Source organism: Cornus florida, unplaced genomic scaffold, assembly GCF_030987335.1.
Source record: "Cornus florida cultivar Cherokee Brave unplaced genomic scaffold, ASM3098733v1 CherokeeBrave_3.0.0_Hap2_Chr02, whole genome shotgun sequence".
NCBI classification, from domain to species: Eukaryota; Viridiplantae; Streptophyta; class Magnoliopsida; order Cornales; family Cornaceae; genus Cornus; species Cornus florida.
In genome coordinates, this window is record NW_026775572.1 from 61,181,518 (window position 1) to 61,253,606 (window position 72,089).

General features: G+C 34.7%; 1 protein-coding gene and 1 pseudogene across 2 annotated transcripts; both read left to right on the top strand.

Moving 5' to 3' along the window:
• The first annotated feature begins 33,283 nt into the window (after positions 1–33,283).
• On the top strand, positions 33,284–33,382 carry LOC132298019 (small nucleolar RNA R71; annotated as a pseudogene).
• Positions 33,383–42,136: 8,754 nt separating this feature from the next.
• LOC132295116 (DEAD-box ATP-dependent RNA helicase 38-like) lies at positions 42,137–49,748 on the top strand. 2 transcript variants are annotated; one of them, XM_059793221.1, is made up of 8 exons: positions 42,137–42,457; positions 42,653–42,964; positions 43,553–43,780; positions 45,019–45,084; positions 47,007–47,420; positions 47,513–47,624; positions 49,099–49,184; positions 49,406–49,748. In XM_059793221.1, exons 1-8 carry the CDS (start codon positions 42,275–42,277, stop codon positions 49,466–49,468), a joined length of 1,464 nt encoding a protein of 487 aa, XP_059649204.1. In that variant the 5' UTR covers positions 42,137–42,274; the 3' UTR covers positions 49,469–49,748. The 2 variants fall into 2 exon arrangements, with proteins under 2 accessions (XP_059649204.1, XP_059649205.1); XM_059793222.1 differs by having other exon boundaries at positions 42,653–42,946.
• The last annotated feature ends 22,341 nt before the right edge of the window (positions 49,749–72,089 follow it).

A 72,089-nucleotide genomic window follows, 5' to 3' on the forward strand; every position in this document is an offset into this window, starting at 1 on the left:
TCCTAGCCCTGTTCAAGCATCTAAAACTTGGTAAAACAAAAAGGAACTCAAATGACACCCCCATGCAAGGTTTTTTGCATAAAATCTTATAAAATCGCCCAAAAATAGTTCCAAAGTTGAAACTCAAGAGTTTTATGCAATGTAGACATGTATGCAAACATAAAAAGACATTTAGGATGCGTCCCAATGGTCCGCGGCCTCAAAATGACCCCAATGCAAAATATGACCTCTCAACGGCCAAAAATGCCTGAAAAAGTAATAAATGGAACTAAAATGCAAAACCAAGAACGAAATGGTGTTTGGCCCTTGGCCACACCTCATACATGATCATAGAAACCCTATAAAAGAAACGGAATGAAATTCCCACACCCGATGCAAAAGTTATGAAGCAATGACTTCGCATTTCTCAATATTTTCATAATAAACCTTGAAAACAAAAGTGCATGGTATACGAGATACATGTCATTGGACTTCGGCCTCATCTTATACATGTCAAATACATTAAAATAAGTGTACTTATGTACACTTTACATATACGAATCAAAGAATACGATTTAGACAAATAAGGCTACAAAATGGCATTTCATGCCAACATTTTCATGAAAATGATACTTCAAGTCTACGAAACTTCCATGGCATAATGTGCATCCCAAATCAAGGTCCCTGTACCTGAAAAATGTCCCCACTACGTGGGTAAGTAACATAAAGCTACTTGTAGGAGATGAGCATGCATCGACCTATCATTTTACAATTATATCACCTTAAGGTGAAACATGTTAAAGGGGCTCATGCCACCTAACGTCTATGTCAAAATGAAAATCAAGGAGCATCCTAAGCTACTCATGCAATTTAAAATGAACAATGGCATACAAGTATACATGTTTAAGAATACTAAGCAATGTTAAAACATGTTATACAACATACAATTAACATGGAAAACTCATGAATCAAGTATACAGGCACAAGTATACTGAGCTAAATGAATTACGCATAAGACAAGCATACACGACACAAGTATACATAATGAAGTCCGATTGCACAAATCAAACATGTAATGCTTAAGTATACTAATTAGGGTTTAGATACATAACCAATGATACAAGTTCAAGTATACTAAATGAGATCTAAATCCACAAAACAAGTATACAGTTTCAAGTATGCTATTTATGGTCTAAATACATGAAACAAGTATACAGTTTCAAGAATACTAATTAAGATCTAAATACAAGAGGCAAATATATAGTTTCAAGTATACAAAATAGAATTCAAATACCCAAAGTAAGCATCAATTCTCAAGTTACAAGTAATCCATAATTAATAACTTGAAATTATATATGAAATCAAACAGTGGAAAGACTAGGATCCTTGGCTGCAGACCAATTGAGTTATTCCGGGTTACTAGCCCGCAATGTACCACCTAGTGCGCACGTGTATAAGTTATTCCGGGTAATTACGACCCACAAGGTACTACCTACTGCGCACTTCATATGACTTAGGAAACTCACGAATCCGTACTAGGGCCAAACCCTAACCATCACATGAACATAATCCCTACAAGCCTCCAAAAACAATAAGTTCAAAACTTATGCAAAATCAATAAGTTAAACCAAACTTATACATCTCAAATAATGTCTAGGAATGAATTTACATGCACATGCAAGGTTGAATCCACACAAACCATATCCTAGAGTTCAAGTCTACAATGACATTCACAATGTCGAATCTTCAGTGTGCGATTCGTTACACGCTATAACAATTTCATTTCAATATTAAAATGCAATCTCATCCAAACGATCCCTAATTCAAATATGTTAAACAACATGGTATGGTCACTACACAAACCAACTCAAAAACTAATTTTGATCATTGAGACAACAAAATAGAGTCTAATTGAAACATGGTAATTAAATCTTTAGATTTACTAAAAGAACCCCAAATGGCCCCAATTGGATATATATAAGTGAACAAGCTCAAGTCACTGCCATTACCAAGTTAAAGACTCAATCAAACTAGTGGAATCATTAATTAGATTTTTAATTAATTCATTTAATTCAAAATCTCTAGATTTCTAAACTTATCCAAATGCTCTTAATTTAACATAGGTTAGAGAATATGCCAAGGCCTATTTTAATCTCACATTATAAGTTGATTTCATACTTGTTTCAACTATGTGAATTAAACTTTCATAAAGGATAAATATTAAATAAGTTTTGCAATTCTTATTCAAATGCTCCAAATTTAATATATGTTACTCAATATATCAAGGTTTAATTTCCGAGCATACCACAATTCAATTCTAAACCACATACATCCATTAGAATTAAATCTTATACAAGAAAATAATTAAATTAAATTCTAAGATTTATACAAAGCATGCATACAAGTTGTATAAGTTCATAAAGCAATCAATACAACACATATATAATCCTAATACATCCCCTACCTCAATTTGAGATGAAAATCTCAAAAGCCACCAAAAATGAAATCGCTCCGAATCCGACGAAACTCCTAGGTTTTGTTAGGGACAACACGATCTACATGAACCCCCAAGAAGCCCCATCAAAATCATAACTTGACTTCAAACCCTGAACTCAAGAAATGGCCAAAACGAGATTCCAATCGGTGGAATTGAAAGCCTCGCCAAGGCGAACATAAAACACTAAGGCACGATAACATTTCACTCGAGGGAAGTGGCCGAAAAAATAAGAAGAAGGGTGGTAGCCATGGCTGCCGGCCAAGAGAGAGGAGAGAGAGAAGAAATCTAATTTTTTCTCTTAAAGTCTCCTATTATAGAAAAACCCTAAAAGTGCCCCAAAAGGGCCCCGTCGGGTCCGAAAAAGTGGAATTTCTGTTATTCATATTTTCTCAGTTTTTGATGCCGTTTCTTCTGTTATTCATATTTTCTCATTTTGAATCTTTTTTGTTCACAGAGTTTCACTGTTTGAGCAGACGCGCTCAAACAGTGAAACTCTGTGAACAAAAAAGATTCAAAATGAGAAAATATGAATAACAGAAGAAACGGCATCAAAAACTGAGTCCCGAGCAGAGAGATATGCTCCAAACAAGTTCGGCGGCAACTAGGGCCAGAAACCCTGAAACTAGAGAAAAATGACCAGAAGGAAATTCTATGAGTGCACGACTTGACGAAATGTGAAAAAGAATCCTGTAGGAGGATCCAAGCTCAAAACAAGGTATTTTGCAATAACTTCCGTTAATTGCACAATAGCCCTTACAAAAAGGGTTAACTGCAAAACTGCCCCAGAATGAAAATATCTTCCAAAAGATATTTTCTTAGATAGCCCTAAAATAAAACATCTTCAAAAGATATTTATGAAAAATACCCCAAGAAAAGAAAAAGATTCTGAACAATTATGCATCCATGCCCCTATAGACACCGGGAGCAACCAGAGTACTTAACTGCAAAAGTAAAGATACGTATTTCATGAAAACCACTTAGAATGAAGATATGTGAAGTCAAAAACCAACTCCGAACATAAGGAGTGAGGTTATGCCAACAAAGTGACAAACGAGGAAAAGACAAAATAGGGAAAAGGATAAAATGGACGAAAAGTGAATAGTGTCGAAAAACGAAAAATGTGGAAATGACTCAATCCTCAAAGGAAGTTATCAATCTAAAGGAAAGAGCCTCAGAAACCATTTTTGAGCACTAGAGACGACACTGATGAGCACTGAAAAGTGCGTATTTAAACCACTTAAGCTTAGGCATTCTAGTATCTTTATCTATCTTACTTTACCATTTTAGATTGATTTCGTATTATTTCCATTTTCAGGCACTTATCCTGAAAATAAGCTAACTCAGCTAAATAAGAGCTTAATTGAAGCAATTCTGGGATTGAACAAAGAAATGAGCAAAGTGGAGGAAGAAAGAAGCAAAATGAAGCAAAACAGTAAGTTCGATCGATCCAAGTCCAAGGTTCGATCAATCGAACATTGATCGATCTCAGCACTTCAAGATAGATCCAAGCCTTGACCCAAAGCACTTAAGTCCAAAAGTTCGATCGATCCAACATCATTCTTCGATCGATCGAACACCTTTGTCCTTATCCAAATGATTGATCCTATCCACAGTTGTACCACCCACCAATCATTTTTGTCCTTTTCCCATAAATATCTCCCATAAATATCTCGAATTTGTCTTTTTCCAAAAAGCTCAGCCAGTTGGATCGATCCAGCCTAAGTTCGATCGATCTCACTTACTTTTGATCGATCTCACTTCCTTTCGATCCATCAAACTTCCTCCAATGCAAAAAAGTTAAAATTGCATCCCATTGAAAGTTGTCCTTTATCCAATCATTAGGGAATATTGTGTGCACGACCCCAGCTCATTTTGGGTGTCATTTTGACTTACCTATATAAGGATAAGGATTATTTTTTCAAAAGAGGGAGCCAACATTATTTTTGATATCATCTCTTGGAGAGGAAGTGTTAAAGGAGGAGGAGGCTAGAGACACCATTGGAGATCTTCATCAAGAAGGAGCAAACCTCTTCCATGGAGTTAGCCCTTGAGGGTTGGAGCATCATCACCATGAGTGGCTAAACATCCTCTTGGGGCTAGAGTTAGCCCAAGCATGCTTTCTATATCTTAATCTTGTGTATTATTGAGGGATTAGTGTTGTAATTGATGTTTTGACACTTTAATGTATATAGATCTTGTTTATTCAATGATTTATGTGGTTTAATGCTTCCAATTGGTCATTTCATTCTATCCATATGTCTATGTATGCTAGAATAGATGTTCATGTGTTTATCTCTAGATTTTATGTTATTGATGCATGTCTATGTGTATTGATGCTATAGATTTAGAGATTGTCAAAACATTGTGCTAAAAAGAATGCTTTTGTGATTCTCTTAATGGTTCATGCTTACCTCTTGATGGATTATGCCTCTCCCCTAGTTTATTTTCATGCTAGTAGTGTAGATATAGTGTAGTTGTAGTGTAGTGTTAAATGGGAGGACAATCTATGCTTGTTATTTGATGATCCAAGCTTATGAATGCAATTAGCATATGTCTCTATCCTTATGTTGTATTTGGATTGTGAGCTTAATGAAAGGATTAATAACTTGTTTTGATTTATTGTGCCTTTCACATGTTGTTTAGACAATATATGCTTCATAGCTTAGATATATTGTGCCTTTCACATGATGTTTAAACAATACATGCTTAACTAGTCATCCTTACTTGTTGAATCAACCAAATACACACACACACTAACTTTGCAACACCCTAATTGCCCTCATTATTCACTTGTCAATAATATAGAAATGCATTGCTTGGTGGTGATCTCTAAACCCCAAGACTCTTCTCTCTCTTACTTACTCCTAATTGCACTCTTTTGCTATTACTTAGTTTAATTTAGTTGTTCTTTAATCAACCAAACAACCAATTGTTTGATCACTCGACCTACTAGCCCTAATAACGATTTCACAATCAACTCTGACATTGCTCAATCCCCATAATCCCTTGGGACGATCCCTACTCGCCCTAGCTATATTTATAGTGAAAGGTAGTAGTGACTTCTACAAATGTAAACTCTTGGCCCTCACCTTAATGCACACTCTCAAGCTTATGGTAGGACGATGACGACGGCCGTTCCGATACGCCAAACTGAATGTAGTAAATGTGTGGTTCAAGAAAAGCCTTTTATGTCAAATTTAAATTTATAAAAACCACTACCAACACTACTACTAACGTAGCAAGAGTGAGTAGGGATCGTCCCAAGGGATTATACGTGTTGGAATTTCAACTTTGACTCTAGCGTACCAAATGATTTTAAAAGAGAATTGGGTTGGTTGATTACTTCTAGAAAAGAATTAATTAAAATGCATTAAGATAAAGAGTAAGTAAGAAGGAAAGGTCTTGGGGTGTAGAGATCACCACCAAACAATACTATTCCAAACCATAATCAAGTGACTAATGAGGGAAATGAATGTGTTGCGACAATGTTGTGTGTGTAAAAGACATTCAATTGGTAAGGGTGACTCAACAAGTGTAAATTGTCTCAATCAACATGTGTGAGGCCACAATACATCTATTGGTAGAGGAATATATTGTCTAGACATCATGTGAAGAGAACAAAATATCAAATCAAGTCATTGAACCTTTCATTAAGCTCATAGTCCAAGCAATCCATAAGGATGACTTAGTTAAACATGCATTATCTAAACATCATGTGAGAGGCCACAATTTATCTATTAGGAGAGGAATAAATTGTCTAAACACATGTGAAAGATACAACATATCATAACTAGTCATTAATCCTTCATTAAGCTCACAATCCACATACAACACAATATTAGAGGAATATGCCATTTGGACTCACAAGCATGGAACATCAAACATCAAGAGTAGATTGTCCTCCCATCTAACATTATACTACCACTACACTAAATCTATACTACTAGCATGAAAATAAAGCTATCTAGACTAGGGGAGAGGCACAAGCCATCAAGAATAGGCATAAACCATCAAATGAACCAAAATAGCATTCATTAAGCATATCATCTTGATAATCTCTAGATCTATAGCATCAATACACATAGACATGCATCAAAAACACTAAATCTAGAGATAAGCACATGAATATCCCACTCTAGCATACATAGACATATGGGTAGAATAGAATAGTCAATTGGAAGCATTAAACCATACAAACCATGAAATAATCAAGATTTATATATACATGAATATCAAGATGTATCATACAACACTAATCCCTCAATAATACACAAGATTAGAGTATAGAAAGCATGTTTGGGGCTAACTCTAGCCCCAAGAGGATGTCTAGACACTCATGGTAGTGATGATGCAACCCTCAAGGGTTAACTCCATAGCTGCTCCTTGTTGGTGAAGATCTCCTCCAATGGTGCTCTAGCTTCCTTCCTTCCTCCTCTCCAAGAAGAGCCTCCAAGATGATTTTCAATGTGTGACAAGAGACTCTAGGCTCCTCTCCAAAAAGTGTATCATATTCCTTATATAGGTAGGTCAAATACACCCTATGATGAGCTGTGGTCGTGCAAGGCATATTCTCCAATGATTTGGTGAAGGACAGAATAAATGAGCTGGACTTTAACTTTTTCTCGCTGGAGGAAGTTCGATCGATCGAACCTTAACTTGGATCGATCGAAGATGGGTTCGATCGATCGAACTGCATCTTGGATCGATCGAAGTGGTCTGACTCCTCCGGATAAGAACAAGGCTGAGATATTTCGAAGATATTTATGGGGAAAAGGACAAAAGTGGTTGGTAGGCGTACAGTTGTGGATAAGATCAATCATTTGAATAGGACAAAATAGGGTTCAATCGATCAAAGGTGATGTTGGATCGATTGAACTTGGAATTTCAGCAAAGGCCAAGGTTGGATCTATCGAGAAGTACTGTGATCGATCATAGATGTTCGATCGATCGAACTTTTCAGCTGCACAACTTTGATTTCTTTTTGCTCCTTTCTTTCTCCACTTTGCTCCCTCCTTTGGTTTATCTCAGGATTGCTTCAATTAAGCTCTTATTTGGTTGAGTTAGCTTAATTTTGGGATTAGTGCCTGAAAATATAAATAACACGTAATAAGTCTAAAGCAGCAAAGTAAGATAGATAAAGGTACTAGAATGCTTAAGCTTAACGGGTTTAAATGCGCACTTTTCAGTGCTTATCAGACGACGACCACCAGTTTTTGGCGCCGTTACCGGGGATTAGTTGATTAGATTTGGCAATGTCAGATTTTTGGAATTGATTAGGATTAGTACTCTTTTTATCGTGTTTTTACTTTATTTTTATTTTTCTTTTTGGTTACTTATTGTGTTGTTCTTACTTCACTAGGTGCATTGTTGGAGAGGAAGCAAGCAAAGAAGCCATTGAGCATTCAATTCAAGCAAGCAAAGAAAGGAAAAATGCTAAAAACTTAAAAAAATTGCTAAGCTAAGCTTTAAAATTTGGAGTTGAAGTGCTAAAGGACCTTTGTGAGACCTTCTTTACTCAATTCCTTAGTTAAATCATCGGCCCGCGTGGAGGCTTGTAATTCAATTCTTAGATAAATCGTGAGCCCGCGTGGAGGCTATTTTGTTGTTCTTTGCATCATCTTTGTTAAAGCATAGGAATATGGGTTAAGTGTTTGTGGAGAGAGTTTCATTGCATTGTTGTGAAGGCATAATGTTTGTCATTCTTTGTGTTTGTTGTGTTTTGTATTATGCATGCATGGGCGTCGTTCATTAAGACCAACTCTTGGATCGATCGAACTTTTCAGCTGCACAACTTTGACTCCTTTTTGCTCCTTTCTTTCTCCATTTTGCTCCCTCCTTTGGTTTATCTCAGGATTGCTTCAATTAAGCTCTTATTTGGCTGAGTTAGCTTAATTTTGGGATTAGTGCCTGAAAATATAAATAACACGTAATAAGTCTAAAGCGGCAAAGTAAGATAGATAAAGGTACTAGAATGCTTAAGCTTAACGGGTTTAAATGCGCACTTTTCAGTGCTCATCACACCCCCAAACTTAAATATTGCTAGTCCCTAGCAATGAACTAAGAAGTAAAGGAATGAAATGAACAACTAAACAAGTATAAACTGGAAAGCAAGTAAAATGATAGCGCCACTTTCGTAGGGAACACGATTGCATTTAGCATATGCAACAAGCCTTTTAAACCCCTAGGTTACCCCTAGTGGACGAGTAAAGTCTCGTGAGGGTTTCCAGAAATGGTACCCACAAACATTAAGCTCATTCTTTCAAAAGAGGCACCAATATTGCAAACAAGCATTGGGAGAAAACTACCTCAAGTATGCAATTTTTCAACCATTTCCAAGCAATCTCCCAAAATCTCAACATCAAACAAGCAAGCATGGTCCTCCACACATCAAGAAAATGATCATGAAAATCGAAACAAGTCTAGAATCCATGTGATAGGTCCGGCATCAAGTGTGTTGCTATCTTAGCCAACTAGAGAAGTAATCACATCCTTACCCTCAAACTAGCACACAAATCTAATACCGATCATCAAGATAAGAGAGTGGACCTTTTATTAAAGCTTTATTGTTTAAGGTGCGCTCATTCTTTTCACTCATTTTCTTCTTCTTTTTTTTTATTTAATTTTTTTTATTTATTGAGGATCAAAGATGGAAGTATTGCGCAATGTGTTGATCTCTTAAGCTTTCTAGAAGATTCATGTAGCGAGCTTTAGGTCAATGACTCCCAAACCAGATGGCTTTAGGGCATTAGGTGTTAAGACACCCCTACGGACTTACAAACTCAAATCAACTAGGCTACAAATCAAGACAACAATCATCTAATCATTTCCTACTTCTCACCTTTTGGGAGAAGTCCTCACTTTTATTGCTTTTTGCAACTTCTTCTTCTTTTTTTTTTTTTTTTTTAATCAATTATTAACCTAGAGTTTGGGCCCTCCACCTTTCGGCGCGAGAAGTTCACTGCTTAATGAGGCAAGAATCCCGGCTACTCAATGAAAAGGGGTTGTTATCCACCTTTATCAAGAATGAAAGCTTTCAATGCACTACAAGCCCAATTGGGATATAACCAATTCAATAATCAACAAAGCATGTACCCTACAAATGAATGCTAGCGTGCGCCGGTGCTAGTGTAGAATCCTAGAATGAATCTCAAAACAATCACAAATTCAGGATGATGTGGACCACAAATGCAAGCAAGATATCAATCTTTTGAAAAATTTACTCCTAAATGGCATCCTCAAGGCATACAAGGAGTATTGGACTCTCAAGTCAAGCAATTTTTAAATTTTAAGCAATATAGTCCTCAAAAGATCAAAATCATAGCTAACATCAATCTCAAATCTCAATCATGCATTTAAAGCTCAAATCTTAAGTAGAATGCAACAAGACACCTTACCCCCAAACTTAAACCGCACATTGTCCTCAATGTGCAATGAGAACAATGGAAAAAAAATAGAAAGAGTATACCGTGATGGTGTAGACATGAAGCCCGGTCATGATCCAATTCGAAAGACGTCTCCCCCAAACTTGGAATCAACAACCTACTTGAATAACCACGCTAGCAAACTCACATCAAATATCAAATGGGATAAGAATAATCAAATCAAGCATTCTAAGGCAATGTAACACATGATGCAAGAGAGTGATAAGATCAAGCCCTAACTAAAGCATAAAGTATGCATGACTACACATAAGGGCACAATGATGAATCTTTTTATATTTTTCATTTAATGAAAGCAAGTATATACAAAATGCAAGAAAAACAAAGAATAAAATGCATGAACAAAATATAAAAAGAAAATTAAATAAGGCAAAATGTAATGAAAGAATATGTTCAATGTAAGAAATGAAAAACAATATGTGCAATACAAGAAATGAAAAGGGATATGTACAATGCAAAAAAAATGAAAAGAATATGTACAATGCAAGTATATACAAAATTTTCTTACTTTTTGTTTTTCATTTTTTTTTTTTTAATATATATGTGAAAACATGCAAAGAAAAATGAAAAATGTAAGAAATATGCAAAATGGGTGCTAAGTTTAACGTCTCTATCAAGACGGAATGCTTCTTTGAAAAACCGTTTTTTGTTTTTTATTATTATTATTTTTTTAGACAAAACAAATATGTACACAAATAAAAATAAAAGGCAAGTAAATAAAAATGTAAGAAAATAAGGAATGCAAAGATTTTTTTTTTTTTTTTGATAAGTTAGAAGAATTAAAAATTAAAGTTAAACAAAATATTTTTGAATTTTTGGAAATAAGATAAAAGGAAATAAAATAAAATAAAAGAAAAATATTTTTGGGATTTGATTTTTTTTTTTTAAATATTTGAAATAAAAATAAAAATAAAGCTTGGAAATAAAAGTAAAAATGAAAATAAAATAAAAATCTTTTTGGAATTTTTGAAAATAAAATAAAATTAACAAAAATATTTTTGTGTTTTTAACAAATTTCCAAAAACTTCTTTTTTTTTTTTTTTTTTTTTAGTCAAGAGAGAGAGGTAACTAAATGAAATAAAATAAAATAAAAATAGAAATAGGAAAAAGTTAAAAAGTGAAAGGGTCAAAGAGGCAAAGTTGTGATCGATCGAAGATGAAGTTCGATCGATCGAACATAGCTGTGATCGATCCGAGATGAAATTCGATCGATCGAACATGTAAAATTTTGGAGATCCCGAGAGCATGCATTTTCAGAATTTGGATGCAGGTCCAAAATTTTTCTAAGTGTTGGGACTCATGATCGATCGAACCACATGTTGGATCGATCGAAAGGTAATTCGATCGATCGAAATGGTTTACGATCGATCGAACTTTTGAAAATTTGGAGATCCCGAGAGCATGCATTTTGGAATTTGGATGCAGGTCCAAAATTTTTCTAAGTGTTGGGACTCAAGTGGAGTTCGATCGATCGAATCCATAGTTGGATCGATCGAAGAACAATTCGATCGATCGAAGGTGCTCTTGTGATCGATCGAACTGGCACCAAATGCCTAATTTTGAACTGCAAGTGCAGAAAATCCTATGCTAAGCCCCAATGATGGTAACAAGAATGAAAATTTGAAATATAGATGGAAGAATGTACACAAGAATGAAAAATAAAAAGAAATGAGGGAGGAATAGAGTTGTGAAACTCTACGAATACTAGTGTTTAACGTCTCTAGCACGACGTTAGGTCAACTCACTAATTAAATGAATCAAAAACTGGATATGAAACATCCTTATTGACCTTCTTTTCACTTTTCTCATTTAATGTCCCACTTATGACAATAAAATCATCCTCCAAAAGAATGACTTGAAAAGAAATAAAAGAGATGATATTGTTCCTTTCATCCACGGTCTTGAAAACAAAATCAATCATGGTTAGGCTTGCCTCTTTGTTGTGTTCTTGAAACACATTCAAATGATCACCCATATTGATAATTAGTGAGGCATTGTCTTTCAAAGACTCATTTGGATTAATAAGAAACATCCTCTCTTCATCCCTCTTCTCCTCCTCATAAATTACCATTTCCTCACCTTCTAAGTAAGCTAAGGAGTCCATTAGAGAGTTTATTTCATTTTTAGAGCTTTTAAAGTCAAAACCACAATTTTTATACATTTCCAAAAGACACTCCTCAAGAGGGTCATTAGAGATAATAGAAGAAAGGCCCTCTTCAACAAGTTCCTCCTCCTTCTCTCCTACCTCAAGTGTGGTCAACATCTCCTCACTCTCTAAAGTAGCCATATCATAGATAAAATCATAATCAAAACAAGGAAAGTCCTCATTAATCATGTTATGTTCTATTGGATTAGCCACTAACTCACTTGCCACTTCCTCCTCTATACAAGATAGAGTGCTAGGCATTAGCTCACTTGTTTCATTCTCCTCACTCTCATCATCCTCATCTATATACATTGAAGTTCTTGCCATTTTTTCATTTGCCTCTTTCTCCTCCTCTTGATGAGAAAGAGTACTTGCAATTTGCTCAACTTAAGCTTCTAAGTTGGCTAAAGTTTGAGAATGAGAATTAATAAGTGAAGTGTGTGAAATATGCACATCAAGTAAAGCTAACACTTTTTCTTCAAATCCGGGTGAGTACTTAGAAGGTGGTGGAATTGATTCATCATAAAATGGTGGTGGAGGGCAATAGTCATAAGAAGGATTAAATGAGTGATCAAGTCCATAATAAGATGATGCATGAAATGAATTGGACTCAATCTCATAAGGATTAAAATGTGATGAAGGAGCATAAGGTGAAGGGATGTAATTCCCCCTCAAACTTGGATCAAACAATTCCTCCATTCACAATTAAAACCCAAATGCAAGAAAAAATTGGCCTCAACAAGGACCTATGCTTGGACAAAAATTTAGCAATAAAATGAGCCTCAACAAGGGCTATCACAAGCATACAAAGAAGTGAAACAATTAAAATACAAGAGTGCCAAGAATTGCTCACAATGGTCCTTTAGCACTTCAACTCCAAATTTAGCTTTTAAGCTCCAATGATTGCTTTAAGTTCCAAAGTTCGCCTTCCTTATAGTCAAGTACCTAATTGAACAAAAAATAATGAGAATCAAGAGAAAAGAATATACAATGGAAAATAAAATAAAAATAGAAGCAATCTAATGAACACTATTGTCTAGTTTAATTCCAACAAAACCGTTAATCCCCGGCAACGGCGCCAAAATCTGACGACGGCCGTTCCAATACGCCAAATTGAATGTAGTGAATGTGCGGTTCAAGAAAAGCCTTTTATGTCAAATTTAAATTTATAAAAACCACTACCAACACTACTACTAACGTAGCAAGAGTGAGTAGGGATCGTCCCAAGGGATTATACGTGTTGGAATTTCAACTTCGACTCTAGCGTACCAAATGATTGCAAAAGAGAATTGGGTTGGTTGATTACTTCTAAAAAAGAATTAATTAAAATGCATTAAGATAAAGAGTAAGTAAGAAGGAAAGGTCTTGGGGTGTAAAGATCACCACCAAACAATACTATTCCAAACCATAATCAAGTGACTAATGAGGGAAATGAATGTGTTGCGACAATGTTGTGTGTGTAAAAGACATTCAATTGGTAAGGGTGACTCAACAAGTGCAAATTGTCTCAATCAACATGTGTGAGGCCACAATACATCTATTGGTAGAGAAATATATTGTCTAGACATCATGCGAAGAGAACAAAATATCAAATCAAGTCATTGAACCTTTCATTAAGCTCATAGTCCAAGCAATCCATAAGGATGACTTAGTTAAACATGCATTATCTAAACATCATGTGAGAGGCCACAATTTATCTATTGGGAGAGGAATAAATTGTCTAAACACATGTGAAAGATACAACATATCATAACTAGTCATTAATCCTTCATTAAGCTCACAATCCACATACAACACAATATTAGAGGAATATGCCATTTGGACTCACAAGCATGGAACATCAAACATCAAGAGTAGATTGTCCTCCCATCTAACATTATACTACCACTACACTAAATCTACACTACTAGCATGAAAATAAAGCTATCTAGACTAGGGGAGAGGCACAAGCCATCAAGAATAGGCATAAACCATCAAATGAACCAAAATAGCATTCATTAAGCATATCATCTTGATAATCTCTAGATCTATAGCATCAATACACATAGACATGCATCAAAAACACTAAATCTAGAGATAAGCACATGAATATCCCACTCTAGCATACATAGACATATGGGTAGAATAGAATAGTCAATTGGAAGCATTAAACCATACAAACCATGAAATAATCAAGATTTATATATACATGAATATCAAGATGTATCATACAACACTAATCCCTCAATAATACACAAGATTAGAGTATAGAAAGCATGCTTGGGGCTAACTCTAGCCCCAAGAGGATGTCTAGACACTCATGGTAGTGATGATGCAACCCTCAAGGGCTAACTCCATGGCTGCTCCTTGTTGGTGAAGATCTCCTCTAATGGTGCTCTAGCTTCCCTCCTTCCTCCTCTCCAAGAAGAGCCTCCAAGATGATTTTCATTGTGTGACAAGAGACTCTAGGCTCCTCTCCAAAAAGTGTATCATATTCCTTATATAAGTAGGTCAAATACACCCTATGATGAGCTGTGGTCGTGCAAAGCATATTCTCTAATGATTTGGTGAAGGACAGAATAAATGAGCTGGACTTTAACTTTTTCTCGCTGGAGGAAGTTCGATCGATCGAACCTTAACTTGGATTGATCGAAGATGGGTTCGATCGATCGAACTGCATCTTGGATCGATCGAAGTGGTCTGACTCCTCCGGATAAGAACAAGGCTGAGATATTTCGAAGATATTTATGGGGAAAAGGATAAAAGTGGTTGGTAGGTGTACAGTTGTGGATAAGATCAATCATTTGAATAGGACAAAATAGGGTTCGATCGATCGAAGGTGATGTTGGATCGATCGAACTTGGAATTTCAGCAAAGGCCAAGGTTAGATCTATCGAGAAGTACTGTGATCGATCATAGATGTTCGATCGATCGAACTCTAAGTTGGATCAATCGAACTTTTCAGCTGCACAACTTTGATTCCTTTTTGCTCCTTTCTTTCTCCACTTTGCTCCCTCCTTTGGTTTATCTCAGGATTGCTTCAATTAAGCTCTTATTTGGCTGAGTTAGCTTAATTTTGGGATTAGTGACTGAAAATATAAATAACACGTAATAAGTCTAAAGCGGCAAAGTAAGATAGATAAAGGTACTAGAATGCTTAAGCTTAACGGGTTTAAATGCGCACTTTTCAGTGCTTATCAGACGACGACCACCAGTTTTTGGCGCCGTTACTGGGGATTAGTTGATTAGATTTGGCAATGTCAGATTTTTGGAATTGATTAGGATTAGTACTCTTTTGATCGTGTTTTTACTTTATTTTTATTTTTCTTTTTGATTACTTATTGTGTTGTTCTTACTTCACTAGGTGCATTGTTGGAGAGGAAGCAAGCAAAGAAGCCATTGAGCATTCAATTCAAGCAAGCAAAGAAAGGAAAAATGCTAAAAACTTAAAAAAATTGCTAAGCTAAGCTTTAAAATTTGGAGTTGAAGTGCTAAAGGACCTTTGTGAGACCTTCTTTACTCAATTCCTTAGTTAAATCATCGGCCCGCATGGAGGCTTGTAATTCAATTCTTAGATAAATTGTGAGCCCGCGTGGAGGCTATTTTATTGTTCTTTGCATCATCTTTGTTAAAGCATAGGAATATGGGTTAAGTGTTTGTGGAGAGAGTTTCATTGCATTGTTGTGAAGGCATAATGTTTGTCATTCTTTGTGTTTGTTGTGTTTTGTATTGTGCATGCATGGGCGTCGTTCATTAAGACCAACTTTTGCCCCTCTTAATTTGCATCTTGAATCTATCGTTAGAAATCCTAGGGGAAGAGGAAGTTCGAATAGAACCAATCTCTCAATGGATGACCATATTGAGGACATTGGTCACATAGACCAATAAGGTATCCTTCATCCCAATGTGCACAATGAAAACATGCAAGTACCATTAGGCATGCCAAGGCCATTCATCCAACCACCATAACAATAAGGCCAAGTTCCGTAACATATTGATTTCAAACTAGATAAGGCCACATGAATTAAATTTTCATTCAAGAAAAATATTAAGTAAAAGCTTCAATACTTGCCCTGACTCCTTTGCTTGAGACTGCAGTCTCTTTATTTTTTATACTCTATATCTATGTTGTGTGTCTTCTACTCTTGTGACGCTACTATTATTTTTACAGCCGAGTCCGTCGGCTTTTGACACTGGATGTATCGTACTTTATGGTTGTTTTTATGATGGATGTTGCATGCTTTTATTGATATATCTGTCTTTTCAACTCCATCAGGTGCATCACAGTGACTTCAGTGAGAGAGTACTACCCAATTTCCAGGACCACCCTTATACCTCTCTCACTTCATTATCTGTTTATCCCATTTACACTTGCATGACCACTGTGTACTGATTATCCCATTTTGTTGTCTGATGAGTTTATCCAAGTGCCAATTTACAGGACCACAGTTAATCCATGTTTGGGGGGGCTATGCCACCTACTTCGGATATTTCAGTCCCGATCATTGTTGCTTAGTTGCACTGGTATACTCTTTCCTTTGTTCTCTTTGCACATTGAGGACATTGTGCAATTTAAGTTTGGGGGGAATGGTGTTTTGCAGTGTTAGTTTTAAATTGCATATCTTTTGAGCATGACTTGTGTATTTGAGGGATATTTCTATGATTGGTCCATATCTAGCCATGATTTTGATCTTTTGAGGACTATATTGCTTAAAATTTAAAAATTGTTTGACTTGAAAGTTCAATACTCCTTGTATGCCTTTTGGAAGCCATTTAGGAGTAATTTTTTTGAAAGATTGATATCTTGCTTACATTTATGGTCCACATTATCTTGACTTTGTGATTGTTTTGAGAATCACTCTAGTCTTCTACACTAGCACCGGCGCACACTAGCATTTATTTGTGGGGTACATGCTTTGTTAATTATTGAATTGGTTATATCCCAATTGAGCTAGTAGTGTATTGAAAGCTCTCACTCTTGATAAAGGTGGATAACAACCCATTTTCACTAAATAGCCGGGATTCTAGCCTCATCAAGCACTGAACTTCTCGGGCCAAAAGGTGGAGGGCCCAAACTCTAGGTTAATAATTGAACTTACTTACAAAAAAAAAAAAAAAAAAAAAAAGGGCAAAAGCAATAAAAAGTGAAGGCTTCTCCTAAATGGTGAGATGTGGGAAATGATTAGATAGTTGTTATCTTGATTTGTAGCCTAGTTGATTTGAGCTTGTAAGTCCGTAGGGGTATTTGAATACCTAATGCCCTAAATCCGTCTGGTTTGGGAGTCATTGACCTAACGCTTAACCTCATGAATCGCTAGAAAGCTTAATAGATCAACACATTGCACTATACTTCCATCTTTGATCCTATGAAAAAAAAAAAAAAAAAAAAAAAAAAAAATCGAGTGAAAAGAATAAGCGCACCTAGAACAATAAAGTTTTAATAAAAGGTCCACTTTTTGTCTTGATGATCGGTACTAGATTTGTGTGGTAGTTTGAGGGTAAGGATGTGATTAATTCTTTAGTTGGCTTAGATAGCAACACATTGATGCCGGTCCACTCAAAAGAATTTTAGAGTTGTTTTGATTTGCATGATCATTTTCTTGATGTGTGGAGGACCATACTTGCTTGCTTGATGTTGAGATTTTGGGAGATTACTTAGAAATGTTTGAAAAATTGCATACTTGAGGTAGTTTTCTCCCAATGCTTGTTTGCAATATTGGTACCTCTTTTGAAAGAATGAGCTTAATGTTTGTGGGTACCATTTCTGGAAACCCTCGCGAGACTTCACTCGTCCACTAGGGGTAACCTAGGAGTTTAAAAGGCTTGTTGCATGTGCTAAGTGCAATCGTGTTTCCTACGAAAGTGGCATTATCCATTTATTGCTTTCTAGTTATAGTTTTATAGTTGTTCATTTCATTCCTTTACTTTCTAGTTTATTGCTAGGGACTAACAATATTTAAGTTTGGGGGTGTGATAAACACTAAAAAGTGCGTATTTAAACCCCTTAAGCTTAGGCATTCTAGTACCTTTATCTATCTTACTTTACCGTTTTACATATTATTTCCATTTTCAGGCACTTATCTCAAAAATAAGCTAACTCAGCCAAATAAGAGCTTAATTGAAGCAATTCTGGGATTGAACAAAGAAAGGAGCAAAGTGGAGGAAGAAAGAAGCAAAATGAAGCAAAGCAGCAAGTTCGATTGATCCAAGTCCAAGGTTCGATCGATCGAACATTGATCGATCTCAGCACTTCAAGATAGATCCAAGCCTTGACCCATAGCACCTAAGTCCAAAAGTTTGATCGATCCAACATCATTCTTCGATCGATCGAACACCTTTGTCCTTATCCAAATGATTGATCCTATCCACAGCTGTACCACCCACCAACCACTTTTGTCTTTTTCCCATAAATATCTCCCATAAATATCTCGGATTTTTCTTTTTCCAAAAACCTCAGCCAGTTGGATCGATCCAGCCTAAGTTTGATCGATCTCACTTACTTTCGATCGATCTCACTTCCTTTCGATCGATCGAACTTCCTCCAATGCGAAAAAGTTAAAATTCCATTCCATTGAAAGTTGTCCTTTATCCAATCATTAGGGAATATTGTGTGCACGACCCCCCAACTCATTTTGGGGGTCATTTTGGCCTACCTATATAAGGATAAGGATTGCTTTTTCAAAGGGGAGCCAACATTATTTTTGATATCATCTCTTGGAGAGGAAGTTGAGAGGAAGAAGAAGGCTAGAGACACCATTAGAGATCTTCATCAACAAGAAGCAAACCTCTTCCATGGAGTTAGCCCTTGAGGGTTGGAGTATCCTCACCATGAGTGGCTAGACATTCTCTTGGGGCTAGAGTTAGCCCCAAGCATGCTTTTTATATCTTAATCTTGTGTATTATTGAGGGATTAGTGTTGTAATTAATGTTTTGATACTTTGATATATATAGATCTTGTTTAATCAATGATTTATGTGGTTTGATGCTTCCAATTGATCATTTTATTCTATCCATATGTCTATGTATGTCAAAATAGATGTTCATGTGTTTATTCCTAGATTTTATGTTGTTGATGCATGTCTATGTGTATTGATGCCATAAATTTAGAGGTTATCAAAACATAGTGCTTAAAGCAATGCTCTTGTGATTCTCTAGATGGTTCATGCTCATATCTTGATGGATTGTGTCTCTTTCTTAGCTAAATTAGTTTAATTTCAATGGCTTAATTGTAGTTTAGTGATAGTGTACTATTAGATGGGAAGACAATCCATGCTAGTTGTTTGATGCTCCATACTTTTGAATGCAAGTAACATATGTCTCTAATCTTGTGTTGCATTTGGATTGTGAGCCTAATGAAAAGGACAAATGATTTGCTAGATATGTTGTGCTTTTCACATGCTATTTAGACAATATATGCTTAATTGCTAGATATATTATACTTTTTACATGTTGGTTAGACAATGTATACTTGATTAGTCATCCTTGCTTGTTGAATTAACCAAATACACACACACCAATATTGCAATACCCTAATTGCCCTCATTAATCACTTGTCAATAATATAGAAATGCATTGCTAGGTGGTGATCTCTAAACCCCAACCCCAAGACTCTTCTCTCTCTCTTACTTAATCTCCATTGCATTCAATTACTTAGTTTAATTTTGTTGCTCTTTAATCAACCTACCAACCAATTGTTTGATCACTCGACCTACTAACCCTAATAGCGATTCCACAATCAACTTCGACTCCAATCCCTTGGGATGATCCCTACTCAGCCTAGCTATATTTATAGTGAAAGGTAGTAGTGGCTTTTACAAATGTAAAACTTGGCCTTCGCCTAAATTGCATGTTTCTCCAAGCTTGTGGTCACCGCGACCTACAATATAAAGAACCAACAAGGTGTAACGAAGAAGATGGATCCAGTGTGGCGAGCTCACCGAAGCAGAATGGAGCCAACCTACCAGAAGACGCCACCTCACTCCGCGAGTAAGGAAAGCGTGTGCAGGCGCGTCCACGCGCCTGCTAATGAAGGGAAGCGAGTGGATGCACGTGCAGCGGGTCTAGGCACGTGTGGCGGCGCGTGAGGGAGTGTTTGGAGTCCCGAAAAGCTCCTGTGGGGTTCGGTGAATTCCCAGAGTTGATATTTTAGCCATTAGGGTTGAAAGCAACCATTTGAAGGGGTATTCTTGGTGTTCTGAAAGCCATAAAATACTACTACGGTATTAGTAGTATTTAATTGGCGTATACATAATTAATTAATACTTTTGTGACGGAAGGAAAGGTGGATATATATATATATATATATATATATATATGGAAGGTATTATACATATATATCTTGTATAATATATTGGTATATGTATATATCACTTAAGATGATTAAATTATTAGTCTTATTTGGTATATATGGATAGGCTGTTATTAAATTAATTATATGCATATGATATTCATGAAATGCCTAGGTATGTGTTATTTTGTTGATAAGTTAATTTGCCTATGTATGAATTGTTTGGTTGGTAAATTAATTTCTAAAGTTTGGAACATGGTTAAATTGGAGGCATGGATAAGTTGCCAAAGGCGTAAATATATTGCCTAAGTATAGGGATGAATAAAATATAAATAGTAAGCATGGATAAGTTGCTTAGTTAAAAGTATAAATATATATATACTTAAGGAGGCATGGTTGAATTACCAAGGTATAAATAAATATACTTTCAGGAGGCATAGTTGAATTGCCAATATATAAATAAATATATTTATAATGACATGGCTGATTTGCCAAAGTGTAAGTATAATGTTATGTGTTAGATGATTAAAATATATCATCTGTGGTTATTGTTTGTAAGTTGAATTATGATTAGATATTCTTAAATTAGAATAGTCTAGTACTTACAGGTTAGTGTATTATTTTATACATATTAATAAAATAATACTGGTGGTGACATGGATGATTTGTCAAAGCCTAGATATTGATTGTGTGATTTAAATACTTAAAGTCATTATTGGTTTTGGAATTAAATATAATATTCTTTTAATTATATTTTATTGTTTAAATTATTAAATTGTTGTCTAGGATGGAATTAAGGTTGGAGGAGTTTCTTTAAAAAGAAATTGTTGATTGGTCTATGTATGATTATTAATTAATCATTGGTGAATAGTTTTGACAATTTAATGAACCTATTAGTAGATAGGATTATGGTATTATATATAAGTGTTTATATATATTTGTATCATTGTACATTAAAATAAAAACTTTATTAGGAATGGTTTTAATCAGCGATGATCTACTTATTGGTTTTCAGAGGTCTGGTAGAGAGAACTTACTCGTAGGATTTAACCCACGATTTATTTTTCAGGTTATTAGAAGTTCCAGTCTTGAGGTTGAGGATCCGCAGCTGTGAGACTGTCATTCATCTATTCATTGTGTTTACTTTTAAGTAGTATTGTTTTTATTGGATAATGGATTTTGGTTAAGGGGTCTTTGAGTTACGGGATTCCCGAGTTGCAACCATTGCAGAATTATTAATGGAAATTATTATTTATTAGTTTTTCTTCAGCGTATTATTTATTCTTAATTTTATTTTGTAATCTGTGCTTGTTTAAATACTTTAATTGTTTTGATATTCCTTAATTTTGTGCGCAAATTTGATCAACCCGTGTTCTGAAATCAGGGGGTATCACATATCTTGTCTTAGAAATTGTTTCTTCATGATTATGCTATTTACATCTTTATAGTGAGAGTGAAGAGGAAATTATACAATGGTTTTATTGACATGTTGTATGGAAATTTTGATAGTCCATGGCTTAAGGAAACCTTTAATGGATTATTGCTTAGTTTTTGACTTCATGTGCACTTACCACACAAATTGAGGACTTTGATAGTTCATAACTTAGGAAGGATATTTCATGCTATACCCTAGTTTAGATAGATGAATTATACTAACCTTTGATAGATTATACTTAATTCTTGAATGTGTGAACTTCTTGAAGATATTGTAGTTGTCTTGCATTTCTACGTATCATGGTTACATGTATATTTTGTTCCCCAAGTTAATTGCAATTAAGCATGTTTATATGGCTTGTGGTGAAGTCAATTCCCTAGCCTTTCCCACACTCTCCTTACTTGAAATTCAAATTATTTATTTGTAGTTAATTTCAGTTTATGTATGTGACAAACAAACCAATCCAAAAACTAACTTTCATAAATCAAACCGTAAATTAATCTTACAAGCTTGATTGCCATAAGCTAGCATTCCCAGTGGTTCGACTTACCTGTTCAATAACCCTATTTTACAATGATTTGTGCTATTGCAACTGGTTGATTTATTATTGATCGTTGCAAAGACGCATCAACATTTAATAATAGTATAGATAAAACTCTTTTTATATCAATTAATAAATATTTTTTAATATAAATAAATAAATTTTGAAATTCTTTGGCAGAACTTCTGTATTTTACTCTAAAATTTTGGATTTTTAGAATTCTCAATTTCTGTACCCCTTCCTCCTTCCTCAATGCCTCTTTTTATAGGCTTCTTGGATTAATAGGATGATGACATGTGTCTTCTTCTGATAATGAAATAATCATAACTGGGCCGGGTTAGTTTGTGATAATTATCCATAAAAAATAACTATTCTTTTTATATCAATTAATAAATATTTTATTGTGATTGATTTTATTAGGTAATTTTTAGAGTTTTATAGAAACTATTTTTATAAAAATTATTGTTATATTAATTAATAAATATTTTTTTATATAAATAAATAAATATTGAATTACTGAAACACTGAAACTCTTTGCACATTTAATAATAGTATAGATATAAATATAGATATAGATATTGCGACGGCCCAAGTTTTGCAACCCGGTGCATCAGTGATGACGAAATGCGAAAGCGAAAGAAAAACTCAAAGTCTATAGAGATATAAATCATCCCCAAGACACCAATATGACCTTCTATGAAGTCACGGAACTTAAAGAGAGTAAAAGAGCAAATGAGAGTCAAAACAGACAAAATCCGTTAATCAAGGGCAAAATGGTCAATTTACAAATCAGAAGGAAAATTTGACTCCAAGCAAGTCAAATGAAGTCCATACAACCTATACTAATCATTTCACAATATTCCAAGAAGTTCTAAGAACTGTGACCAAGAATCCCACAAGACTCCCATTCTCGGTTCAAGTAAAATTTGACACTGTCTCACTAAAATATGAATAACTCCTACTATGATTTGAATCTAAGAATGGTATTGGTATCATTGGAAATCTGACTCAAAATCCTTCAATTTAGGCTTAAGAATCACCCTATTTGGATTTGAAATGAAGAAGTTATGACCATTTGAAGTCGGAACAACAATGCTGTTACAAAATCTGAAAGGCTGGTGTGTGTGAGCTATTTAGGTCGACTGAAATGAACCCAGAATGGCCAAAAATCTGATTTTTGAGGAAAATTCACTTCGGTAGGCTGAAATAAAGAATCAGTAGACCGAAATAGACCCAAACAGTGATTTTAGCTACTGGAAAATTAGTTTTACTGCGCAATTAAAAACCAAAAGCCATCGGTTGGCCAAAATGACTCGAAATGGTGCTGAAAGACCTGTTATACACCAAAAATGTTGAGGCTTAACCCAAGCCTCAATTCCCATCGTGAATTTGTTCCAAAAATAACACTTTAGGCTTGTGCAAGTGTGTAAGTATGCTCACAAGTGTAAAATGCTTATAAAAATGTGATACATTGGCTCAAAAACATTTACTCCAAATCACATGCCAAAACTCCAAAATTAGAAAAATTACATTTCAAAGACAAAACTTGAAATTTAAATACATACCCTTGAACTTTAAGGTTGGTGGCCCTTGGCCACAAATCATACATAGTAAATAGGTTCCAAATAGTGTATCTAAATACACTTTACATATCATAAGGCAAAAATGGCATATTGAACCTAGCTATGTATTACAACTTTAAAAGTAAAACTTAAACATGATAACACTTGTATGTGAATAAGGATATATTTAAATGAACTTCAAATCTACAATTCACCCAAGGCAAATGCAAATCCCCAAATCTTGAATCCTATACCTGAAAAATGTCCCTGGTAACTTTGAGGTGAGTAATATAAAGCCACTCGTAGGGAATGAACATGTAAAGACCTAATATTTTACAAACTTATTAAGTTGATAAAATCAATTCATATGGTCATGTCACCTAGCATCTATGTCAGAGGTGAGACTCAAAGAGCATCCTAAGTTACCTTAGATCATTTCTAGCATAATCCACATCATTCATGCAATTTAAACGACATAGAAGCATGTGGTACAACGTAACGAAATATTCAATACACAAGCATACTTGGAAAAAATGAACTATCATACTGGTGCAACCCCAAGCGTGTGCACAAAATAATGCACAACACTTTGAATTTGGAAATTAGTGTCAAGTGGGCACCATACTTTAAATTTATAAACCGCTTAACACCTATACTATGTAGTATGAGTGATAAGGGATCATCCCAAGGGATTAGGGGCTATGTTAATATGGAAACAATGTCGGATTAGTAGGTCTAGTGATCAAAAGATTGTTTGTTTGGTTAATTAAACTATAATGTAAATGAATTCAATACTAAGCAACTAAAGTAAATAAAAGGGTAGAGAACAAGAGAGAGAGGTCTTGGGATCTAGGGGTCACCACTAAACATCATCATTCTAGACACTCAATGTGTAATGAATAAGGGGAAACATGTATTACAATACAAGAAGGTGTGAATGATTGAATCAACAAGCATGGATTGACTAATTAAGCATACATTGTCTAGACAACCTAGTGAATAGCACAATATATCAAACTAAGCCATTAATCCTTCCTTTAAGCTCACAATCAACACACTAACAAGATAGAGAATTGTACTACTTGCATTCATAAGTATGGAACATCAAATAATAAGCATGGATTTTCCTCACATCTAAGAAAGTAAAACAACTACACTACTTCTAAGCTGAGGACATGAAAATTAAACTAATTAAACTAAGAAAGAGGCACAATCCATCAAGAAAGAGTATGAACCATCAAAAAAATCACAAAAGTATTCTATTTAAACACTATGCCTTGACAATCTTTATATTCATATCATCAACACCCATAGACATGCATTAATATCACAAAACCAAGAGATAAATACATGAACATCTATTCTAGCATACATAGACATATGGATAGAATGAAATGATCAGTTGGAAGTATTAAACAACATAAATCATTGTAAAAACAAGATTCATATATAAATCAAGTGTCAAGACATGATTACAACACAAATCCCCTCAAAATACAAAACATCAAGATCTAGAAGGCATGCTTAGGGCTAACCCTAGCCCCAAGAAGATGTTTAGCCACTCATTCATGTAGTCATCCAACCTTCAAGGGCCATCTCCATGGTAGGAATGCTCTTTTTCTTGATGGAAACCCTAGAAGAATGGAAGAACTCCTAAGAATAATGTATGTCTCTCCAATCTCTAGACTCTCTCCTCTTCTCCTCTTTGATAGATGATGATGTATATGATAGATAGATGATAATGATGATGTATAATGGCTCAAAATCCTTATATAGGTAGCTCAAGTGTCACACCAAGTGGTCAGGTCTCGTGCACTAAGGTTTTCTCAATGATTGCACCACAAGTCATCTTTTAATGAGTTAGACTCTGTTTTAATTCGGATTTGAGGAAGTTCGATCGATCAAAATGAGATAAGATCGATCGAAGAATGGACAGATCGATCACTATTGGACTGGATCGATCAAACCTTGGCGGCGCCTTTTTGGAATAAGACAAGTCTAAGATATTTTTGGGATATTTTGGGAAAAAGACAAAAGTGGTAGGTGAGGATAAGATCAAAGGATTTTGATCGATCTGAGGAAAGTTGGATCGATCAAAAATGTGAATTCTTTTGGAGAAGGACAAGAGGTTTGATCTATCTTGATGCGGCCAGATCGATCACTATCAGATTGATCGAAGAAATGTGAGATCGATCGAAGACGCTATTTTTCCACCACTTTGCTTCCACTTTACTCCTTTCTTCCATTCAGCTTGAGATAGCTTCTTTTATGCTCTAATTTGGCTGAATTGACTTATTTTGGGGATAAGCACCTGAAAAGGGTAATAATATGAAATTAGTCTAAAACGGAAAAGTAAGATAGATAAATGTCATAGAATACTCGAGCTTACGGGGTTTAAATGCACACTTTTCAGCGCTCATCACACCCCCAAACTTAAATATTGCTAGTCCCTAGCAATGAACTACAAAGTAAATGAATGAAATCAATAACTATACAAGTATGTACTAATAAAGCAATAAATAGATAATGCCACTTTCGTAGGGAACATGATTGCATTTAGCATATGCAACAAGCCTTTTAAACCCCTAGGTTACCCTTAGTGGACGAGTGAAGTCTCGTAAGGGTTTCCAGAAATTATACCCACAAACATTAAGCTCATTCTCACAAAAGAGGCACCAATATTGCAAACAAGCATTGGGAGAAAACTACCTTAAATAGGCAATTTTTCAACAATTTCCAAGTAATCTCCCAAAATCTCAACATTAAGCAAACAAGTATGGTCCTCCACACATCAAAAAAATGATCATGCAAATCAAAACAACACTAGAATACTTTTTTAGTGAACCGGCATCAAATATGTTGCTATCTAAGCCAACTAAAGAAATGATCACATCCTTACCCTCAAATTAGAACACAAATCTAGTCCTAATCATCAAAACAAATAGTTAACCTTTTATTAAAGCTTTATTGTTCTAGGTGCACTTATTCTTTTCACTCAATTTTTTTTTTTTTTATTACCCTAAGGATCAAAGATGGAAGCATAGTGCAATGTGTTGATCTATTAAGCTTTCTAGCAATCCTAGAGGTTGAACGTTAGGTCAATGACTCCCAAACCGGACGGCTTTAGGGCATTAGGCGTTAAAACACCCCTACGGACTTACAAGCTCAAATCAACTAGGTTACAAATTAAAACAACTTCCATCTAATCATTTCCCATTTCTCACCTTTTGGGAGAAGTCCTCACTTTTTATTGCTTTTGTAAACTTTTTTTTTTTTTTTTCGATTCAATTATTAACCTAGAGTTTGGGCCCTCCACCTTTCGGCGCGATAAATTCAGTGCTTGATGAGGCTAGAATCCCGGCTACTCAATGAAAAGGGATTGTTATCCACCTTGTCAAAAATGAAAGCTTTCAATGCACTACTAGCCCAATTAGGATATAACCAATTCAATAATCAACAAAGCATGTCCCCACAAATGAATGCTAATGTGCGCCTGTGCTAGTGTAGAATCCTAGAGTGAATCTCAAAACAATCGCAAAATCAGGATGATGTGGACCACAAGTGCAAGCATAATGTCAATCTTTTAAAAAATTTACTCCTAAATGGCATCCACAAGGCATACAAGGAGTATTGGACTCTCAAGTCAAGCAATTTTTAAATTTTAAGCAATATAATCCTCAAAAGATTAAAATCATAGTTAATCATGGACCAACCATAGAAAATCTCTAAAATACACAAGTCATGCTCAAAATTTTGAATTAAAAGTAAACACTGCAAATAACACCCATTACCCCTAAACTTAATCGGCACAGTGTCTTCAATGTGCAAAGAGAACAAAGGAAAGAGTATACCAGTGCAGCTAAGGCAAAGAATGGCCGGGACACAAGTATCTGAAGTGGGTGATATAACTCCCCCAAACTTGGGATTGACTGTGGTCCTGAAAAGATGGCACTAGGACAAAATCTCATCAGATAACAAAAGGGATAAAAACAGTGCACAGTGGACATGCAAGTGTAAATGAGATAATAAATGAAATAAGGATAAAAGAATAAGGGTGGTCCTGAAAAATTGGGCAGCACTCTTTCTCACTGAAGTCACTGGGATACACCTGATAATGGAGTCAATAACAGATATATGTATCAATATAAGAATTTGACATCCAAACATAGCATGCATAGAAAGAGAAAAATAATATACAGTACATCACAGTATCACGCCAACAGACTAGCCGCAAAAATAATAGTATCAATGTAACAGCAAAGTATCACAAATATATATAAAAAGATAAAAGATATGTATAGAGATCATGCAGAGGAAGTAGGGCGTAATCCCTGAATATCTCTGGATAAATCCTGCAGCGCAGCCATGATGTCTGAGCAGAGAGTAGTCATGTCAGTGCTAAGAGATGCCACATTTGACCGAAGAGAAACAACCGTGTCCTCCAAGGTCTGTAAACGCTCTCCTAGGCCTGGTGTTAGAATTAAAGCATCAGGGATGACTGGATCATTAACTGGAGGTATATCCTAACCCTGCTCCTGATAATGCAATGGCGACCGTGCCGGAAAGTGATGTGGTGACTCTTCTGGAGGCTCTCGCTCTAAATCTATGTCCATATGCGCGTCCGCAGCCACCAGTGGGTCTGCTGGATCATCTGCTACTGCTACTTCCTCAAGCTCTGCCTCCTCAGCTGCCAAAACGGCGTGCTGTTATAAGCTCCTGATAAGAGCATTATAGCTCTTGTTCCAATCCTTCTTGCCAAAGTGGCAAGCTCCTGACTCAGAATGCTCCTCTGGCTGGAAAGGGTAGTGCTGATCTTGGAGGATCTAAGTAATAAGATGTCCAAAGGGAAGGAAAGTGGCCCATTTAGGCTTGGCCTTGCTAATGTAGCTCGCGTATAACCTCATCATAACACTCCAAATGAGTGCAAGAACAGAGAACCAATGGCCTGATAGAAGGCGTAAAGGGCAGCCAAAAAGTCTGAACGCCGTTGGATTTTATGGCCCGCCATAAATACGTTTCGGTACAAGACCGAATTGAAGAACCAAAGATCATTAGGCAGATAAGTCCTCGTGGCGAATGTTTTGCCATCATTGTAGCGGCCAGCCAGAACAACAGCCATATCTGCATCAGATGGCCGCCTGAGAATAGGATAATGAAGGCCGAGAGGGTAGACATGTGGGCATCGAGAGGAAGTGGCCAATGACTCAACAGTGATGCAGATGAGATGGCCATCTATAGTAGTCCGCAACTCCAATAGGTTACTCGGGGCCGGCTGGAGGTTCTGGAATAACAACCGGACGAGCCTTCGGTAAACTGGATAAGTGACTGGAGCAAAAATGGCTGAAATACCCCACCAATCAATATCATCAAATGTCGCTCGGGAAAAAAAGGCAATATTGAAGACCGACTCGTGTGCCACCTGAAGGCGTGTATATCTCCTGCTAGGTCTGTCTTGGATCCGGCCTGACAGTGTTGCTAGTGGTAAAGGAGATGGTATATGCTTAGCCTCATCAAAAGAAGATGATACGGAAGCAGAAGATTGGAGTCTGGTATCAGATGATAAGGACTGAGCCGTAGCTGGCTCTGGAGTTGGGTCCTGAGTATGGGAAGGCTCGGCGGGCTCCTCTATCTGCCATCCCACTCTGCGCTCATACTGCCTACGATTAACAGTCTTTACTCGAGCCATGGCCTGCAAAAAGAAAAGAAAACTTACGGATAAAGTCAGTACAAGAAAAAGAATTGAAGTACAATATATAAAAACATATATGTCAAGTAAGATAGACAACTCAGAATAATTGACATGAATCTATGCAAGTTGTGATGCAGCCAGGAATAGAAAATGAATAAGTGAAACATGCTAAATATGACAGAATAAAATGCACCCAACGTGGAAAACACAGGCATTGGGCAAATATAAGATAGCATGGAATACAAAAGATGGCATGTGAAGTGAATATGCAAACCTGTGATGTTCGATCGATCATGAAAAGATGAGATTGATCCAAGTTGGATCGATCAGGAATTGAGTGAGATCGATCTTTCTCTGATCGATCAGAGAAAAACGTGATAGATCGAACTCTGCAAAAATACAAAAAGTCACAGATCTGTGACGTGAACAACACGGGGGGCACCCAAGCAAGCTTGTGGGTCCACAAGTCAAGATTGGTCACTTATGTAGGCATGTGACCCCCGAAAACAAAATCGGAATCAAATATATACAAATATATACATATATATATATATATATATATACACATGCTTTAAGGATCAAAAACGGCAATAATGGAACATGGCAACCCTAGATCTGAACATGGCAACATCAAGAACATATAGATTGAAGTTCAAAAATAAAAATACAACTCAAAACTTACCAAAAAACAATGAGAGAAGTGGAAACCGAGAGAGAGAGAGAGAGAGAGAGTAGATCGGAGTCGAGAGAGAGTTTGGAAGACTTGGGATGGTCGCCGAAGGTTCGCCAGAGGTGGGAGAGATGATGGGCAGCGGTGGAAGAAGATGGGGTCTTGGATCGATCTTCGAATCGATCCAAGTGACTCTTGGCTTCTATTTTTTAAAATGGTTCCCGACATGTTCGATCGATCTGGAAAAGATGAGATCGATCTAACTAAGGTCGATCTGAAAGGGACTCAGATCGATCTAACCTCACAAAATGACAAGTATTTTTTTGAAATTTTTTGAATATTTTTGAAATTTTGAAAAATAATTAAAACAAAATATTTTTGGATTTTTTTTTTTAAAAAAAATGAAATGCAAAATTCAAAAAGTAGTCAAAGTCAACAAAAGGAACATGGATCAATCGATTAAAGATCGATCTGAAAGGAACTTCAATCAATCCAATAGGTGAAAACCTGCATACAAGTTCGAACGATTGCACAAAGAGGCCTTTTCTTGGGTTCCAAAAATTTTTCTAAGTATAGAATGAAGATCGATCCAAGGGAAAACTGGATCCATCAAAGTGTACTTAGATCGATTGGACATAAAGTTCACACGATGGGATAGAGAGCTGAAATATGCAGGGTATGATGTTCAATCGATCGAACCTATTTCGAGATCGATCAAACAGGCACAAAATGCTTAATTTGAAGATAACAGTGCATGCATTCTCAACCAAAGCCCTTATCAATGTGTATGAATCCTAGAATATATCTAGACGACACAAGAAATGAAAGGTAAAATAGACATGAAGGAGGAATATGGGTGTAAACCCTACGAAGCACTAGTCTTTAACGTCTCTAGCAAGACATTAGGCTCTTTTAGCCTGGATCAAAAATCTTATTGTGCATCCCTTCCTTGACGGGGTGAATGGCACTTTGAATCCCACCAAACAAATAGTTCCCCAAAGAACTTGTTAGATTTAACTCAAAAGAGATTGACGGTCCTTTGTCCATGCAATTCTTGGGCTTTTATGCCCTTTCAACACTTGTTTTTGAAACAACTTTTTTAGAAATCAAATTAGAAGATGAACTTTTGGAGATTTGATCTTCAAGCAACGAGTTAACTTTGTCGCATTCATTGTTAAAACACTTCTCCACAACACACACTTCTTCATGCTTGTCTATTGAATTCGGGGTTGGATTGAAAATGCTCAACTTCACTTTCATGTGACCAAATGATATTTTCATTATCCCTGTCCTACAATTTATGTTGGCATTTGACGTTGCCAAGAAAGGACAGCCAATGATAACGGGAATTTGACTCTTGGGATTTGGAACCGGTTCTGTGTCAATGACAACAAAATCAACTGGAAAGAAGAATTTTTAATCTGAATCAACACATCCTCAATGATACTCCAGGGCTTTTTGATAGAACGGTCAGCAAGTTGCAAAACTACCGATGTCGGTTTTAAGTCTCCTAAGCCTAATTTAACATATACCGCATATGAAAGAAGGTTAACACTTGCTCCTAAGTCTAAAAGAGCCCGATTAATGACATGGTCACCAATGATGCAAGAATTAGCAGGTGAACTAGGGTCCTTAAACTTTGAGAGAGTGTTATGTTGTAAGATAGAGCTTACTTGTTCGGTCAAGACCACTTTCTTTGGTGCTTAGCTTTTGTTCTTCCTCTTTTGGGTGCAAAGATCTTTTAAAAACTTGGCATAAGCCAGAATTTGCTTAATTGCATCCACAAGTGGAAGATTGATCTTCACTTGCCTAAACACTTCAATTATTTCGTTCACTTTGGTCTTCTGTTTTTCAAGAGAAATGGACCTTTTAAGGCATCCGGAAGTGGAGCTCTTGGCTCAAAGTCTTTTTCAAGATTTTTCTTCAAAGCATCTTCAATACAAAAATTGTTCAAATCATTGTTTAAATCACTTTTCAAATCATTTTTTAACACTTTTTCACAAAGATGATCATGCACATGCAATGAAGAAGGAATAGAATGTGAAACGGGACGGGTGACAACTTTTTGTTGCACCGGTTCACTCTCTTCATTAGAAACACCAATTTGATTGTCAACAATTTTCCCACTCCTCAAGGCCGTCACCGCATTAACATGTTCAATTGTGTGACCTTCATTGATTTCTACAACAAATTGTTGCTTTGGTGGGGCATTTAGAGGCACGTTCCCTTTCTCTCTAGCATTCAAGGTACTAGCTATTTGCCCGACTTGAGTTTCTAGCTTAGTAATACATTGAGAATGGGAATGAAGCAATTGAGTATCAGCCTCTAAAGTGCCCAAAGTGGTCAACATTTTCTCCTCAAAAGCGGGACTCCTAGAATTTCCTTGGGAATAAGATAAGTGATTAGGAAAATGAGAGTTAGAAAATTAGTTGCTATGTGATTAAAAAGAAGATCTATAACCTTGGGAACTTTGGCTTTGCATTGGGGGCGGAACATATTTGCCTTGAAAACCACCTTGGGGAGGGTTTGAGCCTTCCCCTTGGCTTTTCCAAGAGAAATTTGGATGGTTCCTCCACATGGGATTATAATGTGTGCAATAGGGATTTTGATTAACAAATGTAGCATTAACTTGTTCTTGGTGCTCGCGTTGCACATGTCCATGGGGACAATTGGAAGTAGTATGTAAGACACTAGAACAAGTCATACAAGATTCATTAGATGCATGATGATGAACATGATTAGGGGAAGAAAACATTTGGTTTGCCGAATTGTGGTTGACCAAAAATTGATCAAACCTTTAAGTTAAGGATTTTACCTCGGTGGCTGTGTCATTTGAATTGTCAACTTGGTATAAGCCAACATTCTTCCTTCCACCTAAGTTTTTACCATTTTTAGAAGATAAGGATCTATGCATTGAATTTTCACTCATACTTTCATAAAGACGCCACACATCATCCTCATGCTTATCATGATAAAAACCACCCATAGATGCGTTAACCATACCCTTGTGACTATCCGGCAAACTTTTAAAGAAGTATTGAACTAATTGCTACTTAAGTATGTCATGATATGGACACTTCCTAAGCAAATCATTGAATCTTTCCCATGCCTCATGAAACAATTCCCCATCCCCTTGAGAAAATTCTCTAATTGAAGTTCTCATGGCATTGGTCTTTAAAACCAGATAGTACTATTTCAAGAACTCTTGTTGTATTTCCACCCAAGAAGTTATCGAAAAAGGCCTAAGGTTGTTGAACCAATATTTTGCCTTGTCTTTAAGGGTAAAAGGAAAAAGTTTGAGCCTTAACACTTCTTCTGGCATGTCCGTGTATCTCACAGTGAAGCATACTTCAAAAAACTCATCCAAATGCTTATACGGTTCTTCATTTGAAAGTCCATGATAGTTAGGAAGCATTTGAATGGTCACGGTTTAATCTCATAATGATGTGCTCTAAATGGGGGCAATTGAATGCAAATGGGTGCATTATATTCATTAGGCACATAATGGTCTCTTAAAGCAAGAGGAGGATTCACAATTGGTGGTGTAACATAAGCACCTTGATTGCCTTGAATTATGGGAGGTTGTGGAACATAAATTAGCCGAGGCATTCCCAATTGAACTTGGCCTTGTTGTTGTTAGGGAATGAATGGTTTAGGCATGTCTAATGGTACTTGATTGCTATCATGATGCACATTAGGGTGGAGGATGCCTTGTTGGTCTACGTGACCAAGGTCCTCCACATAGTCGTCATGTTGCTCCTCCAATGATGAAATGGAGTAATGAGAACTACCTCTTCCCCTAAGATTACGAACAACCGATTCAAGATGGAAATCAAGTGGGACAAGGGTAGGATTTAATGACCTACGACTATGCATGCACAAACAAAACAAAAACAAGTAACAAGTAAATAGCAATCACTTTGCCTCCGCAACAAATCAATAATCAACACTCCTCCACATACGATGATCCCATACTCCCATGCTTGAACAATATGCAAGGAAAATTAAATTGCCTCCACGCGGGCTCACAATCTATCTAAGAATTGAAAAACTTACCACCACGCGGGTCGACGATTTAACTAGAGATTGAGTTAAGAAAGAGCTCACAAAGGGTCCTTAAGCAACTTCAATTCATTTTTCAATTTTCCGCTTAACTTTGTAAATTTTTAGATTTTAGCTTTTTTATTCTTAGCTTAGCTCCTTGTTCTCAACTCTCCCTTGCTTAACTTCCTTGGCTCAATGCACCTAGCCAATCAAAAACAGACACAATAAGTAACTAAAAAGAAAAATAAAGTAAAGACACGATCAAAAGAGTACTAATTCTTAGTTGTTTCCAAAACACGGCATTGCCAAATCAATCCCTGGCAATAGCGCCAAAATTAAAGTGCAACCCCAAGCGTGTGCACAAAATAATGCACAACACTTTGAATTTGGAAATTAGTGTCAAGTGGGCACCATACTTTAAACTTATAAACCGTTTAACACCTATACTATGTAGTATGAGTGATAAGGGATCGTCCCAAGGAATTGAGGGCTATGTTAATATGAAAACAAGGTTGGATTAGTAGGTCGAGTAATCAAAAGATTGTTTGTTTGGTTAATTAAACTACAATGTAAATGAATTCAATACTAAGCAACTAAAGTAAATAAAAGGGTAGAGAACAAGAGAGAGAGGTCTTGAGATCTAGAGGTCACCACTAAACATCACCATTCTAGACACTCAATGTGTAATGAATAAGGGGAAACATGTATTACAATACAAGAAGGTGTGAATGATTGAATCAACAAGTATGGATTGACTAATTAAGCATACATTGTCTAGACAACCTAGTGAATAGCACAATATATCAAACTAAGCCATTAATCCTTCCTTTAAGCTCACAATCAACACACTAACAAGATAGAGAATTGTACTACTTGCATTCATAAGTATGGAACATCAAACGACAAGCATGAATTGTCCTCACATTTAAGAAAGTAAAGCAATTACACTACTTTTAAGCTAAGGACATGAAAATTAAACTAATTAAACTAAGGTAGAGGCACAATCCATCAAGAAATGATTATGAACCATCAAACAAATCACAAGAGTATTCTATTTAAGCACTATGCCTTGACAATCTCTATATTCATATCATCAACACACATAGACATGCATTAATATCACAAAACCAAGAGAAACACGTGAATATCTATTCAAACATACATAGACATATGGATAGAATAAAATGATCAATTGGAAGTATTAAACAACATAAATCATTGTAAAACAAGATTTATATATAAATCAAGTGTCAAGACAAGATTACAACACAAATCCCCTCAAAATACAAAACATCAAGGTCTGGAAGGCATGCTTAGGGCTAACTCTAGCCCCAAGAAGATGTTTAGCAACTCATTGATGTAGTCATCCAACCCTCAAGAGCCATCTCCATTGTAGGAATTCTCTTCTTCTTGATGGAAACCCTAGAAGAATGGAAGAACTCCCAAGAATAGTGTATGTCTCTCCAATCTCTAGACTCTCTCCTCTTCTCCTCTTTGATAGATGATGATGTATATGATAGATAGATGATAATGATGATGTATAATGGCTCAAAATCCTTATATAGGTAGCTCAAGTGTCACACCAAGTGGTCAGGTCTCGTGCACTAAGGTCCTCTCAATGATTGCACCACGAGCCATCTTTCAATGAGCTGGACTCTGTTTTAATTCGGATTTGAGAAAGTTCGATCGATCGAAATAAGATGAGATCGATCGAAGAATGGACAGATTAATCACTATTGGACTGGATTGATCAAACCTTGGCAGCGCCTTTTTGGAATAGGACAAGTCTGAGATATTTTTGGGATATTTTGGGAAAAAGACAAAAGTGGTAGGTGGGAATAAGATCAAAGGATTTCGATCGATCTGAGGAAAGTTGGATTGATCAAAAATGGTGAATTCTTTTGGATAAGGACAAGGGGTTTGATCCATCTTGATGAGGCCAGATCGATCACTGTCAGATCGATCGAAGAAATGTGAGATCGATCGAAGATGCTGTTTTTCCACCACTTTGCTTCCACTTTGCTCCTTTCTTCCATTCAGCTTGAGACAGCTTCTTTTATACTCTAATTTGGCTGAATTGACTTATTTTAGGGATAAGCACTTGAAAAGGGTAATAACATGAAATTAGTCTAAAACGGAAAAGTAAGATAGATAAAGGTCCTAGAATACTCAAGCTTAAGGGGTTTAAATGCGCACTTTTTAACACTCATCACATGAAATTCAACAAAATTGGCACTTCCAATACATTACAATGATATATAAATTCTCAAATTTATCAACTTGAAGTTTAAAACTCAAAACTAACAAAATGATACAATGCAACATAGTTGTAGTTTCCAATATAGCACATCAAAGTATAGTTTATCAAAATTACTAACTTGTAGTCAAAATTGCAAAGTTAACCAAAATATAATTGGAACTTCTAATATAAAACATCAAGTTATAAATACTCAAAGTTATCATCTTGAAAACGAAATTTGCGAAATCAAACAAAAATGGATACTCGAACATCACGCCGGATCAGACCGATAACGTGGTTACTTTAGAGTTACTAGCCCACGGGTAACCTCCCTATGTGCGCATTAGACTATAGGTGGACAATCCCCCGTACTAGAAACATACCCTAGCCGTAGTCATACAACAACGTCCTAAGTTTTCAAAATCAACAAATTATGCAACAACGTATATATCAACATGTATATACAAGATATAAGCTATCTACCATGCACAACCAATTTTGGAAACACACAACATATGATCTAAGTCCATAATTACTATGGCATGTAAAATGTCAAATTCAAAGTGTGCAATTCGTTACACAAAACAACAATATATTCAATATTGAAAACACATTCTCATGAATATAAATATAACAACAATGTTATCCAATGTTTAAAACATAACCAAGTGAATATGCAACAAGTCCAAGTCCATGATTTAAACATAGAATCAACTTCTAAAACACAATTAAATCCATAGAGTAATTAGATAGAATTTAATTAAATAAAATAACTAAATTCTCTAGATTTCAAATCAATTCCAAATAGCCTCAAATTAATATATGTTAAATGACATAGCATGGTTTTTACATATATTACATCAAATAACAAATTAAGTGATTAAAACACTTAAACTAAATTAATTAAGCTAATTAATCAATTTCCTCTAGATTTTTAAATAACTCCAAATGTCCTCAAATTAATATAGGTTGAAGAACATTCTAGGCCTATTTTATTATCACATTATAAGTTGATTTCATGTTACTTACAACCATGTGAATTAAATCTTATACAAAGAAAATAATTAAATTAAATTCTAGATTATGAACAAAACCATGCATACAAGTTGTATAAGCATCAATAGCATGCAATACAACAAAAATATAGACCTATAACATCCCCTACCTTCATTTGAGATAAAATCTCAAATCCCCACCGAAAGAAAAGTGCTCTGAATCAAACAATACTCTTAGGTTATGTCGGGGACAACAAGGTGAACATTAAACACCAAGGAGGTACCAACAAAATCCAAACCTGAACTCAACACCCGAACTCAAACATGGTAAAAAACGGATTCTAATAAGGGGGAAAGGAAGATCTCACTAAGGCCTACAATAAACACTAAGGCATTATGGCATTTACTACGAGGGAAAAGGCTAGAAAAAGAAGAAGAAGGGTGGCAGCCCCTTGGCTGCCATGGCTGCCGGCTAAGAGAGGGGAAAGAGATGAGAAAATCTGATTTTTCATCTTAAGTCACCCTATTTATAGAAAAACCTTAAAATTGCCTCGAACGGGTCTCGCCGGGTTCCGAAAAAGTGGAATTTGAGTAGACGTGCTCAAATGGAAAAACACTATGAATAAAAAAGAACCAAAATGAGATAAAATGAACAACAAAATAAACAGCGTTGAAAACCGAGTCCCGAGTAGAAAGATATGCCCCGAATAAGTTCGACGACAACTGGGTCAGAAACCCTAAAACTAGGGTAAAAGACCGGAAGACAATTCTAAGAGCATGTGACTCAATGAAAAGTAAAAATGAATCTCGTACGAGGATTCAGGCTCAAAACGAGACATTTTGCAATAACTTTCATTAATTGCACAATGGTCCTACAAAAAGTGTTAATTGCAAAACTGGCTCATAATGAAAATATCTTCCAAAAGATATTTTCATAAAAACCCCTAAAATAAATATCTTCAAAAGATATTTATGAAAAATATTCCAAAAAAAGAAAATATTTCCGAAAAAACTATACATCCATGCCCCTATGGACACGGGGAGTAACCAAAGTACTTTTCTACAAAAGTAAAGATACGAATTTCATGAAAATCACTTAGAATGAAGGTACGTGAAGTCAAAAATGAACTCCAAACACAAAAAGTGAGATTGTGCCAAAAAGTGACAAACGGAGAAAAAGACAAAAAGTGAATAGTGTCGAAAAAATGAAAATGTGGAAATAACGCGGTCCTTTAAGGAAGTTGTCAATTCAAAGGAAAGAGTCTCGGAAACCATCCCCGAGCACTCAAGACGACACTAAGTGATGAGAAACCGAAATCAGAAAACAAAAGATCAATGAAAAAAAATTTCCGTAAAATTTGAGAAAAAGATTGGAAAGAAAATGACCGGGTCATTACAGATATATATATATATATATATATATATATATATATATCTAAATTTGAGAATATAAATATATGTAAGTTAGTAATCAAATATCTTCATTTTTTGTTTGGTATTGTCCAAGCAAATTGATCCACCATCAATTTTTTATTTTTGTACAAAACGTATGACAAAATTTTATAACCAAAAAGTCATGCAATCCAATCATTCATAATTCACATCGTGTAACAAAACTTATATTTACAGAGTATATTAATAATTAAAAATTTAATCTGTGGCTCCGTTTGATTAGATAGAAATAGCAAGAAAGGAAAAGAAATGAAAAATGAAAATAAAAGTGAAGTGAATGAAAAGAAAAGTGATTTTCTAGTATGTATTTGGTTACGATGAAAATTTCTTCAAGAAAATTATAGGAAAATATCATATTATAGTTTGGATACCTAAATTACCCTTGTTTTATAAAATAATAAAGAATTAGTAATAAAATATATTTAAAAAATGATAAAATTTTCAATTAATTTAGAGCTTTTTTGAATTATTATTATTCATATATGATGAAAAATAACTACGAATGGAAGTCAAGTTAATTAAAAATTTATCAATGATAAAGTTCTTAGTGGACTCCAATTTTTTAAAACTAGTAAAAAATTGTTGTTGTTTCAAAATATAAAATGAAGTTGTTGAGTAAAATAATATTAATGAAGTTGTTGGGTAAAATAGGAATACTAACCAAACGAGGCAAGCGAAAGTATAGTTATTGATTAATATACTTGTATTTTTTAGTGTATATATGGTTGTGGAGTAGTGATCTCTTGCTCCCTATAGAGTAAGAAAATTCTTCCTCACCTTTTATAGTGACCATTACATTAACAGTCACATTCTAAACCCACCTATAAACCCACCTATATGCTTTCCTTTCACTACAAAACCATTATCATTATTTCAAGTTTCCAAATTTAATATTTACCAATACCATTAATTATTAGAATAAAAGGTAAGTACTAAAAAAATAAAAATAGAAATCTCTTCACATCTGGAAATCACGTCTAATCATTAATCGGAATTTTATTTTCTTTAAAAAAAATTATAAGTGTTAGAGAATTGCATCCATGACTTGATACTAAAGTTAACATTGCGTATTTGTTTAATGTATTTGTTTAAGTGTGAAAAAGAAATTAAAAATTACACTATTGACATGCAAAACATCAACTAAAAAAAATTTAAAAAATTAAAAATAAAATTGTATTTTTTTATCTACTTGATTAACTTAAGGTAACTTGTGATTTGCACAACACTTCACAATTTAAATTATTGTATACATGCTATTTAAAAATTAGAAATTCAATCTACTGTTCTCTAGCCCATTTGTCACAAATTGTTTCATCTTTCTTGTTAATTTTGTTTAATTTTATTCTAAATTTTAACTAGTTGTAAACACATTCCAATTACTCATATGTCATAATAAGTCATACAAAATCTTTTTTCTTGTTCCACTATGATAACAAAAACTTATTGACATAATGAGGAGATTCACGACAAAAAATTATATTATTTTATGAAATTTCCGTTGTAAATTAGTTGTTTTTCTTAGTTTTTTCTTTAATACTAATATTATTATCATCATTTTTTTTTTCTTTCTCATTATCATCAATTTAAAAATTAAAAATTCAATCTACTGTTCTCTAGCCCATTTGTCACAAATTGTTTCATCTTTCTTGTTAATTTTGTTTTATTTTATTATAGATTTTAACTAGTTGTAAGCACATTCCAATTACTCATATGTCGTAATAAGTCATACAAAATCTTTTTTCTTGTTCTACTATAATAACAAAAACTTATTGACATAATGAGGAGATTCACGACAAAAAATTATATTATTCTATGAAATTTTCGTTGTAAATTAGTTGTTTTTCTTAGTTTTTTCTTTAATACTAATATTATTATCATCATTTTTTTTTTTCTTTCTCATTATCATCATTTTTTTTGGTAAGCAAAAAAGGTATGAAAGACAACTAATATGTAAAGTAACAGCAAAGACATCAAAGAAAATAAAAATTCCAATTAGTGGTGGTGAGACGTTCCAGAGGTGAAGCCATTTATATTTTTATTTGTTTGGTACTTACTTTTTATAGTTGTAATCAGTGGTATTGGTAAATTTTAAATTTAGAAACTAGAAATAATTATAGTGGTTTATATTAAAGGGAAACTATATAGGTAGGTTTGGAATTTGACCATTAGATTGACCATTATATTTAATCTGGTCACTATAGAAAGGGCAAAAGAATTTTCTTACTCCATGGGGAACAAGAGATCACTACTCTACGGCTGTGTATCAATTTCTAAGTGGCATCATGTTTAATTACTAGTAGTTTGCTGAGTAATTTATATAATAATTAGTTACCAATATGTATTTATATAAACTTTTGTTAATATACAAATTATTTTTGTTACAAAGTAATTAATATACTTTAATAAGCATGTTTAGTATTTAATATATAAACTTATTTAAAATATTAATTAAATCAATGCTTAGACCGAAGTTTACATTTTAGTATTCTGTTTTTTAAAATATGTTGGTGATGGCAGTTAAATAAGTTAGGGTTTTATTTTTTTTTTATTATTTTTTTTTTTTGTAAATAAATAATTGTTCTTTTTAAATTGTTTTGTTAAATAAATTTTATGTTTCAGTTCAATCACGTAGTCATTCACGTTATTTGTCTATTTGATATAATTTTGAAATATATTTTATAATAAAATAAATATATCATTTATCATTTAAACAAGGACAAAAATGATATAATATTATTTTTATTTTAAATCTAACTTTAAATTCAATTTGTTCCAAATATATAAATGGAATTTCATTTTAACTCCAATTCCTATACCTATTCCTATTCCTATTCCTTCTCCAAATCCCAAAATAATTGGTTCCAAATTTGGAATGCAGGATTTGGATTTAGAAACTTGGTTTGCCTTTTTTAAAATCACATAATTAGATAATAATAAAATTTTAAATACCTTTTTAATTACGTTTTAAATCCAATCTAAAAAATTAAAATTTGATAAAATTTGAGAGATAAATATCCATTAATTATATTTTTCTTTAATTAACCATCCGCCGTCTTCTCTAATTAAACCCTTCCCCTTATTAAACCCAACCCTATTAAATAGTAACATATCTCAATCTGTTAAGGATTTCCTATATATATATATATATATATATATATATTTCAAAACCCTAAACCCGTAAACCCTCTCTTTCCTCGGTCACGACCTACAAAAGCATCGGCGGCGACGACTATCCGTATCTCATCACCCCCAACGCTTATTTACTGGACCAAAGAAGGCCGAAAAAGTAAGATTCGGGAGCACACTCGCCAAGAACTACAATGGCCGACACCGCCGCACCAGAGATAAAGCCTGCCGCACCAGAGATAAAGCGGTCATGGGGTGACGAAGCTGATGATGAACCGGCTGTTCCTTTATCCTCCGAGATGGACTCCTTGGTGATCGACGACTCGAAGAAAGTGAACAAGTTCCTCGAGGAACCCGAGGATTCCAATATCACAGCCGTATGCTCTATTTTTCCTTATCTCCTTAATTTTACATCCATGGATTTGGTCCGGATCGAGAAGATCAGACCAGACATAATACACGTAGAAGATCAACGGGGTTCGAACCCCTCCTCGCCGGAACCTCGGATGCTTTGAAGAAAAGGAGGGTTTTTGATTTCTGGTTTGAATAGTTTAGGGTTTGTTTCGTTTCAGGTCACGACCGGCGATACATTGTATTCGTCTGCAAAGAAGTTCGAGGACTTGAATCTCTCGCCAGAATTGCTGAAGGGTTTATATGTGGGAATGCAGTTCGAGAAGCCAAGCGAGATTCAAGCCAAGAGTCTGCCGATGATTCTCACCCCGCCTTACAAGAACCTGATCGCTCAGGCACGCAATGGTTCTGGTAAAACCACTTGTTTCGTGCTCGGCATGCTCAGCCGTATAGATACGAAGCTTAAAGCTCCCCAGGCGCTTTGCATATGCCCTACCAGAGAATTGGCCATTCAGGTTTGGAATATATATACAGTAAATATGTGTTGATCTTTATATGTATTTGTGTTTGAATTCTGATTGTTCCTCCTTGAAGTGTTTGTGAAATTATTAGTTAATGGTACTCTTTAGGTTTCATTCTTAAATTGCACTTCATTTATGTTTTAAGGTCTAACTAATGGTGGTGAGTACATGGATCTCTGGTTTTGCAAATTTATGTTTTAAATGATGATATTTTAAAGATAAGTATATGTGTATGTTTTTTTTGTTATCCGTACGTTCACTTTCCCTTTTAATTAATTCTAGTGAGTGGATGGTTCTCGCAGTGAGTGTACTCTTAATACACTGAGTTCAGACTTCAGTGTTGATTTATTATCAGTGCAGTAGTGTGTAATTCGTCAATTCTGCTGGATCTTTGGAATTTTTATGATATGAATTTAGGGCTTAATTAACGTAGATGGTTCTTTGGCATGTTTGGTTTAATTGATGTTGTTTGAGTTGAGGTTTTAATCAGTAGTAGCAAGAGGGATGATATACACCATAAGAATGCATATATAATTTTGCTTGTTTTCTTTAGTTTTATGAGGTCTGGATTTTTATTAATGGTAGCTAGTGATGGTGCAGAACATGAAAGTTCTTCAGAAGATGGGAAAGTTCACAGGAATTACTGCCGAATGTGCTGTGCCAATGGATAGCACTAATTATATTCCAGTTAAGAAGCGCGCACCAGTGACGGCGCAAGTGGTGATTGGCACGCCTGGAACTATAATTAAATGGGTGGAGCCAAAAAAATTGGGCATGAGTTATATGAAGATTCTTGTTTTTGATGAGGCTGACCACATGTTGGCTGAGGTACATATTTTCTTAAAATTATATTCTATTATTTGTAATGCTCATAATGAAATTCAAATCTTTTGGGGGCCTTTTGAGAAAGTATATTATGACTTTCTCAACTCAACTAGTGTGTACGCCATCTTTTTTTGGTTACAATCATCCCAAGTTCGTGTCTTCCCTCTCTTGTCAACATCTTCTCCTCTCTACAGAGCAATTCTAATTAGAAACTTTCTATATAATATATTTGTATATATACACATACATGCAACTAGATAACTTGATTGAAATTGTAGTCCTTAAATATTTTATTGCATAAAGTAAGTCCATATTTTAGAACAGGAAGAAACAAAATATGCTAGTGGAACTGTGGAAGGCCCTCATGATTTGTCCTTGGAAGTCATCACTGTGGTAATACTGTATGTAATTGAAATCAGTATACTTTTCAACCTTCAATCCTCTCAAGGCTTTGAAACAGCCAAAAGTATTTTAATAATGGATGCTATTGGTTGTGTGTCCTTTTAAGACACACACATAGTCAAGTGGTTCTTTATACTTTATAAACGTTGAAGTGTACCTGTAGAGAAGAAATCCTTAGGGCCCGTTTACTAAGTGTGTCAAGTATTTTGCTTCTTCAATCATTGAGTTGAGCACGTGGGATCAAGACCAGGATATGGTGTACACACTATTCTTAGGTTCAACCTGTCCTTTACTTAACTCTTGAATTGCTGTTTTGGAGCAATCTTTTGCATCTCTTTTAAGTGTTGTGCCAAATTGTCTGGTTGTATCTCATTGCCTGAACAAGAATTTTATGTTACAAACCTTTAGGTCTTGTGGAACAATTATGAGGTTTGGCCGAGTTAGGCTGAGCTTGCCAAGTTATTTGATGCTTGGTAGTGTTAAGCAAAGATGCTTTTACCTTGATTGATTTATCGTATAAGGAAATGTATTATATAAGGAATAAAGGCCATTTCCTAATGTGGTTCTCATTTGTCATGGGTGTTGGGATTGGTGGACTGGGTATACAAGGTATATGATTGACCTTTGGCTTTATTGGCAGCCTAGGGTTTCTCACCGCACCAAGCAATGGTCCTAACTATTATTCTAGTAATGATGCATTACTTTTTGTTAATTCTGTAAGTGATTACACACTGCAGAAAATTTAATTTGTATATGAAAATGGGTTTGACTAACAAAATGATTTTTATGTTCTATAAACTTTCTGTTAATCCTTGATTGCTTATCAATCTTCTGTGCAGAATGGCTTTAAAGACTGCTCCGAGAGGATTATGAAGGCGATTGTTAAATGCAATTCTGATTGCCAGGTTTGTTGAACTTATCTGTTATTATGCTTCTTGAACTAAGTGATTTAATAATAAGCTTGCTTTTTGCACACCCACTTATAAATTTTTTTTTACGTTCTACTTTATGGTGTAATTGGAAAAATATGATCTTCAGTTCCCCTTTCTCTCTCTCTCTCCTTTTCCCTCTTCTCATTGGCTGGGTAAAGAGGCTCAACAATAGTAGAGTATTTGGATATATGGTAATGCCTTCTCTGAGTTGGAAACCGTAGCCATGACTCTGAGAAGAATAATACGGATGGATAAATATTCGAACACACTATGATGTATGACTACTTAATTAGTTTGTTATATTTCATGTTAGAGACAGTTTGAACATATTGTAGTTTGAATCTTGTTTTAAAAGTCCAAATGATGCTAGAGGGGGGAGGCTTAGCTTGAATTTTTACTTTTTGTTCTATATACTTCTTGTCAAGACTACTTCCATCAAAACTCCTTTAACTAAAGAAAGAGAGAGGATGAACACTAAGTTCAATGTAATTTAGTTAAGGCTCAATACACTCCAGTTCAAATGAAACATATATTGGACAACTGGAGAAACATTTTGGGCAACTAAGAAAAATATATGCATAAAGCGAGTGATATATAAATGCAAACTTTGAGATGGACGTACGGCTAGACAAGAAAGACATAGTGAACATTGAAGGTAAAACTAAGTAAATGGGAAGTCCAAAGTTAAGTAGGTAGAGTTAGCAAGGTAGGATATGATAAAATGTGGTTTGACTTGGGCAATGACCTTAGATAGAGAGAGAAATGAAAAAATAGAATTCATGTACCTACCTCAAGTTGGGAAAAAAATGTATTTTTGTTGTATTTTATGGTACAGGTTTTTGATTTCTTAGAATAGGATTCTGGAAAAGAGGTGTTGACCCAAACTAAGAACAGTAAAATATGATGGTTTATAGATCTGGATAGGAATATATACGCATTTGTATCATATTTGAGAGTTCCAAGATTCTGGATATTTCAGTATGGTACTTTTTGAAGCGAAACTTTTTGAGAGTTGTGTTTTGAATATTCAAACGGTAGTTAAAGAGGAACCAACTGTTCTAACACCATTAAAATTCTGTTATAGAACTTCATAAATTTATAAAATAATGTAGTCACAATATTTAATAATAAATGAAAATATATAATCATGCGCATATGATCATCTTGTTTCCATAATTTCAGATTTGATTTGAATGTGGTATCTGAAAGGGCCAGTTTATTATGACTGGGATTAAAGTAGATGTACTTCTCTTTTCAACAGTTGTGTAGGTTTTAAGATCTTATATATATCTTTCAATCCAGTTGTGATATAGAAGGATATGCTTGTTTCCCGTGGTACATGTCTTCTTCTATAGATTATAAATTATGAACTTCGTGCAACTTACAATGTATTTATTTAATTGAATTACTTTAGAGCTTTTGGAAAATGATAATATCCCCTTCAATATCATTTCTTATTTGAGGGGAAAAATGAAATCCATGTGTGAAAGTATAGAGAACGAGTAGAGATTTTTCTCCAGCCAAAGTGACAAACATTGGTTCATTTTTTAGAGAATGTATTTTATTTTTTAGGTTTGCTCCTTTAATTGTCCCTTTCTTTGTATTTCTTTGCTTTAATAATTCTCTTTCTTGTTAAAGCAAAGAAAAAAAGGAGTTTATATGTGTGAATTTTAGTGCATTGTGGTTTGCTGCAGAAAAAATAAGCTGTTGACACATGTTTTAATTATTTAGAGATTGTCCTATTCTTCACTTTATTAATGCAAATATATTTATATTATACTATATTATATTATTTTGGGTAAATTATACTGACCCTCCCCAATAATTTCTTTGTGCTTTCAAGATGGGACTGCATGCCTGACACCCTTCTACCTTTTGTGGCAAATTATTACCAGGTGCTTTTGTTTTCTGCAACTTTTGATGATGCTGTCAGGAATTTTGTATCAAAAAATGTTGATCTCTTCAAGAAAGATTACAATGAAATGTTTGTGAACAAAGAAGAGCTGCCCTTGGAGTCCGTGAAGCAGTACAAGGTGAACTGTCCCGATGAACTTTCAAAGATAAAGGTAATTAAAGACACGATTTTTGAATTTGGAAATAAGGTGGGGCAGACAATTATTTTTGTTCGCACAAGAAATAGTGCGAGCATGTTGCATCAAGCACTTGTGGAATATGGCTATGGGGTGACTACCATTCAAGGTGCTCTTAAGGAAGATGACAGGGACAAGATAATCGAGGAATTTAAAAAAGGATTGACTCAAGTTCTTATTTCAACTGACCTCCTCGCCCGGGGTTTTGATCAAAAAGAGGTGCTTACTTTTATCTCTTTTTACCTATTTTTTTATTTTTCTTTTTCTTTTTACTGCACAAAATATCGACATCATAACATGTTTTATTTCAGGTTAATCTGGTTGTCAATTATGATCTTCCTGTGAAGTACGAAACTCCATCGGAGCCTGACTATGAGGTATACTTGCATCGGATTGGCAGGGCAGGACGTTTTGGCCGCAAGGGTAAAGTCTCTCGACTTGGGAGTATCTTTTTATTTTTTATTTTTTATTTTTTTTTTGTGGTTCATCCGATTGTCCACTCGTAGAAATACCGTTGACTCATTTGGTGAACTTTCCTCCTAGAGACGTTCAGATTGATCACTGATTATAATTTCGTGTCTAAAAGCATGACATAGGTTCCTCGGGATACACCATATAGCAATTGCTACATTAAGCTTACTGTGTTTGTATGATATAAATACGTCGGAAATTGTTATATAAAAATTTTATGCATGAAAATTTCTACTTGTGGGTAATGTTCTTTTATAGTAGCTGTAGAGGCTAGGAACTTGTTAAAGTGAGTGAAATTTTTAGTTGCATGTTTAAAACCTGGTTTCTTTTTAGGGCCCATGTGTTTTGGCTTAGGATTTCAACTGAACTTGTTCAAGGGCTGCCCCTCTGTTGCTAAGAGAGAGCTAGGTGCTTAACTCGCTAAGAAACATTTATTTTGTTGGCCTTTATGTGCAAAAGTCCAACAATAATGAAAAGGAGTGTTACTATGTGTACAAGCAAGGGTCTTCCAGATCCTGCAGAAGCTTTTTACCAATCAAGTAGTGCTGTATCTTAATGAGGAAATTGGAATAACCAGTTTACTGAACCAGTGGCTTCAATGTGTAATCACTGTTAAATAATGTTCAGTTGCTAATTTTTAAGGTGCTTGAAACTGCAGCTGTGATTGAGATTCTTCAAAATAAACTTTCTGGGCTGTGGATATCAATGTCATTTTTGTTTTTTTATTGGGATGGGGGTAAATATCAAGTGTTGTGTTTTTTCAACTTCTGGGAAGTCCAGGTCTTGAATAATTTGTTTGACAGTCAGATCCTGGATTTGGAATACTGAAATTATACTAACCTATGATTTTGCTCAGTCTTGCCTAAAGAACTTCAGCTGTATTTTTGTTTTCCTGCATGCAATCCAGAACTTGGGGAGTATCTTTTGGTATTTAAGTTCCCTCTTTTGTGGACATTCCACATGATCAGCCTGGCCTAACCAAAACATTGTGTGGAATTAAGGAAGAACTTCATATTAATTAAGTATCCTATAGGTTAGGATTTTTCTGTACCTAGGCTTCCTGGAGTCACGAATCTGCTTCAGGCCAACCATCAAAGCCTCACAGGGTGATGCCAACCTTGTAGGTTGGATTTGTAGGCTTGTATATGAAATGAAGTCTTACAAAAAAAAAAAAAAAAAAATGGTTCTAGTTTATACATTTATAAACTCCAGCTAGTTGTTGGCGGCTTGTTTATTTTTTATGTTCTCCTTGTTCAAGTATAATACTATAATGTAATATTAGAAGATTTGAAGCCATTTTTTCCATCTCAGAATGAAGTGCCAATTCCCCTTTGTGCATTTGCTTCATTGTGGGTAGAGAAATAGTCAAAGCCTCAAATGGAATATTAAGCAGTATTTGTTTCCTGTTTTGTATTTAATTCTACAGGAGCCGCATTCAACTTGTTGTGCTTTGATGGAGATATTATGCTAATGGAGAAGATAGAGAAGCACTTTAACACCCAAGTGGACGAGGTGAGACTCCTTTTATGACTTAAAATAATGTGGGGAAGGATTATGGAATACTTTTGAATTCGAAACTAGTTGTAGGAGTAGCTTTAGTAAGATTTGAAGTTGTATGTTCCTATACTTTTCTGGTAATAATAGGAGAGTATAAATGTAGTAGTTGTAAGATGGGTATGAGAAACTTTGATTGTAGTTATATCACCACCTTATGCTGCTGCTATGTAATGCAGGTCCCGTCCTGGAACAGCGAGGAGGATTTTGAGGCTGCTTTTAAAAAAGCTGGTCTCTTTTAAAGATTTGTGTGTTATTGGGAAGATCACCACTGTTGGATATAAATATCAGTCCCCAAATCAGTTTTTGGATATTGGTTTTGGGTTTAAACAGAATCAATTTTGTGGATGTTGGTTTTGGGTTTAAACAGATGATTGATCTTGCTGTGTAGCAATTTGAAGTCGATGTTATACAGTTTATGACTACATATAATCTAGTCTCTTCTATGTTTGGTTGGAATGCAAGCCCATTGTAGAATTGATAGAACAGTTTTCCCCACATTTTTAAAAGTCATGTTCGAAATAGAAGTAATATTTTTGTATTCAATGTTATTTAGCAAGTCTATTTAGAAACTGACCATCTGATTGCTGATGTTGACCAATAGCAAATGAACATGATGTGAGGACCTAAGTATTGTCCGTTGCTAATGTAGACCAATAACAAATGGACATGATGTGAGGACCGTATTGTCCATTTTCGTTTGTGCACATGCTCCCTTTTCCTATAAAGTAAGCTTTTAAAAAAACGTTGGTGTGTACAACCATACCAAATGGCTAAAATCAATTTTTATGTACTGTTCTTTCATCTCTTTATATATATATATATATATATATTGCTATTGCTCTTTCGCAAACAACCCCTTTCCCTTTAAACTACAAAATACCTTCCTGAATAATTATGGACAAACTTATCACAACAGACTTGTTTTACTATTTCTCATTAAATTTATCATTTCGTATTATATCTTTTTATTATCTCTTATCTTATCTAAATATTAATTATAGAAAAAAATGAATAGATTTGAAACTACCATTTTCTAAAACTATTAATTTATTATTATAACTTTAATATTTATAATAAATATATTTTGTAAAAAAATACCTTATTTTTCATACAATATATCAATGAAAAAATTAATAAATTACTCAAATAAAATATACTTTCTTTTTCATGCAATATATTCATGAAAGTAAGAAACTATGTTTTAAAATTTTCTACTTAGGATTTTTATTTGAACAATTAATATAAAAAATTAAAGGTAATTAGTATAAATTTTTTTCATAATTTATTTAATAAAAAAAATAGATTAAGTGAAATTCAATAAGAAACGAGTATTATGGTCATTTAATAATAAATAGTTTAGGCATTGGGCATTTTGCAACAAAATGTGATAGTTCATGAGTATTATACACAAAATATACTTCAGGATGATTATTTGCAAGTTCAGACTTAGTTAAGGGATTTCTTTTTATACTATACCCTTCTTTTTATTATTAAATTATTCGAGTATAATGGTAAAAGGGAAGCGAGTAGAAGCTTTTTGAAAGTTTTACTTGTGTGTAATTAGGGAGAAAAACTTCTTTGCGCCCGTTGCATAGTGTAATGGGCGCGTCCGGACCGTCCGTATAATACACGTGTGGTAATGAACAATTGGATGCCTTTGTAACTCCATTGCACGGGCATAATAATTTTTTTTTCGTAATTAAGGTCAACTTTAGGGGAAAACGTGTTAACTCTCTAGTCTTAAAGATGAGATTAAAAACTGTTTATACTCCATACCAGTTTAACATTTATTCAATTTGTTTGTTTTTTTGAACCTATTTCAACGGTGACAATATAATTAAATTTCAAATTTAAATTCGTAAGGTATGATTTTTGAATAATTTTGCACTGTTCATAGTTGAGAGACTTTTCCATTCTTAAAGATAGGCCAAGATGTCATGGAACATGATTTTTAATCCATGGAATGTGTATGTGAGAGAGAAGAAGTTAAAGAGAGATGGGTGCAGCGGTATTGACGATAATTGCAACTTCACTTTTGATGGGTTCCATCAATGTTGCAGAAGCTTGGAAGGAGGAAACTGAAGTCATACATGTGGGCGGGAAAGTGCTGTGTCAAGACTGCACCCAGGGTTGGAATGAATGGCTCCATGGTCCTGAGCGTACTTTTGTCCCTGCTAACAATTTGTAAAAGAGTCGTGGCAGTTATGAACTTATGAAAATAAGAATTGCCATTATTGTAACATCTTCGTGACATCATCTCCTCTCCACTCACGTAAAAGAGTCAAAGTAGTCCAACTATGAAATTACATGTTTGTCTTCTTTTTGTAGAATATGATCATACTTTATCACTATGATAGTAAAAAAAAAAAAACAAACACACAATATATATATACACCATTTCCATTGGTAGAGATAAATTTGTTTATTTAGATAATTTGTATTGTCTAGTGGGACAAATCAAATAATGTAGCTGGTGTCATGCAGGGTGCAAGGTATCAATAACATGAGCAGAGTTGTGTTCTATGGAAGTGATCAAAATCATGAAGGCTGCGAATTTGAGATTACCATTAACAAATACATCAATGGCGAGGAATTGAATACCAAAAAATGTTCCGTTAGGCTGGTGTCATCACCAGACCCTATATGCAACCTTTCCATGCATTATTAAAGTCGAGTGCAATATAAAAGCGAGACTTCAAGTACTTTTGCATCCACAAATGGATGATTATCCCAGTTGTGATCGGACAGCCAGTTGAAATTTTTGACAAAGCCGCTATGCCCCAGAAACTATATAAACAAAAATTTATTATTTTAAAATTTATATTAAGAAATTTATAATTTATAATTTATTCATCCCATTAAAATTTTACAAAATATCTAATTTTGTATATATCTAATTTTGGAGAGTAATTTAATAAAAGGTGACAGGTTCGAATTTTTAAAGAACTTTTAATTTCCTGTTTGTAAGAGAAAAGCTAAAGCACCATGTTTTTTTGTTCTTTTTTTCTTTCTTTTTAGACCATGTAAGAGGGAACTCTTTCTGTTTTTAATAGTGGCTTAGCCAAATTAGATTAGGGGAATTTGTTCTTTCCTTTTTTTTTCTGTGTGTCTATAAAGCCCCTCAAGAGTTGCGCGCCATTTCCGTTTTCCAAGTCTATAAAGCCCCTCAAGAGTTGTGCGCGTCTTCCAATTTCCAACCCTTTTTGGCCCGCTGCTCAACTTCTGCTCTCAGTCTCTCTCCATAGTATTTCCTTCTTGTTTTTTCAGGTAAATTTCTCTCTGGTTACCACTATTTCATGGTATCTAATTTGTTTCACTAACTAGGGTTTTGTGTTGTAGTTTTCTATTCCCTTAAAAAGGAGGAACTAGGGTTTTGTGTTGCATTTAATTTAATCCTCTCTGTCACTGAACTCCATAATTATTTTCACAGATTTGTTAGAATCATAGCTAATAAGCCATGAAAGTAGAAAAAGTAGCAGACGAGGATGAACAAATACAGAGATTGGATTGTTCAATTACGGATCTTCCGAGCCCCATCTTGGTCCACATTCTAGTACGACTCTCTGTGAAGATGATTCTTGTTTGCAAGTGCGTTTCCAAAACTTGGCGCAGCCTAATTTCGAACCCTCAATTTGCCAAGCTGCACTTTTCGGGGCAAAAGCCCTGTACTCTACTGCGTAGCTTGGGTTCAAGATATGTGTCAAGCACTCTTTACTTGGTTGAGCCCGAAACTTGCAGCAATTTTGATCCCGGGTACTGCACTTGTTCTGGTGGCTATTACTCTGATCAGTGCTTTCAAACTTGCCACATGAAGATTGACACCAAATTGAAGATCCCATTGCGCAATGATGAAACCGTGGTCAACTATGAAGTTGGGGTTAAAAGGAAACGCTACATCAAAGTTAAACCCAAAGATCAGAGATTCAAAATTGTGAATTCGTGCAATGGTATCCTTTGCTTGTGTGAACCATCGCGTAATGTCCCCATTGTTGTGTGTAATCCAATCCCGGGCGAGTATACAAACTTTCCGGTGGCTGAGACGGCTGGTGAGAAACCCGATGGTTGCGTTGATTGTGGGTTCGGCTTCAGTCCAAGGTCTAATAATTAGACTGTTTAGTCAATGGAATGGGGGAATATATGGTTCAAGTGCTAAGATACTCACACTCGGCGCAGGGTCATGGAAAAGCATTGATGGTGGTCCCAATTCACCTAACTACTATAATCTAGCATTTCCCACGTATCTAGAGAGATGTATTCATTGGCTCTGTATTGATTTAAGAGGTTCTGATTCGATAGTGTCTTTTAACTTTGACAACGAGCAGTTTCAATCGGTTCCACTACCTCCTCGTGAAAATGATGACACCAGCACAGTTAGTTTAAATACAAGAAGGCTTCATATTTCCATGGGAGTACTAGAAGACTGTCTATGCATATGTGAATCCTTCAAGTATATTAAAATCTGGATTATGAAGAAATATGGTGTTCAAGAATCATGGACAATGGACAAAAGTGTTGTCTATTGATATTCTAACTGATGATGACAGGTGGCCTGTTGGTTTATATCAGCCACTAAAATACCTCGATGATGGAGCAGTATTAATGTTAAATGACGCATATAGTCTTATATGTTATGACCCAAAAGGAACAAATTTTAAATTTCTTAAGATTTTTGGAATTAGATCGGGCTTGGAAGAAATTCCTCATGTTCCAAGTTTCATTTCACTAGAGGAAGCTGTTTTTGGAGATAATGCGGTGGTGCTGAATATCGATTTAAGGTAAAGATGTGCATGTTTGCTGTCTACTTTCACTTCAACGCCTAATTTTATTTGTACTGCTTGATGATAATATTTTAGATTCATATTTTTGTGTATTTCATCACTAAATTGCATCTGGAAATTATGAAAATATATGAATATTTCATCTTTACATCCCCTTCCTTTGTTTTTGTGACATGCATCAACCTCAAAAGACTCTATTGTTGGATAAATAAGTACAGTTTTAATAATTTGGTGTTATTTGTATTCCATAAATATGCGATGCCACATGACTACATCAATTCACAGTTTATTTGCGTCTCATAAACGAGTATCGGTGATCACAGATAGTAACAAACATTAAACTAAAATTTTGAAAGAGAGATGAAGAAATTTTTTTTATCCCGGTAAGTAAGGATGTGAATAATATGAAGAATTTGAATAATAGAAATCGACAATAAACCTTAAAAATGAAAAACTGGTCTTTGAGGTAAAGAAGCATGCTAAGCACTGTCCTAAATTTACTATAGCCTCCCTACAATGCCGTTTCTGAAGGTCTAGAACAACTCCAATACACAACCACACATGCTCGCAGCCGTGTTTCCCAATGAACACATTCACTAGAGGACTAGTTGCCAAATTTTTGTCACATTGCCTATAAATTTGCAAAAATAAACTAAGATTTACATATATATATATATATATATATATATATATATATATATATATATAATGGCTAGAGAAGGAGAAGACAGATATAGTAAATGAGAGTGTGAAATGGATAGGAAGAGTTGAGAAGTAGAAGACTTCTTGAGAGATGATGGAGACTCCTTTATAAGTTCGAGAGTATAACTCCTTTTAGGTAATAAAGATGATGGTAACTTTACAATAAAATCATTAAAATAATTTTTTAAAGGATTATTAGAACAGTTGCTATATATAAAATCCAACAAATCAGTTGAAAAAATTTGTGTATAGCTTTTTTAACTTATTGTTTCAAGCTTGGTAGGTGGGTGTTATTCAATTTGAGCATTGATATTTTCACTCATACAGACGTGCACTGCTTATTTGGATGTATAATTTTAGGGTTCCTTATCCTGGGGATGTTTTGCTATATATCATATATTTACAATGCTTTGTTTCTCCTTTTTCTTTTAATTTCTCCTTTTCGTTTTGGTGATGCTAATTTTTCTCTGTTCAGGATTTTTTTTCATGATCACTAAAACTCATTTTATCTTTATGTGAAGTCAATAGCGAGTCAACGCATAAAAATATTTTTTTACCATCCCAAGAAAAAAAAAAAAAAAAAAAAAAAACCTTATAAAAATTCTTTTGTAGTGACATTGTCCGTTGATTTTTTTTTTTTTGTTATAAATATATGTATGTGTGTATATATATATATGTATAAATTAAAGTGCTTGGTACCTTTGAAACATCTTTTTTTTCATTTTTTTTTATTGGGCTAACTTGCATTATTTGCTAAACTTCATTAAGTTACAAAATGTCATTATTGCACACTTGGCTTAGTCAGTGTTCTAGAGTTCTTGTTGTCAATTGATGTGCCTCATGATTCATAAGATATGATTAAATTTATAAGATAATTCAAAAAGGAGATGGATGCTTCGGTTCTTCAATGGTTCTGCCTCATGTAAGGCCCCGTTTGACCCTCAAGTTCCAAGCAGCCGTTGGGAGGGACCGGAGGGTCGAAGGACCAGTCTTTCTTGCTATCAAATTTTTTTTTTTTTTTTTTCCCCCCTGAATTTTCCTTTGTTTGTGCAAGTAATTGGTGTTTGTTCTTTTTACCTTTTTTTTTTCAAGAATATCTCATCTGCTTGGACTCTTGGATGGTTTGCAAATTTTGTATGAGCAAACCATGTGTATCATTTAAGTTCAGTTCAAGCCTTAACTTTGGTGGGTCTCGAACCGGAGGCCAAACAGGAGTACCCCCAAAGGCCTTATTGGTTGAGCTAGCTCGTGCGGACATAACTTTTTATCTTTAATTATAATTAATTCATCATTTCTTCTTTAAAAAAAAAAAAAAAAAACTAACAAAAAACAAAACAGAAAAAACAAAAATGGAAGATGTATTAATATTATTTACACAATTGTTTTTCTTGATACCAATGGTATTACATGCCTAATAACCATAGGAAAGAATTACCAATAGGTTTTTTCTTATGCAGTTGTAGTTGAAAATTGCTGCTGCTAAATGATTTCTGAGTTGGAAAATGTGTAGGGAATCATATCGCAAAATATTGATCCACTTTCAGAGATAATACTTTAAAATCTGATGCTCCGAAGTCGTTTTCTCTTATTGTTGTTTGTAAACATTGTCCAATGTCATTTTGTCTTTAGGTCCTGTTTTTATTTGTAATCTTCCTTTTTGTAATATTTCAGTAATTGTATATGATATTTTTCATTTTTTCAAACCATGGTAAATATGACCTCTATGATTTATTTAGTTTTTTCTATTAAATTTATTTTTACTAGTGGTTGTAGCTATAGCCAAGCAGTAGTGGCAAAACCTACACATTATATTTAATAATGCAAGTTGTCTAATAGAAATAATAATAAAAAAAGAATAATAATAACGTACATATCATCTTCCCTATAGTTCTCAAGAAGTTCATCTGATGCAGGAGCATCTACGAGGCTCTGCAAGACTAATTGGGCCCACTAGCCAACTAAGATTGGGTTCTAGTTATTTTAGGGTTTTAGTTATTTGCTTATTTTCTATGTGTCTTATTTGATTTTTATGTTTTATGTTATTTGGTAGGTGATAGTTATAGTAAAGTCTTTTTAAATAGTCATGTGACTGTCATTTGAGTTTTTAAGTACTTTGGAGGGTTAAGATTTATTAGTTACTGAAGTAATAAGGGATTAGGATGTTGTAACCCTAGTATAAATATTCTATTAAGAGACTTTGTATTGGTTTTTTTTTCTTGAAAATCAGATTTAGTCTATCGGGTCTCTTTGCCCTAGAACTCACTTATCTACGTTCTAACTTTGATTCTATTGCATTATCTCTCTACTTGTTTATTGCCAAGATTTCCTATGTAGGTTATGTAGTCTCTGATCCATGAAATTGTGTGATTATGTTGCGGTGTGTTTTTTTTTTTTGGATCCCTGCTGACAATAAATGTAAGAGTATTATTTGTGGTGGGTATGATTGTGTGGGCTGGTGAATAAATGGGGAATGGTGTAGTGTTTTCTTTTGATTACATTTATTCAGAAGATCTATATTTATTTGAGAATTATGCTCTTAATATTACGATTCTTCATGTAGGGGTGCAGAATTCGACGTGGATGGAGAGTTTAATGATCTTTCATTAGTGAAAAAGGAATCGTATTATTTATCAGATTCAGATTCAGATTCTGAATTAGATTATCGTGGAAAATGGAGGAAGCTTTTATACATCTTCCAATATGACTGACAAATGGAGGAAGCACTGGTGGCACAAATAACTAGTTAATATAATCAGAGCTATATCTGGTGGTTGAGGAGTTGAGCATGGAAAGTATAAGCAGATACAACTACTAATATCTTTCTGGAGGAAGCTTTTATTAACATTGTTTTTATAATTTGTGGCAAATGAAAGATTTGTTGCTCTCATATCTTTTACTTAATACGTAAAAGTATTTTGCATGAAAATGTCCTTCAAGTTGACGGTCCTTTTTATTTTTGTCCCTTGGCACCAAATTAATATGAAACAAGTTTTTTTTTTTTATATAGCTTTAGCTATTTTGATTTTTGTGCAACAATTGTTTCAGTTTCTAGGTACTTTGATGCTTTTTTTAGCTTAAGTTGTTGCATGACTTGAATTGATAATATTTTTTTTTGAGTGAGTGAATCATTTTCGTTCGATTGTCCCCTTGAGCTCAATTATTTTTAGTATCATTGAGGTTCTGATTGTTTGGATGTAAAATATTTTTTAGAAAATATAAAGTGTTTGGTTGTCGTAAAATATTTACGCAGAAAAAAAAAATATTAAAACCTAACAAAGAGAGCATATCTAGAAAATTTAAGTAAGTTATTTTACATGCCCTACACGATGGACTCGACCTCAATCTTGACCTACACATTTGCCAAACACCCGAAAAACAAAAATTAAAAAAAATATTTTATCTAAAAAAGAAAAATCTTTTCCGAGAAAAAGAGCCAAGTGTTCACAACTTCCATTTTATTGTTTTATGTCATAGTACTTCTCTGATCGTCCCTTTGGATTGATTGTTACAAAAGGAGGACATAGCATTCTTATGTTGTGTCCTTGTTGATTGCCCCTTGCTTTGGGTGCATTAAAATTCATTAAGGCACTCTGAAGTCAGAGCTTCCCTATTAGATTTTTTGAGATTGTCACTGATGATCTTGAGAAAGTTCAAAGCTCAGTCAATTTGCTTTGTAATGATCCGATCTTTTTTCTCCTTTTTCTTTTTCGGCGATTTTCTTTTTTCGTCTTTTTCTTATTTTGTCTTTTCTCTATTTTGTCTTTTTCTCGTTTATCATTTTTCCTTACATGACCTCACTTGTTATGTTTGGATTTGATTTCGGTTTTGCATGCATCCATGATATTTGTATTTTTATTTTTGTAGAAAAGCATGCTAATTGCTTACTTTTTTCATAAAGGGTATGGATGCATACTTTATTATAATTAATCTTGATTTTTGATATTTTAGTGTAATTATGAAAAATAATTATTTTTCGTCTTAGGGACCATTTTGCAATTTAATTTGAAAGATATTTTGAAAAAAAGACCTTTTTGCAATTTTTGAAAAATGTGACAAGTGTCACATTCTCATGGAGCCACTTGTTGGCATTTGGGTGAGGAGACTTGGAAGCATAATCTATTGGCATTTGGAGGGTGGAGATTTACCCACTTGTTGGCCTAGGATATATGCACTTGTTGGCTTAAATGGTTGACAAGTGTAGGCTTAGGATTAAGCCTAGGAAGGAGCCATTGATTTGTGACAAGTGTAGGCATCAAAATAAGTCTTGCATTGTGTGTGTGTTAGAGGTAGTGTAAGAATACATAGTGAGTGGAGGAATACTCCTCCACTCACCATTTTCACTTTATCCTTTTCATTTTCATATGTTCTTCAAGAACCCTAGCCTAGCCACCATTGGAGAAAAGCTTGGTTAATAGCTTTGACTTCATTTTTGGCTTCCTTCCACTCACCATAGACCAAAAACCTTGGGAAGTAAAAGTTTCCTCTTGTTCTCCTCTTCATTAATCCTAAACTTGTTTTCCATTTTGAACTTGGTTGCTTGGATTATAGAGATTCAATTCTCTATTGAGGTGGGGGTGGTAGTACGTTTATATTTTAAGTGTTTTATAATTCTTGGGGTTTAATATATATTGTGTACATGCATTTAATATGATAGTCTTGCACATTATGGGAAACCCTCACTTCTTGACTTAGGGTTTATTGATTTAACCATGTATGATATGTATATACCATGTGTAGAAGGATTATATAAGTTGGCAGTATGCTAAATTCTAGTATTTTCACATGTGGTAGTGATATAGAACTCTTGTAGAATTATTAATGTTATATAAAATTTCTAATGACTTGAATTGTTATAATTATGGTGGTGATAATTTTATATTCATGTTGATGATTAATTGTAATTATTTTAGAAGCTTAATACTATAACGTTGTAATCTAGTATATAAAGTTTATTGTTGAGGCATGGCTTAAATTGTGTAACGACCCGGATTTCTCAACTCGGTGCGTTAGTGATGAACCGGAAGTTGACCCGATAACGGACCCGAAATGCGGAAGCGAAAGAAGCCAAATGACCTCAAGAGATGTACATCATCCCTAAGGCCCTAAAATGACTCTCCATGAAGTCATGGAACTTAAATGAGCCAAGCAAATGAAGCAAGAATGCCTAACCCGAAAAGAGATGAACTAAGGGCAAAATGGTCATTCTCACTGAAAAGGGTGCCACCGTGCACACCATTGGAAGGACAACGAAAAATGAACAAAATTAGACTCAAGAATCATCTGATTCTGAGTCCGGGCAGAAAAGATATGAAATTTCAACACCTGATGCGAAAGTTATGAAGCAATGACTTAACATTTTCCAATATTTTATTAATAAACTTTGAAAACAAAAGTGCATAGAAAACGAGATACATGTCATTGGCCTCTGGCCTCATCTCATACATGTTAAATACATTGAAAAGAGTGCACTTACGTACACTTTATATATACGAATCAACGAATACAAGTTTAAACAAATAAGGCTACAAAGAGACATCTTATGCTAACACTTGCATAAAATAGAAATTTAGAAACTGTAAGTCATCCAAGGAGCAATGGAATCTTCAAATCCTGAGTCCTGTACCTGAAATATGCCCCAATATCGTAGGGGTGAGTAACATGAAGCTACTCGTAGGAGATGAGCATGCATCGACCTAGCATTTTACAATTTTATCACCTTATGGTGAAACATGTTAAAGGGGCTCATGCACCTAACGTCTATGTCAAGATGAGTCACAGGGAGCATCTTAAGCTACCTAGATCATTTCTATCATAATCACATTGTTCATGCAATTCAAACAACATGGAAACATGTTATACACGGCAACAAGATATAGATTCTCAAAGTCTTCAACTTGAAATCCAAAATACGAAAACAACAAGTGCGGGTCATGCAACCTAACGTCTATGTTCAAAATGAATCTAAAAGGTCATTCCTAAACTACATTTGAACATCAAAACACAAATTATGATATCGATATAATTTAACCAACAATGGAACTTCCAATATAACACATGAAGCATGCTTTCACAAAGCTACATCTTAAGCTCAAATAAGGAACAACAAGTTACGATATCATCTAGTTATCAACTTGAAATGAAATACGAAATCAAACAAAGTGGATACTCGGACGTCACGCCGGATCAGACCGACAACATAGTTACTTTAGGGTTACTAACCTATGGGTAACCTCCCTATGTACGCACTAGACTATATAGAGGGACAATCCCCCGTACTAGAACCAAGTCCTAGCCGTAGCCAAACAACGACATCCCCAAGTTTCCAAAATCAACAAATTGTGCAACAACGTATATATATCAACATGTATATACAAGATATCAACTATTTACCAAGCACAATCCAAATTTTGGAAACTTATACAATATATGTTCAAAATTCACAACTACTATGGCATGTAAGATGTCAAATACAAAGTGTGCAATTCCTTACACATAACAACAATATATTCAATAAGGAAAAACATATTCTCATGAATATAAAAGTAACAACTTGTTATCTAATGCTCAAAAGTAATCAAGTGAACATACATCGAATCCAAATCCATGATTTAAATATAGAAACAACTTCCAAAATACAATTAAGTCCATAGAGTAATAAAGTAGAATTTAATTAAACATAAATAGTTAAATTCTCTAAATTCTAAGTTAATCCAAATAACCTCAATTTAATATATATTGAAAAACATGTCATGGTCATAATATATATAACATCAAATGACAAGTTAAGTGATTAAAACACTTAATATAAAATTAATCAAGCTAATTAATTAATTTCCTCTAGATTTTTAAACAATTCCAAATGCCCTCAATTTAATCTATGTTAGAAAACATGCCAACACCTATTTAAATACCACATTACAACTTGATTTAATGCTTGATACGACCATGTGAATTAAACTTTCACTAAAGATAAATATTAAATAAAAGTTGTAATTCTTAATCAAATGATCCAAATTTAATATATGTTAACCAACATATCTAAGCATAATTTCTTAGCATGTTACAATTCAAATCAAAGTTATACATCATCATAAATTTTAAATCTTATACAAAGAAATAAAAATTACTAACTTTCTAAATTTGATACAAGGCATACATATATGTTGTATAATCATGGCAAACACACAATACAATACACAAATAATCCTAAAACATTCCCTACCTCAATTGGAATGAAAATCCCAATTACCACCGAAATGAAATCGCCCCAAATTTTCGGTCCGCAAAACAGATTTTTCAGCTTGCTACCTTCAACTTGTAAAATTCATAAAAAATTCAATTCTAACCCAAATTGAATGAATCCAAAGCCCAATGAAAGCTTAAACACTGTAATTTGATAATATCAATTTAGTTTAACAAAATATTTTCCCAATTGAAACAGTTTTGACCCACAACTTTGAAACAAATTCTGCCCAGAAAACACATTTCAAACCTGTAGCTTCCAACTTTGAAAATTCATGAAAAATTCATTTGACATCCAAATTGGGCAAACCTAATTTATTTTGGAAGTAAATATATAAGAGTGTAAAATTGAAAATTTAAGCCACGATCCAATGTCAAAAGGTTAGTGAAATAAATCATTTAAAAATATGTTTTCCAGCTGCAATAGAAACATGGACAGCAGATAGTTTCGAATTTTTAAAAAAATTTAGAAATGCTCTAAAATTGTGTAAAAATTCTGAGTAGTGTAAAACCCCTGGAGGAAGTTCTAGTAAAAATTTCAAGGCAATTGAAGTACCACAACTCCATATAAAATTCATTTCCGGACCGAAAAGGAAAAGCTTCAAATTTCTAGCAACTAGCTTGCAACTTCAAAAATTCATAACTAATTCATTTTAAATCCAAATTACATGAAACCAAAACTAAATGAAAGATAATTGAGTATATTTTCATATTCTATATTTAATTTGACAAGATTAATTTCAAGTTAAAACAGTTTAAGGGCAAAATACAAGTCCTTCTCTTCCATACATGTAAAACACTCAATAATGACATAAAAATACTTCAAAATAATAGATCAATACCTCACTAGAGAATTGAATCTCTAGATACCAAAGCAAAACTAGGAGTTAGGCTAGATCCTTCAAGTGTTTTGAAGAGGAGGATGAGGGGAACAAAAAGTATTCCAAACTTTATGGTCTAAAGTAAGTGGAAGGGCCTCAAAGATCAAGGTCAATGCCTAAGGCTTCAAGCTCCATCCATGAAGGCTAGGGTTTTCTTGCAAGGAAGAGAATGAAATAATGTGGTTAAGTGTGAGTGGAGGAAATAGAAATCCTCCACTCACTATGTGCTCTTACACCATGGTCAACACACACATCTATGGTCAATTGCACAAAAACCCTCCTTTAAAATCATAATCCCAAAGTTACCCAAAGATATTTGCAAGACTAAATTGTGAATCTACACTTGTCACCAATCCATGGCTCCTTCCTAGGCTTAATCCCACACCTACATTTGTCAACCATCCAAGCCAACAAGTGCACCAATCCTAGGCCAACAAGTGGGTGAATCCTCACCCTCCAAATGTCATCATCCAATGCATTAAAGTGTTTCCACACAAATGTCAACAAGTAGACCAATAAGAGTGTGACACTTGTCACACTTTTCAAAAATTACAAAAAGGTCCTTTTTGAAAATATCCTCCAAATTTAATTGCAAAATGGTCCCCAAGATGAAAAATAATTACTTTATTTAATTACACTAAAACCCACAAGTTAAGAATAATTACACTAAAGTATGCATTAATGCCCCTTTATGAAAGAAGTAAGCAATCAACATATTTTTTTAGAAAATTAAAAATACCACTATCATGGAAATCAAATATCATGAATGCATGCAAAACCGGAATCAAATCCGAGTACAAAAAGTGAGGTTGTGCAAGGAAAAAGAATAAACGAGAAAAAGACAAAATGTAAATAGTGTTCGGAAAAAATAAAATATGGAAATGACACAATCCCTAAAGGAAGTTGTCAATCCAAGGAAAAGAGTCTCGAAAATCATTCCAGAGCACTCGAGACGACATCAAGTGATGAAAAATCAAACCCAAAAAGGAAAAGATAACGGAAAAAAATTATCCGTTAAAATCTGAGAAAAAAAAAAAGGAAGAAAAATGACCGGGTCATTACAAATTGATAAGTTGGTAATATTATTTTACACATTATATCATGATGAGTACTTGTCATTTATTATGCCATTCTAGACTTGGAAGCCCTAAGACATGGTTTATGTGGTTCCAAAATACTTATGCATGGAAGGTGGTGTATATGCCTTAATTATGTTATATAAGTTTTGAACTTGATATATTTTGGATTATCTTGGGACATTGTTACAAGTGATATGGCTAGAGTTTGGCTCTAGTGCGGGAGGTATGAGTTCTCCCCATTTATAGTGCGCACTAAGGTGATATTCCTAGCGGGTTAATGCCCGAAATAACCGTTTAGGTCTTGACTTTATCCAAGATTTGATGTCCAAGTATTCCACTAATTGATTTCACATTCTTTTCCTAAGTTGATAACCAATGTTTAATTGTGACTTGTGATTTTGGTTATTGGCGAATTAATATTGTTAAATACATTGATATTGTTATTATGTTATGATGAAATTATTACATTAGCTTAAGGTGATCCCTTAGAATACCTTGCACATAGACGTTAAGTGGAATGCTCCCTTGTATTCATCTATATAGATCTTGCAATGATATTGAAACTTTAGGGTATACGCATATGCTTCTTCCTACGAGTAACTTGATTACTCACCCTAGTGGTTTGGGTTGTTTTACAAGTAAGGAGACAATGTTTTTGGATGCTCGTCATCCTTAGAGGCTTATGAGCCATTTGAAGCATTTTTGTATATGGACATGCACTTGTTTAGCATGCTTTACTTTTGGATAACATATTTTGTATACCATGGATGTATGGTATTTTAAAAGCTAATGTAGCTTTCTTAATATGTAATAATACCTAAGTACTTACTTTTGATACTATAAGCATGTATGTAATAAGGTCAAGGGTCAAACATGTTTACTTTTGTACTTGTATCCAATTGGTATCAAATTTTGCTACAAAAATGCATCATGACCAATTTTGGGGATTTGACATGTGAGATTTTTGTAATTGACATTTACAAGGTTATAAGTTGTTGTAGCACATTCATCTATTCATTTCAAGGTTGTTGACATGCTCACATACTCAAATCTCATTGAAAATCACATTTAAAATTTCATTTTTGAACAAATTCATGAGGGGATATGAAGTATGGGTTGAACTTTAACACATTGGGCATGTAGCAGGTCTTATAGTAGGTTTTCGAAGTGTTTCAGTCGACCAAAACATCATTTCGGTCGGCCGATGACTTTTGGAAGCTTCATAGCACAGTAAATTATCATTTTCAGTGGGCTTTTGCACTGTTCAGGACATTTTCGGTCGACCGATGGCCCAATTCGGTCGACCGAACCAACCTTACCTTAAAAACAATACTTCAACAAAGTTTCTGTAAGTTTTGGTTGACCGAAACTCTATTTCAGTCAACCGAAATAGCCTTCATGCACCTACCTTCCAGGAATTGTTTCAGCACTGAAGTTCCAACTTCAAAGGGTCATAACTCATTTATTTCTAACCTAAATGGGGGTGATTCTCGAGTCTAAATTCATGAATTTTGAGTCAGCTTTTCAATGGTACCAATACCATTCCTAGATTCCAAACACAGTGGTAGTTATTTATGTTTTAGTGAGGTAGTGTTAGTTTTCACTTAAACCGGGAAAGGGCATTTTTGTGGGATTCTTGGCCAATGTTCTTGGGACCTCCTGGAATATTGTAAAATGATTAGATTAGGTTGTATTCATCTTGTTTGACTTATTTAGAGTCAATTTTCTCCTTTTATTTGTGAATTGACCTTTTTGCCCTTAATTGAAAGATTTAGCCCATTTTAACTCTCGTTTGCTCATTCGCTTTCGTTAACCTCCATGACCTCATGGAATGTCACATTGGTGTCTTAAAGATGATTTATATCTCAAAGGACTATGGTTTCATCTTTTGCTTCTGCATTTCGGATCCATTACCGGGTCAACTTTCAGGTCATCACTGACGCACCGGGTTGAAAAACTTAGGCCGTCACAAATGGTATCAGAGCTCCTAGGTTTGAATACCTTAGGATGACGGGTTTTGGGTGCATATCATGTTTTTATTGATTTACTTTGATATATTCACATGCTTTTGATGACATGTTTCAGCATTATAACATGTTTATGTGTTTCTTGGTAACACGTTTAGTAGTTTGACATGTCTTTGTCCTTATATACCTATGTGGTTAATAGCATCTTTGTTTGACATGTATGCTTATTTGCTTAAGTGCTTAACTGTTTACACAGTTTTCTTTAATTGTTTTAGCATGACTGTATGTTGCATACCTTGTCTTGTTTCGTGTTTCGTGCATTCATAGTGTGAGTTACACTCGGTCATAATAACTTGCGTTATTGTTGACCTCCTTTCTATTGCACGTTTAGCATCATGGTTGTCACGTGTGGAGAGTCTTCACGTCAGGGTACTGAGGAGCAGGTGGCTGACACCGAGTTTACGAAGGGTCCGGGGAAGCCCAGGATTCTGGTTCGTGGCGTGGATGTTAATCCGCCACAGGCACCGACTTATGAGGAACGAGTGGCTCAGGGAATCAATCAGGGGATCGCTGAATCCTTACAGGAGTTGATACGTAGGTAGGTGGCAGGGATACAGATTCCGGCACCGGCACTAGCACCGATAGTCAATGAGGCAATGGAGTACTTTATGCGACTACAGAGGGTTAAGATTGATGCATTTGCAGGGAGTTTAGATCCGCTACTCTTAGAAGTTTGGTTGGACCTTATGGTTCATAAGTTGGATAGTATAGCGGTACCCACAGACAGGTTGAGGATTTCTTTGACTGCCTCTATGTTCATGGGAGATGCTGATATTTGGTGGAGGTCTATGACCAATGTCCACAATGTTGAGTTGATGACTTGGAATGAGTTCAGAGATTTGTTCTTCAAGCGCTTCTTTCTGAGGGCTCTGAGGCTGGAGATGAGGATACAGTTCACAGGTCTTTATCAGGGCACTATGAGTGTCCTTGAGTATGAGACACGATTTACTTCTCTCTCTCGTTATGCCGAGGATATGGTAGCAACAGACGAGGCCAGGGCAATGAAGTTTCAGGATGGGCTACATCTTGACATCAGGCCATGAGTCTCAATTCTTGATTTGAGGACTTACAGAGAAGTGGTCCAGAGGGCTATGCTAGCTGAGGCAGAAAAACGGGATCAGTTACGGATCAGGGGTTCACATAAGCAGCCTCGCGGGGACAGTCCATCATTTTCTGGGAGTCAGTGGAAGAAGGCTAAGGTAAGGAATAGTACACACTCACAGGGGGCACCGCAACAGAATCGTTCTGCACCCTCAGTTCCTGTATCTTCAGGGTCAGTCCGGGGTGTGATTTGTCACCATTTTCAGCAGTCGGGGCACATCAAGCCTCGCTGCCCACAACTTCGACCACAAGCCAGTTAGACATCAATTTCTACGAGAGCAGGGCAGGGAGCTTGCTTCTATTACAAGCAACCAAGCCATCTCAAGAAGGATAGTTAAATGCAATTCTGACTGCCAGGTTTGTTGCACTTATCTGTTATTATGCCTCTTGAACTAAGTGATTTAATAATAAGCTCGCTTTTTACACACCCACTTGTAAATTTTTTTACGTTCTACTTTATGGTGTAATTGGAAAAACATGATCTTGAGTTCCCCCTTTTTTTTCTCTCTCTCTCTCTCTCTCTCTCTCTTTTTCCCTCTTCTCATTGGCTGGGTAGAGAGGCTCAACAATAGTAGAGTATTTGGATATATGGTAAAGCCTTCTCTGAGTTGGAAACAGTAGCCATGACTCTGAGTAGAATAATACGGATAGATAAATATACTGCTAGTTCACTTGGAACGCACTATGATGTATGACTACTTAATTAGCTTGTTATATTTCATGTCAGAGATAGTTTGAACATATTGTAGTTTGAATCTTGTTTTGATGCTAGAGGGGGAGCTTAGCTTGAATTTTTACTTTTTGTTCTATATAGTTCTTGTCAAGACTACTTCCATCAAAACTCCTTTAACTAAAGAAAGAAAGAGGATGAACACTAAGTTCAATGTAATTAGTTAAGGCTCAATACACCCACTAGTTTCTACTTCCTCGTATTTTCATGAGGCTAGCGCAAATGTTTTTCAGTTCAAATAATGAAACCTATATGAGTGAATTTTAGTGCATAGTGGTTTCCTGCAGAAAAAATAAGTTGTTGACGCATGTTTTAATTATTTTGAGATTGTCCTATTCTTCCCTTTATTAATGCAAATATATTTATATTATACTATATTATATTATTTTGGGTAAATTACACTGACCCTCCCCAAGAATTTCTTTGTGCTTTCAAGATGGGACTGCATGCCTGACACCCTTCTACCTTTTGTTGGAAATTATTACCAGGTGCTTTTGTTTTCTGCAACTTTTGATGATGTTGTCAGGAATTTTGTATCAAAAAATGTTAAAGTTCTCTTCAAGAAATATTACAATCAAATGTTTGTGAACAAAGAAGAGCTATCCTTGGAGTCTGTGAAGCATTACAAGGAGAACTGTCCCGATGAACTTTCAAAGATAAAGGTAATTAGAGACAGAATTTTTGAATTGGGAAATAAGGTGGGGCATAGCATTATTTTTGTTCGCACAAGAAATAGTGCGAGCATGTTGTATCGAGCACTTGTGGAATATGGCTATGAGGTGACTGCTCTTCAGCAAGATGACAGGGACAAGATAATCAAGGAATTTAAAAAGGGATTGACTCAAGTTCTTATTTCAACTGACCTCCTCGCCCGGGGTTTTGATCAAGCAAAGGTGCTCACTCTTATCTCTTTTTACCTATTTTTATTTTTCTTTTTACTGCACAAATTATCGACATCATAACATGTTTTATTTCAGGTTAATCTGGTTGTCAATTATGATCTTCCTTTGAAGTACGAAACTCCATCGGAGCCTGACTATGAGACGTTCAGATTGATCACTGATTATAATTTCGTGTCTAAAAGCATGACATAGGTTCCTCGAGATACACCATATACAAAGTACCATGCAAGCTTACTGTGTTTGTATGATATAAATACGTCGGAAATTGTTATATAAAAATTTTATGCATGAAAATTTCTACTTATGGGTAATGTTCTTGTATAGTAGCTGTAGAGGCTAGGAACTTGTTGGAGTGAGTGAAATTTTTAGTTGCATGTATAAAACCTGGTTTCTTTTTTGGGCCCATGTGTTTTGGCTTAGGAATTCAACTGAACTTGTTTAAGGGCTGCCCCTCTGTTGCTAAGAAGAGAGAGCTAGGTGCTTAACGCGCTAAGAAACATATATTTTGTTGGCCTTTATGTGCAAAAGTCCAACAATAATGAAAAGGAGTGTTACTATGTGTACAAGCAAGGGTCTTCCAGATCCTGCAGAAGCTTTTTACCAATCAAGTAGTACCACAGCTGTATCTTAACGAGGAAATTGGAATAATCAGTTTACTGAACCAGTGGCTTCAATGTGTAATCACTGTTAAATATTGTTCAGTTGCTAATTTTTAAGGTGTTTGAAACTGCAGCTGTGAAAATAAACTTTCTGGGCTGTGGATATCAATGTCATTTTTGTTTTTCTATTGGGTTGGGGGTAAATATCAAGTGTTGTGTTTTTTTAACTTCTGGGATTTCCAGGTCTTGAATAATTTGTTTGAAGACCCTGGATTTGGAATGCTGAAATTATACTAACCTATGATTTTGCTTAGTCTTGCCTAAAGAACTACAGCTGTATTTTTGTTTTCCTGCATGCAATCCAGAACTTGGGGAGTATCTTTTGGTATGTCAGTTCCCTTTTTTGTGGACATTCCACGTGATCAGCCTGGCCTAACCAAAACATTGTGTGGAATTAAGGAAGAACTTCATATTGATTACGTATCCTATTAGTTAGGATTTTTCTGTACCTAGGCTTCCTAGAGTCGTGAATCTGCTTCTAGCTAATTGTCAAAGCCTCACAGGGTGACGCCAACCTTGTAGGTTAGATTTGTAGGCTTGTAAATGAAATGAGATCTTCCAAAAAAAAAAATGGTTCTGGTTTATACATTTATAAACTCCAGCTAGTAGTTAACGGCTTGTTTATTTTTTATGCTCTCCTTGTTCAAGTATAATACTATAATGTAATATTATTAGAAGATTTAAAGCCATTTTTTTCGTCTCAGAATGAAGTGCCAACTCCCCATTGTGCATTTGCTTCATTGTTGGTAGAGATATAGTTAAAGCCTCTAATGGAATATTAAGCAGTATTTGTTTCCTGTTTTGTCTTTAATTCTACAGGAGCCGTATTCAACTTGTTGTGCTTTGATAGAGATATTATGCTAATGGAGAAGATAGAGAAGCACTTTAACACCAAAGTGGAAGAGGTGAGACTCCTTTTATGACTTAAAATAATATGGGGAAGGATTATGGATTTAATTGGAATCCGAAACTAGTTGTAGGAGTAATTGTAGTAAGATTTCGAAGTTGTATGTTCCTATACTTTTTTCTGGTATTAATACAGTATAAATGTAGTAGTTGTAAGAAACTTGGATTGTAGTTATATCACCACCTTATGTTGCTGCTATGTAATACAGGTCCCGTCCTGGAACAGCGAGGATACTCTCGAATGGGGGCTGGTTCTTAATTCAATTTTTACAATGGATGATACGCTGATGTGGTTTTTGCAACAGACCAGTAATTTATTTCATACCATTCTTGTTGCTGGCTGTTGGAGTATATGGAAAGAAAGAAACTGAAGATTGCATAGACATAAGTCTAGTTCTACTTCAGAGGTGGCTAGGCAAATTTTATTTGAAGTCTTGGATGTGTATAATGTCTCAATTAGAGACATTATTTAATTAACACTTTATTGTTTTTATTTTATTTACTGGAATTGCTTTTCTTTAAGATCTTGTTCTTTCCAGTAAAATTCTGAGGGTATGCCCTCTGTGCGCCTGTATATATTTATTTTTTTCTTTTGTACATAACCCAATTATGAAAAAATATATATATATTATATTATTTGGTTAATTTATAAATTACTTTTTTGGTAATTAATTATTGGAGAAGTGTTTTCCTATTTATTCCTTACTTTGATGGAAAGTGAAATTAAAAGTTACTAAAAGGAAAACCGGTACCCTCTCTGCCTTTATAAAGTGCATATTCCCATCAATTATGTACGCTAATAAAATAACACGTATAATGTTTTTATATGTGCAAAAGGTTAAGAGAGAGAAATCTGTTTCCACACTTTGACTTGCAATTTAATTATCACGTTGTTCATTCCGCAGAAAGAATCACAATGTTTGCATTGATATCTACGATATTTGCAATTATAGATTGAGGTATTTATATCTAACTATTTATTTATGCATTATAAGTATGTGAGAATAATGAAGTTTTAAGATTTGGGATTTATGTTTATTTGTGATTAATGATTTGCACGAATAATTAAAGTTTACATAAAGTTTTCAAATTCAAAATTTTGAAGTGAACTAGATGTTGCTTGTTTGTAAAAGCCGTCTGTACCATATAAGGAAGCCGAGTGTTATAAGGGATATTTGTCCCACGTCAAATTCGGATGGAAAGTAAAAAGGTTATAAATGAGTGGGTGTGCAACTAAATTTTCTTTAGAGATTTGAGATTTCTAAAAGCACTGAGTACTGAAAAGTGCGCATTTAAACTCCTTAAACTCGAGTATTCTAGGACCTTTATCTATCTTATTTTTTCGTTTTAGACTAATTTCGTGTTATTTCCTTTTTTTAGTTAATAATGTTAAAACGAGCTAAAAATGGTTTCTTAAGGCCTTTTTGGAGTCAAACTAAGTCTTTGTGAGAATTTGGAGCAAAAAGAGGCTGATTTGGAGCAAAATGAGGCTGATGTTGAAAAACTGCCAAGTGAAATAGATTGCAAAAAAGTGAGACCGATCAGAGTTGGATCGATTGAACAGACTCTGATCAGTCGAAGAAAAGTCTGATCAATCGAAAATGTTCTGGCAGTGAGCTGTCTAATTCCCGAGCGCGCCGATTTCTACCCACCACATAGTTGCGGGATTAGATATTTTTGGACTATATTTCTGACTTAGTGACTAAGAAAATGACCTTGTATTTAAAGGGAATTGAACAATTTTGTAAAAGAGCTTGGTATCATTTTATTTTTACATTGTAATTTTTATTTTCTCTTTCTAGAAAAGTTAGAGATTAGGGTCAGAAGAAAATAGGGAAGTGGAGGCACATCTT

What these genes read in the sequence shown, in the direction of transcription:
- LOC132295116 (XM_059793221.1), top strand. Translation starts at nt 42,275, where the DNA reads ATGGCCGACACCGCCGCACCAGAGATAAAGCCTGCCGCACCAGAGATA. An exon ending in AGGTTTGGAATATATATACA is followed by an intron (nt 42,965 to 43,552) that starts GTAAATATGTGT and finishes GTGATGGTGCAG; the next exon opens with AACATGAAAGTTCTTCAGAA. An exon ending in GGGGTTTTGATCAAAAAGAG is followed by an intron (nt 47,421 to 47,512) that starts GTGCTTACTTTT and finishes GTTTTATTTCAG; the next exon opens with GTTAATCTGGTTGTCAATTA.